This window comes from Vicia villosa, linkage group LG6 (genome assembly GCF_029867415.1).
Source record: "Vicia villosa cultivar HV-30 ecotype Madison, WI linkage group LG6, Vvil1.0, whole genome shotgun sequence".
Lineage (NCBI taxonomy): Eukaryota > Viridiplantae > Streptophyta > Magnoliopsida > Fabales > Fabaceae > Vicia > Vicia villosa.
Window position 1 is genome coordinate 49,655,354 of NC_081185.1, and position 72,089 is coordinate 49,727,442.

Below are 72,089 nucleotides of genomic sequence, written 5' to 3' on the forward strand. Positions count from 1 at the left end.
TTAGGGGTACTACTATTGGACTTTGATATAATACCACTATGGGATTTTAGGGGTCCGAACTATGTTTAGTTACTTGTTGATATTTTTAAAAGTCAGATAAGATTTTATCTATAGTTTCAGCGCCTCCCTTTTGTGTTTTTGGCGTGTATTCCGATGCCAGTGCAAGTGTAATTATGCTATGCAAGATTTGAAAATATAGTAATATGTTTAGAGCAAAGCTTTAATAGTGTAGATGTGTAATTGTTGTTGCAAGTTGCTGAGAAAAGAATTAATCAATTTAAGAACAATAGTGTTCACGTGTAGAAAAAAAATAATGTGTACAGTGATACTTGTATCTATAATGTGTTTGACAAAAAGGTTTTGTCTTGTGTCAATCCACCAATAAGAGCTGGGTGTAACAAGAAACAACATTATCATTAATAAACCAAACAGTCTCGTTTGATCGAAATAGCCAAATTAAGTGGTATAATTAGTTATCCGGAATTTGATGAAAATTTACGTGGTAACTAAGTTTAATTAGTAGATTAGCGTGGTGTTGTTATTTTGTTGAAATTGTGATATTTTACGAATCGACCGAAATTGTGTTTGATTTAAGTATTCTTAATAAATAAATTATAATAATTTAATAGAATTATCAATAGAGTTGTTAGAGTTGTCAATAGAGTTGTCAATAGAGTTGTTAGAGTTGACATTAAATTGTCAGAGTTGTTTTGGGTTATTAAGAGCCATACTTTTATTTGTTTAACGTAATTTTGACATGTTTAGAGTTGTTAGTGTATGATGTCGGTGTTTGTTTTGTCGTTGAAACTTTAACAATTCATATCTTTTGAACCGTAAATCCGTTTGAGTCTCCGTTCAAGGCGTTAGAAAGCTAGTGTGATATTCTTTTTAATAAAAATGGTCTTGAGCAATAGAATGCTAGAAATTGGAAATGGAGTAGAAATAGAAGTGAATCAAATTAAAATAGTGTGATTATTAATTGGTTGATTAGATTAATAGTTGAATTAATTTCAATGTGTTTAATTGATTGGAATATAATTTGGAATTAGATCAACTATTTGGTTTGTCGGTAAATTACGATATTTTGAGAATTTATCCGTAATTGTGTTTTGGCTTGAATATGTATGTTGAGAAATATATATTGCTATGCCAATGATGTTGTTTTGGTATTGATTCTCTGTGGGTAGTCGGATAGCATTAATTTTAATGATTAATTGCTTGATTTTAAAAGTGTATGTTCATATATAATTGGCAAAATGAGAATTAACATGAGATAGTATGGTTACTAGTGTTAATTGGATTTTGTGAATCGTAATGGATTAATTGGTCTTTTATATGTGAATAATATCTATGTGTTGTGAATGTTGTGTACAATTGGTGGATAATTCATAGAGTTGGATTATTGTGGTATGCAGTAAGTTAGGATTGAAGAGATAATCTTAATTGCATATATTGTTGTTCATTGTACATTCATTCATAGCATAGTCGGCTTTATTGTGGAAGCGGTGAAACTGTGGGTTCACATGGTATTAGACGGTGATCCTTGAATGGAAATAGACGTAGATTACGTTGATCCTTAATTGGAAACATGCGTAGTAGCTTTGATCTTGTCCAGATCGGAAGCGGCTTGGATTCTAGAGTGAATACGGAAAGCGGTAAACTATATGTTTACATTTGGTGGCTTTGATCTTGTCCGAATCTGAAGCGTGGCTAGATTCTATATGAATCGGAAGCGGTGGAACTTTGGGTCCACATTGGGTACCACATGCATAGAGTCACATGTCTTGCATTGAGTCACATTGAGATTATGTGATGTTTGAATATATGCATTTATGTGATTGTTATGTGTAAATGAGAGGTGATAATTGAAATTGGTGATGTTTTGATACATAATTGGTTAAATGTGTGAGTATGTGATAATGATGGATTGTGTATATATTTGGGATAATAGTATTGAATCTTTTGAGTATTAAACTACTGAATTTTGTGCATACTTGAATATGTGAAATTTATTGGATGATACTATTTATATGATTATGACTTGTTGTGTGATGAAAAGTATGTGAGACTAATGAAGTGTAGAAGTATGATGTGTATAGTAGCTATTGATACTTGCAATGTGATGATTTTATATATCTGAATCCTAGCATGCACTTTATCATACGCCCACTTATATGATTGATATCTCACCTTTTTCTCTTGTTTCGTCGTTGCCTTTATATTGGCAACGTGCAGGTATTCAAGTATGAAGATTTAGTTGCCGTTACTCGAGTCGGTTGTCGCTCTGATACGTAGCGCTCTGGGGGGAACGATTTATATTATTTATGATGTTGCTATTTAATTGTTTCATTTTGGTTGGACAAAATGATAAGTTAACTGAAGATATTTTATTGATTATATTCTTAAGTGATTCCGCTGTGTTTTAATAAAATAAGTTATTCTGCTTCAAAGGTGCTATGTATCCGCTTTATGCGACGAGGTGATTGTTAGAACAAGATTTGTTCTGATCAATATTCTTAGTTTTGATGATAACAAGGATATGAATTTTGTGTGAGATAATGTGGTACTCTAATACATTGCAATTTCCCTTTCAGGAAATATATAAAGAGTATACACAAATCAGCGCTCAGAAGCTTTGTCTCAGAAGGTTCAGCATGCAACATCAGAACATGGTCTGGCAAGACATCAGAAGATGGTCAAGGCAGAATCAGAACATGGGTCTATGAAAGCATCAGAAGAACTTGAGGTCAGAAGCAGAAGCACTGAAGCTCTCATGGTATCACGCTCAGAAGCACTTCAAGGTCAGAAGACAAGAAGATGCTATGCACCAAGCTGTTTGACTCTGATGATATTCAAATATTTTATTCACAAACATCAGATCAGAAGAAAGTACAGGTGGCAGGCTACGCTGACTGACAAAAGGAACGTTGGAAGCTATTAAAGGCAACGTCAGTAGACACAGCGTGAACAAGGCTCGAGGTAGTTGACAAAAGCGTGAAACATTAAATGCAAAGCTGTACGGAACACGCAAAGCATTAAATGCGTTCAACGGTCATCTTCTCAAACGCCTATAAATATGAAGTTCTGATGAGAAGCAAGGTTGACGATTTGCTAACAATTAACTTGCTGAAACGCTGCTCAAACTCAAAGCTCAGAAACTTCATCTACATCAAAGCTCACTACATTGCTGTTGTAATATATTAGTGAGATTAAGCTGAAACGTTAAGAGAAATATCACTGTTGTGATTATAGCTTTTAAGAAGCATTGTAAAACTCTTATTTGATTACATTAATTTGTAAGTAACTAGAGTGATCAAGTGTTGATCAGGAGACTCTAGGAAGTCTTAGCTTGTGTCTAAGCAGTTGTAATTAGAGTGATCACGTGGTGGTCAGGATACTCTAAGAAAGTCTTAGCTTGTGTCTAAGCAGTTGTTCCTGGAGTGATCAGGTTGTGATCAGGAAACTCTGGAAGACTTAGTCGCGGACTAAGTGGAAAACCATTGTAATCTGTTGCGATTAGTGGATTAAATCCTCATGTGAGGTAAATCACTCCGCGGGGGTGGACTGGAGTAGTTTAGTTAACAACGAACCAGGATAAAAATAACTGTGCTATTTATTTTTATCGTTCAAGTTTTTAAGACTACACTTATTCAAACCCCCCCTTTCTAAGTGTTTTTCTATCCTTCAATTGGCATCAGAGCGCCGGTTCTAAGGTGCAAGCACTTAACCGTGTTTAGAAAAGATTCAGGAAGAGAAAAACGCTTCAGTAAAAGATGGCTGGTGAAATTCCAACAAATTCAACTCCATCTACATATGGCTCTGCTGAGCAATACAATGGTAACAATGGTTATACTAGACCGCCAATATTCGATGGTGAAAACTTTGAATATTGGAAAGACAAACTGGAAAGTTACTTTCTTGGTGTAGATGCTGATCTATGGGATCTTCTGTTGGATGGTTACAAACATCCTGTTAAAGCTACTGGTGTAAGGCTCACGAGAAGCGAAATGAATGATGATCAAAAGAAAGATTTCAAGAATCATCACAAATGCAGGACTGTTTTGCTGAATGCTATCTCTCATGCTGAGTATGAGAAGATAACTAAGAGGGAAACGGCCCATGACATATATGAGTCCTTGAAGATGACTCATGAAGGAAATGCTCAAGTCAAGGAGACCAAAGCTCTTGCATTAATCCAGAAGTATGAAGCCTTCAAGATGGAGGATGATGAAGACATTGAAAAGATGTTTTCAAGATTTCAAACTCTGACTGCTGGATTGAGAGTTCTCGACAAAGGCTACACCAAGGTTGATCATGTAAAGAAGATTATCAGAAGCTTACCCAGAAGATGGGGCCCAATGGTGACTGCATTCAAGATTGCGAAGAATCTGAATGAAGTTTCTTTGGAAGAGCTGATCAGTGCCCTGAGGAGTCATGAGATTGAACTTGATGCTAATGAACCTCAGAAGAAAGGTAAGTCTGTTGCATTAAAATCTAATATTAAAAAATGCACTAACGCTTTTCAGGCTAGAGAAGAAGATCCTGAAGAATCAGAATTTGAAGAAGAAGATGAACTGTCCATGATCTCCAGAAGGGTAAACCAACTCTGGAAGAGCAAACAAAGGAAGTTCAGAAGCTTCAGAAGTTCAAAGAGATTTGAACGTGGAGAATCTTCTGGTGACAGAAGATCATACAAGAAGAAGGTTGTCTGCTATGAGTGCAATGAGCCTGGACATTACAAGAATGAGTGTCCGAAACTTCAGAAGGAGAATCCCAAGAAGAAGTTTCATAAGAAGAAAGGTCTTATGGCAACATGGGATGATTCTGAATCAGAATCAGGATCAGACTCTGAAGGAGAGCAGGCAAACTTTGCGCTGATGGCGACAGAAGATGATGGATCAGAATCTACATCAGAATCAGATTCTGAAGAGGTATTTTCTGAACTATCTAGAGAAGAGTTAGTTTCCAGTCTAACAGAGCTTCTTGAATTAAAAGCTCATCTTAGTATCAAATACAAAAAGCTGAAAAAGCAATTTGAATTTGAAACTAAGAAGCTTGAGTTGGAAAATTCTGAATTAAAAGAAAAAGTTTTAAAATTATCCAATAATGTTGGATCTCCTTCTGATTCAGAAAAATCCACTCCCAGTCTGAATCATATTCTGAAAGAATATGATTTAAGTTTCAGGAAGTTCTTATCTAGAAGTATTGGCAGAAGTCAGCTAGCTTCTATGATATATGCTGTGTCTGGAAACAAGAGAGTTGGCATTGGTTATGAGGGTGAAATCCTATACAAGCTTGAATCTGTGGATGATATGAAAATATCATACAAGCCTCTGTATAACCAATTTAAATTTGGCCACTCCCATGATATTAAGCACACATCACATGCACAAAGTTTTCACATAACACACACCAAGAAGCATGTGACACAACCTAAGAAATATCATGGAACTCAGAATAAGAAATATCATGTTGTTCCTCCTGTTAAATATTTTGCTAAACGCAAGTTCAATCAGGACTTGAGGAGAACTAACAAGAAAGGACCCAAGAAGTTGTGGGTACCTAAGGAAAAGATTATTCCTATTGCAGATATCCTTGGCGGAAAAGAGGACAAAAAGCAAAATGTCATGGTACCTGGACTCTGGGTGCTCGCGACACATGACGGGAAGAAGGTCTACATTCCAAGACCTGGTGCTTAAACCAGGTGGAGAAGTCAAGTTTGGAGGAGATCAGAAGGGCAAAATCATTGGCTCTGGAACCATAAGTCTTGGTAACTCTCCTTCCATAACTAATGTACTTCTTGTAGAAGGATTAACGCATAACTTATTGTCCATAAGTCAATTAAGTGACAATGGTTATGATATAATCTTCAATCAAAAGTCTTGCAAGGCTGTAAGTCAGAAGGATGGCTCAATCCTATTTACAGGCAAGAGGAAGAACAACATTTATAAGATTGATCTTTCTGATCTTGAGAAGCAGAAGGTGACTTGTCTTATGTCTGTTTCTGAAGAGCAATGGGTCTGGCACAGAAGATTAGGTCATGCTAGTTTGAGAAAGATTTCTCAGATTAACAAACTAAATCTGGTCCGAGGACTCCCAAATCTGAAATACAAATCAGATGCTCTTTGTGAAGCATGTCAGAAGGGCAAGTTCTCCAGACCTGCATTCAAGGCTAAGAATGTGGTTTCTACCTCAAGGCCGTTAGAACTCTTGCACATTGATCTGTTTGGCCCAGTCAAAACAACATCTGTCAGAGGGAAGAAATATGGATTAGTCATCGTTGATGATTATAGCCGCTGGACATGGGTAAAGTTCTTGAAACACAAGGATGAGTCTCATTCAGTGTTCCTTGAATTCTGCACTCAGATTCAATCTGAGAAAGAGTGCAAGATCATAAAGGTCAAAAGTGATCATGGTGGTGAATTTGAGAACAGATTCTTTGAAGAGTTCTTCAAAGAAAATGGTATTGCCCATGATTTCTCTTGTCCTAGAACTCCACAGCAAAATGGAGTTGTAGAGCGAAAGAATAGGACTCTACAAGAAATGGCCAGAACCATGATCAATGAAACCAATATGGCTAAGCATTTCTGGGCAGAAGCAGTAAACACTGCGTGCTATATTCAGAATAGAATCTCTATCAGACCTATTATAAATAAGACTCCATATGAATTGTGGAAGAACAGAAAGCCCAACATTTCATATTTCCATCCTTTTGGATGTGTATGTTTTATTCTGAATACTAAAGATCATCTTGGTAAGTTTGATTCTAAAGCACAAAAGTGTTTCCTTCTTGGATATTCTTAACGCTCTAAAGGCTACAAAGTATACAATACTGAAACATTGATTGTAGAAGAATCAATCAATATCAGATTTGATGATAAGCTTGGTCTTGAAAAACCAAAGCAGTTTGAGAATTTTGCAGATTTTGATATTGATATATCAGAAGTTGAAGAACCAAGAAGCAAAGCTGCAGAAGCTGGCAGTCTCAGAAGCAATGGATCAGAAGATCAAGTTGCTGCATCCTTAGAGAATCTGAGAATCTCTGAAGAACCTACAATCAGAAGATCACCTAGACTTGCTTCAGCTCACTCAGAAGATGTGATCCTTGGGAAAAAAGATGATCCCATCAGAACAAGGGCATTCCTTAAGAACAATGCAGAATGTCAATTAGGTCTTGTTTCTTTGATCGAGCCAACTTCTGTTGATCAAGCTCTAGAAGATCCGGACTGGATAATTGCCATGCAAGAAGAACTAAATCAGTTTACAAGGAATGATGTATGGGACTTGGTTCCTAGACCAAAAGGATTTAACATCATCGGTACTAAGTGGGTTTTCAGAAACAAGCTAAGTGAGAAAGGAGAAGTGGTAAGAAACAAAGCCAGACTGGTTGCTCAAGGTTATAGTCAGCAAGAAGGAATTGACTACACAGAAACCTTTGCACCAGTGGCCAGGTTAGAATCTATTCGTCTATTAATTTCTTTTGCCACTCAACACAACATCACTCTTTATCAGATGGATGTCAAGAGTGCCTTCTTAAATGGTTACATAGATGAAGAAGTTTATGTCCATCAACCTCCTGGTTTTGAAGACTCCATGTCTCCAAATCATGTTTTTAAATTAAAGAAATCATTATACGGATTGAAACAAGCTCCCAGAGCTTGGTATGAACGTTTGAGTTCTTTCCTTCTGGAAAATGGTTTCACTAGAGGAAAAGTGGACACTACTCTCTTTTGTAAAACATTTAAAAAGGATATTTTAATTTGTCAAATATATGTTGATGATATTATCTTTGGAACATCTAATGCTACACTTGGAAAGGAGTTTGCTGAGTCTATGCAGGCTGAATTTGAAATGAGCATGATGGGAGAACTCAAGTATTTCCTTGGGATTCAAATTAACCAAACTTCCGATGGAACCTATGTTCATCAAACGAAGTATGTGAAAGAACTTCTGAAGAAGTTTAATCTTTCTGAAAGCAAAGAAGCCAAAACTCCTATGCATCCAACATGTGTACCTGGTAAGGATGAGGTAAGTAAGAAGGTAGATCAGAAGTTGTACAGAGGTATGATCGGATCTCTTCTATATCTAACTGCTTCTAGACCTGACATTCTCTTTAGTGTTTGTTTGTGTGCTCGATTCCAATCAGATCCAAGAGAATCTCATTTAACTGCGGTTAAGAGAATTCTAAGGTATCTGAAAGGTACTACTAATGTTGGTTTAGTTTACAGAAGATCTAAAGATTACAACTTAGTAAGATTTTGTGATGCTGACTATGCTGGAGATAGAATAGAAAGAAAGAGCACTTCTGGAAGTTGTCAATTTCTTGGAAGTCATCTGATCTCATGGTACAGCAAGAAGCAAGCTACTATTGCCCTCTCAACAACAGAAGCAGAAGAATATGTTGCTGCTGCTGGGTGTAGCACACAAATGCTCTGGATGAGAAGTCAGCTGGAAGATTACCAGATATATGAGAGTAACATTCCTATTTTCTGTGATAATACTTCTGCTATATGTTTATCTAAGAATCCTATTTTACATTCAAAAGCTAAACATATTGAGATTAAACATCATTTCATAAGGGACTATGTTCAGAAGGGTGTTATATCCTTAAACTTTGTGGATACAGACCATCAATGGGCTGATATCTTTACAAAACCCCTTGCTGAAGATAGGTTTAAGTTCATTCTGAAGAATATCAGTATGGATTTATGCCCAGAATGAGAAGATGAGAAGATCTTATGTATGAGTATCTTCTAAAATGAAATTGGATTTTTTGTTTATAAGAAGTTCTGATTGAAATCAATTAGAAATTGTGATTCAATTATTACTAACGTTTCATTGGCTAAGTTGATTCAGAATCTCTTTAAAAGCAAAACAGCTGTAACTGGCTATCCAGATGGTAAACACGTGTTCACTATTCCTGGACAAGCGTGCGTGCAGTTGAGGGGACGTCTACTTAGGTAACTGTGCAAATCACGTCTTTTGTCATTATTATCTCTCCTCACGTCACGTAACATTAAATGCTTTTCATCATTTACTCTCTTTCAGTTTCCTTTTTATATTCTTCAAACGTTTCTTTTCCCTCTTAAATTTCTCTCACTTTGCATTCAGTTTCTTTTTCGTTCTCTCTCTGCATTCATATCATAAACCCTAGGAGTTTCCAATATCTGCAACTTCATCATGAATCCATCGTCAAGCTCTGGGAATCAAGATAATGATCGAAAACAAAAGAGAAAGGCAACTACTGAACAAGAAACCAAACCAAAAAGAGTAAGGATCACCTATGACCCTCTCAAAGTGAACCCGTTTGAAGCTATGATGTCTGGAAACTACTCTAGACGTGTGTATCAACCCCTCGACGGTACCCCTCAATCACCTCCCTCTTCACAGACCTCCACCACCTCATCCTCCTCATTCATCCTCTCGGAACCACCTTCTTCACCATCGGATATCTCCTCTCCTTCAACCCATCCATCAGATATTTCTTCATCTCTCTCACACCCTTTTCCCACCAGAACACCTAACCCCTACAATGTTGTTTTTCCCGACTCCAGGTTCACTGTCAACCCTCCAACCCCTACCACTCAATCATTTCTAGAGCTTTTACATTCTGATGTAAATGGCTGGTTGGAGATTCTGGGTGCTGCTCACCTTAACCATCTGGATGAGTATGCTACAAGCAACCTTTGGGATACCTTTCGTCAGGATTTTCTGGTTAGGGCTACAGACACTCAGAGAAGGATCATGTCTGAAGCTCCTGGTGTTCGTGGTCTTCGGTTGGAAGTTGGTTAAAGCAGCTATCACCATCTCATCAGGAACAGAAGAGTTCTTGAGGAGAAGATACCTGCAGATGAGTTGGAAGAAGAAAATCTCTGCAGAGACATCGTGGTGTGGAGACCATGGTTTCCTGTGCTGACTGGAGATTTTCAGTGGCTGTTTAACTGGTTCAGAATGAACCCTTCTGAAAAAGCACCTCACATGGTCTTTCCAGTAGTGGTTTATCCTGCTGAAGTTGCTGGTCCTACTCCTCCAACAAACCTAGCAGCTATTCTTCAAGCGTTGGAAGTTGGAACTTCTGAGCTGCCTGAACCAGAATATGCTAAGGCTACTTCTGAGTCAGACTCAGATGAGGAGATGGAAGATGCACAAGCTGAAGACCTTCCAGAAGATCACCCTGCTGAGATTGCTGTCCCTTTTGGCAGAAATTCTGGTGCCTCTTCTTCTGGTGCAACCTCAGCTCTGATGGAGACCTTGGAAGCTCTTCATCAGAATCAAGCTATGCTGGCTTCTCGTTTGGACACGCAAGAAGCAGCCAATGCTGAGTTTCGCTCCTTCATGGCAAGGCAAGCTACAAGCACTGACGGAATTCATGATGTTCTGGCGCGGATTTTGCGTAGGCTAGGATCTTAGTCCTTTGGTCTTTGTAGTTTTCTTTCCTTGTTGCATCTGTTTTCCTGCATTCCTCTTTTTGTAATCTTTCTTGTTGAAATCAATGAAAAGTTATCTTTTTTCTTTCCATTTGTCTCTTGCTTTACACATGAATCTTTTATGCTTTTTGATGTTATGACAAAAAGGGGGAGAAAATATATGATAAATGATCTGATTAATATTATCAGTTACCGAGTAAAAAGACCCCACATGTACTAACAGAAGCTGCAAGCTTCATATGTTTCTAAGTTGTGTTGTTGCGGGAATCAAAGATTCAAGATCAATATAAGAAGCAACAAAATGAATCAAGCTCTTGGATTCTTGAAGCAAGCTGAGTGCTATGAAACTTCAGAATCAGAAGCAAGAATGATCAGAAATTCTGATAGTAGAATATGATCCAAATCATTGTCTATTTGCTCCAATACATTGTCTATTAGATCTAATATAGTCTATATGGCTTATATGGCTCTGATACATATTTTGTGTTCTGATACACATCTTATGTTCTAACTCATTCATGCTGACTTTTGTCGTTTAGTTTTGTTCTGTAACATTTCAGGATGTAGAGATGCTCTGATGATGCTCTGGTACATTCAACAATGTTCTGATACAATCTAGCATGAAGTGATGAAAGAAGAAATTCAAAGCTCTGAAGCTATCCGAGGGAAGCATAAATCAGAAGCTGTGAATGTTCTAAAAGATCCAGAAAACTCAAGTTCTGAAGCTGTCCTAAATGGAAGCATGAATCAGAAGCTGTGAATGTTCTGAAGATTAAAGAAATTCAAGTTCTGAAGCTGTCCTAAATGGAAGCAGGAATCAGAAGCTGTGAATGTTCTGAAGATCAAAGAAATTCAAGTTCTGAAGCTGTCCTAAATGGAAGCAGGAATCAGAAGCTGTGAGTGTTCTAGGGATCTAAAGAAATTCAAGTTCTGAAGCTGTCCAATGGAAGCAGAAGTCAGAAGCTATGAATTATCAGAAGCAAGAAGCTTATGTGATCGTCTCTACCGAAATAATCAGGGAAGTCTTTTATCATTAAAGTTCTTCGAGTATTTATTTCAGGGGGAGATTATTCATCTCAGGGGGAGATTGTTAATCTCAGGGGGAGACATATTCACATGCTTATGCTATAGCTGTGTAATTTGTCTTTAGCCGTCTGCTCTTTCTGATCGCAAATTCATATCATTTATATATGTTTTTGTCATCATCAAAAAGGGGGAGATTGTTAGAACAAGATTTGTTCTGATCAATATTCTTAGTTTTGATGATAACAAGGATATGAATTTTGTGTGAGATAATGTGGTACTCTAATACATTGCAATTTCCCTTTCAGGAAATATATAAAGAGTATACACAAATCAGCGCTCAGAAGCTTTGTCTCAGAAGGTTCAGCATGCAACATCAGAACATGGTCTGGCAAGACATCAGAAGATGGTCAAGGCAGAATCAGAACATGGGTCTATGAAAGCATCAGAAGAACTTGAGGTCAGAAGCAGAAGCACTGAAGTTCTCATGGTATCACGCTCAGAAGCACTTCAAGGTCAGAAGACAAGAAGATGCTATGCACCAAGCTGTTTGACTCTGATGATATTCAAATATTTTATTCACAAACATCAGATCAGAAGAAAGTACAGGTGGCAGGCTACGCTGACTGACAAAAGGAACGTTGGAAGCTATTAAAGGCAACGTCAGTAGACACAGCGTGAACAAGGCTCGAGGTAGTTGACAAAAGCGTGAAACATTAAATGCAAAGTTGTACGGAACACGCAAAGCATTAAATGCGTTCAACGGTCATCTTCTCAAACGCCTATAAATATGAAGTTCTGATGAGAAGCAAGGTTGATGATTTGCTAACAATTAACTTGCTGAAACGCTGCTCAAACTCAAAGCTCAGAAACTTCATCTACATCAAAGCTCACTACATTGCTGTTGTAATATATTAGTGAGATTAAGCTGAAACGTTAAGAGAAATATCACTGTTGTGATTATAGCTTTTAAGAAGCTTTGTAAAACTCTTATTTGATTACATTAATTTGTAAGTAACTAGAGTGATCAAGTGTTGATCAGGATACTCTAGGAAGTCTTAGCTTGTGTCTAAGCAGTTGTAATTAGAGTGATCACGTGGTGGTCAGGATACTCTAAGAAAGTCTTAGCTTGTGTCTAAGCAGTTGTTCCTGGAGTGATCAGGTTGTGATCAGGAAACTCTGGAAGACTTAGTCGCGGACTAAGTGGAAAACCATTGTAATCTGTTGCGATTAGTGGATTAAATCCTCAGGTGAGGTAAATCACTCCGCGGGGGTGGACTGGAGTAGTTTAGTTAACAACGAACTAGGATAAAAATAACTGTGCTATTTATTTTTATCGTTCAAGTTTTTAAGACTACACTTATTCAAACCCCCCCTTTCTAAGTGTTTTTCTATCCTTCAGTGATTTGTTTTGTTTTGATTATGTGACGCCTCATTTGTTTATTGAGAAATTTTGAAAACTCTGATTTTTATATATAATTGCCGGGTAGAAATGGGGTGTTACAATAGTGGTATCAGAGCAGGTCGGTCCGTCCGGCCAAATTGTCGAGTCTGTTGAGTTGTGCGACAATTGAATGCTGTCAGTGTTTTAGTCTTTAGTACATGACACATGTGTGAAACACTGTCCGTACTTGTTTGTTTTTTTGCACGAATTGGTTTGTTTCCAAGTGGGGGAGAAGTTTTGCTTCTCGAAGATGTTTCTGTTGTAAGAGATGGTCCGGTATGCTGTCGACAAGCGACAAATACAAGTGTTGTTGAGAATTTTGGATGTTACCCAGATTCGAAGGCGATGTAAAGTTAAGAATAATTTTGGAAGACGGAACTTAGAAAGTGGCGATGTTCAGCACGGTTGAGGACCGTGAAGTTATCGGTGCGTTTAACCTTTGCATCTGATGCTGGTGTTTGACAAGTGTTAAAGCGATAAAGCTGCGGTAGACTTTATGTTAGACTCGGAAAAGTGATTAACGAACGTAGTCGATGCAAGAAGTGTTGTGAATCGCAAACCCGAGTTGGAACTCAAGAATGCGCGTAGCTTGAGTTTCGGATATCTGATTTGAACTCTGTTTAAAGCGTCAGAAAGATAACGAGATGAAGTGTATTATAAGAATGATTGCCGCAACCGTAATAGATTTGATTCTTACGTGATGATGTTGGGATGAGATACAGTTGTCGTCAAGGTTAATTGAGGAGTTTGGGAGATAACATAAAAATTGTCGATGCTCGACGTCGATGTTTACAATTCGAATAACATTAAAGATTTGTATCTTAGGTTTCGAGTATCAGTTGGACGTACCGTTTGAGCCTACGAAGAGGTGAAGTTGTATTCTACCTTATGGAAATGTGTAAGCCTGTTGAATAAGAATGGTTATTACCGCATATGTCTGAAGCAAAGTTAAGCAGAACTTGTTGTTGAAAATTAAGATGAGAGAATGAGATGTTCGGTATTAAAGATGATTTGAGTACTGATGACTTTTAAGGAAGAGTGAAGTAGTAGCGAAGAAAAAGTCAGACTTAGGGATGATAGAAGTCGTATTTGGGATGCCAAAAGTGGCGGTGTGTACAAAAGAATGACTGTATAGAAATTCTATCGCCAGTTTAACGTGAGGAGGACTTCGGTTGAGACGAAACGAATTATGTGATGCTAAGTGATTATGAATCAGACTTCTGTATTATGTTGGACGTCGGTGTCTCATCGACAAGATCGATTGATAAGGTAAGATGTTGTAGAAGTTGTGAAAACCCAAAGTGAATCATTGGATTACGTCGTGTTATTGGATTTAAGTGGAAATTCGGAAGGAACACTATTATGATGTAACAACGATTTATACTCCACTAAGGTTGTCGGATACTAATTGGCAAATTGGAGAACTGATCACCCTCAATCTATTGTTAATGGTAGACGAAACTCGTGTTGGACGTTATAGATTTGTCTTGTTGTCTTAATAGTGTAGAAAGAGTATATATTTTATCGTGAAGATAGTCGCCCATCAATTTGTGTAGCTTGGTAAGAAGGATGGTTGAGTTAGAATTAGATGAGATTAACAATCGTTGTGGTACGTTTTATGCAAGCGAGTGTCACAAAGTGAAAGATTGGAAATATCAAGTAAATAACGATGTGAGGATGAGTATTGAAGAAAGTTTGTATTGGATCGAGAATTTGTGAACCATATAAGTAGACGGGATTTTATCGAGAATGGTGACTTAAAAGAGAATTATCAGAGTTGATCAGCGGAAGCCTTAGGTGATATTGTTGTTGTAAGGCTTGAGGGAGTAAGAAATTATATGCCAGAAGTCGATAAAGATGAGTGTTGAGCGATTTGGAGATTTGAGATTTGGATACGAGGTTTGTGTTTGGATGGTGTTGAGCGAATTTTCGAGGACGAAAATATTCTAATTCGGGGAGAGTTGTAACACCCCGAATTTAATTAAATTGGTTAATTAAATTATTGAAGGATTTAAATATTTGATTTAGTCGAATTTGGATTGTCGGTGTTATTTAAGCGCGTATTTGGAATTATATAAATTGAAGTCGGATAGTCGGATAGTAATATTAAGAATAATATTATTTATAAGTCGGAATTATTATATTGAAGGAATTATTATTATAAGTGATATAATTGATTATTTGAGCTATATCTCTTATTGGGCCTAAATTGATTTTGGAGGATATTAAATAAGAGAGGATTTAAACACTAAGCCCAATTGGTTTTATACTAGGGTTTTAGAGATTTTGGAAAGGGGGAGTTGTCATAATGAAGAAACAAAAATAGAGGAGAAAGAGGCAAGACTATGGAGAAGAAGAAGCTTGAAGATTTTTCATCCATGATGTCACCCACTGAGTTGCTTCCATTGATAAGGTAAGGGTGGGGTTCTATTCCTATAATGGGGATTATGAAATTTTGTATGTTGGGGATTTGGGGATTTTAAATTCATTGCAATTGTTTGTGTTGATTTGTTACTGCGAGTTAAGAATATGCCATGAAGTATATGAATATGAGATGCTGTTTAGGGGTACTACTATTGGACTTTGATATAATACCACTATGGAATTTTAGGGGTCCGAACTATGTTTAGTTACTTGTTGATATTTTTAAAAGTCAGATAAGATTTTATCTATAGTTTCAGCGCCTCCCTTTTGTGTTTTTGGCGTGTATTCCAATGCCAGTGCAAGTGTAATTATGCTATGCAAGATTTGAAAATATAGTAATATGTTTAGAGCAAAGCTTTAATAGTGTAGATGTGTAATTGTTGTTGCAAGTTGCTGAGAAAAGAATAAATCAATTTAAGAACAATAGTGTTCACGTGTAGAAAAAAAATAATGTGTACAGTGATACTTGTATCTATAATGTGTTTGACAAAAAGGTTTTGTCTTGTGTCAATCCACCAATAAGAGCTGGGTGTAACAAGAAACAACATTATCATTAATAAACCAAACAGTCTCGTTTGATCGAAATAGCCAAATTAAGTGGTATAATTAGTTATCCGGAATTTGATGAAAATTTACGTGGTAGCTAAGTTTAATTAGTAGATTAACGTGGTGGTGTTATTTTGTTGAAATTGTGATATTTTACCAATCGACCGAAATTGTGTTTGATTTAAGTATTCTTAATAAATAAATTATAATAATTTAATAGAATTATCAATAGAGTTGTTAGAGTTGTCAATAGAGTTGTTAGAGTTGACAATAAATTGTCAGAGTTGTTTTGGGTTATTAAGAGCCATACTTTTATTTGTTTAACGTAATTTTGACATGTTTAGAGTTGTTAGTGTATGATGTCGGTGTTTGTTTTGTCGTTGAAACTTTAACAATTCATATCTTTTGAACCGTAAATCCGTTTGAGTCTCCGTTCAAGGCGTTAGAAAGCTAGTGTGATATTCTTTTTAATAAAAATGGTCTTGAGCAATAGAATGCTAGAAATTGGAAATGGAGTAGAAATAGAAGTGAATCAAATTAATATAGTGTGATTATTAATTGGTTGATTAGATTAATAGTTGAATTAATTTCAATGTGTTTAATTGATTGGAATATAATTTGGAATTAGATCAACTATTTAGTTTGTCGGTAAATTACGATATTTTGAGAATTTATCCGTAATTGTGTTTTGGCTTGAATATGTATGTTGAGAAATATATATTGCTATGCCAATGATGTTGTTTTGGTATGAATCGGAAGCGGTGGAACTTTGGGTCCACATTGGGTACCACATGCATAGAGTCACATGTCTTGCATTGAGTCACATTGAGATTATGTGATGTTTGAATATATGCATTTATGTGATTGTTATGTGTACATGAGAGGTGATAACTGAAATTGGTGATGTTTTGATACATAATTGGTTAAATGTGTGAGTATGTGATAATGATGGATTGTGTATATATTTGGGATAATAGTATTGAATCTTTTGAGTATTATACTACTGAATTTTGTGCATACTTGAATATATGAAATTTATTGGATGATACTATTTATATGATTATGACTTGTTGTGTGATGAAAAGTATGTGAGACTAATGAAGTGTAGAAGTATGATGTGTATAGTAGCTATTGATACTTGCAATGTGATGATTTTATATATCTGAATCCTAGCATGCACTTTATCATACGCCCACTTATATGATTGATATCTCACCTTTTTCTCTTGTTTCGTCGTTGCCTTTATATTGGCAACGTGCAGGTATTCAAGTATGAAGATTTAGTTGTCGTTACTCGAGTCGGTTGTCGCTCTGATACGTAGCGCTCTGGGGGGAACGATTTATATTATTTATGATGTTTCTATTTAATTGTTTCATTTTGGTTGGACAAAATGATAAGTTAACTGAAGATATTTTATTGAATATATTCTTAAGTGATTCCGCTGTGTTTTACTAAAATAAGTTATTCTGCTTCAAAGGTGCTATGTATCCGCTTTATGCGACGAGGTGATTTGTTTTGTTTTGACTATGTGACGCCTCATTTGTTTATTGAGAAATTTTGAAAACTCTGATTTTTATATATAATTGCCGGGTAGAAATGGGGTGTTACAATAGTCGTATCAGAGCAGGTAGGTCCGTCCGGCCAAATTGTCGAGTCTGTTGAGTTGTGCGACAGTTGAATGCTGTCAGTGTTTTAGTCTTTAGTACATGACACATGTGTGAAACACTGTCCGTACTTGTTTGTTTTGTTGCACGAATTGGTTTGTTTCCAAGTGGGGGAGAAGTTTTGCTTCTCGAAGATGTTTCTGTTGTAAGAGATGGTCTGGTATGCTGTCGACAAGCGACAAATACAAGTGTTGTTGAGAATTTTGGATGTTACCCAGATTCGAAGGCGATGTAAAGTTAAGAATAATTTTGGAAGACGGAATTTAGAAAGTGGCGATGTTCAGCACGATTGAGGACCGTGAAGTTATCGGTGCGTTTAACCTTTGCGTCTGATGCTAGTGTTTGACAAGTGTTAAAGTGATAAAGCTGCGGTAGACTTTATGGTAGACTCGGAAAAGTGATTAACGAACGTGTTGCGCTAAAAAATACTCGAGGTGTTTACACACTCAAAATAGAACAGAGTTGCCACCGATCTTTATTTGTTCCAAAAAGGAAAGGGAAAATATCGAATAAAACCCATGAGTAAAAACGAATGGATAAGATGGTCATCGCAACCAAATTAGGGTTCGGGAGTCGGTTATGTGAGGGGAAGGTATTAGCACCCCTCACATCCATCGTACTCGATGGTACCCATTTAGTTAGTTTTATGAATGAGTGTTTGCGTGATGTTTGCGTTCTTTAATTTATTAATCAAGAAAAAAAAGGGTTTTTATTTTTTTATTATTGTGCTCGCCAAGACGTTTGTATCTTGTGCCTACGTATTCCCTCGTGCAATGGGAATGTCAGAGCAATCGTAGTTCGAATAAAAAACTACGAGTTTGTTGGTTAATTTTATGAAGGATGTTTAGTGTTTGGTTCAAAGGATCAAAGGTATTCAAGAGGTGTGCACTTCTTGTCACTCGATCACTTCGATTTAATTAAGAAATAACTATTTTTTAGGTTTATTCAAAGGATCAAAGGTATTCAAGAGGTGTGCACTTCTTGTCACTCGATCACTTCGATTTAATTAAGAAATAATTTTTTAAGTTTTATTCAAAGGATCAAAGGTATTCAAGAGGTGTGTACTTCTTGTCACTCGATCACTTCGATTTAATTAAGAAAGAATATTTAAAGTTTTATTCAAAGGATCGAAGGTATTCAAGAGGTGTGCACTTCTTGTCACTCGATCACTTCGATTTAATTAAGAAAGAATATTTTAAGTTTTATTCAAAGGATCAAAGGTATTCAAGAGGTGTGCACTTCTTGTCACTTGATCGTTTTGATTTGATTAAGAAAGGTTTAAAAAAGTGTTAATCTAAAAGAATCGAGGTATTCAAGAGGTGTACACTTCTTGTCACTCGAACTTTCGATTTAATTAGAAGAAGAGATTTTTGAAAAGAAACTCGACGTTGAATCGAGAAATTATTTGTATCGACTTGCCGTTGGACCAAGGTTTATTTATTTTTAGATTGAGAGATTATTCTAATATTTTTGATATTTTCATAATAATAAATAATAAAAAAAATAAATTAAAAAGCATATTTTGTATTTTTGACTAAAATCTAAATCTAAACATATTTTTGAATTTGTTATATTAGAAACTAAAACAAATATTAAAATAAAATTTTAATGGAGACAATTAACATTAATAAAAAACAAAATTGGGTTGTTAAAGAAAGAGTGGGGGTGTGAAACCTGGACTAAGGGTGTAAGGCCCAAATAAATCTAAAAAAAAAATATAAAACAAAACCCTTGGGCGGACCGGTCAGACCGGATCCAGACCCATGCCCAATAAAACCGGGTTTCATTAGAAAATCCTAAAAAAATTTCACTGCTTTCTCTCTTAATCGCTCCTCTCTCTTCTCACTCTGTTTCACGATGAAAAAGAAAACAACAACAACTCAACAAGAACTCTCCGCCTCTCTCGATTTCTCAACGCTCAGACACGAATAGAACCATACAACATCTCTCAATCTCGCATCTCTCTTTCGGCTCACTCGGTTTTCAACGGTCCTCGCCAATCCGCCATGAACGAACGAAAATACTCTCAGCTAAACTACCCTTCATCCCAACAGAACCCTAATCCCCCATGAATTTCATTTATCAGAGATTACAGATATAACAGTATATGGAGGCAACACAAAACAGACAAAAGATTGAAAGTTGCGTGAAATGAAATAAACCTATAGGTATATTCTTCTTCTATCTTTCGCTTTCGATACGCTTCTGCTCCTTCTTTTCTTGTGCGGCTTGTGCTTTTCTTCTTCTGCTTGTTATTGTTGATTTGCGTCTTTGAGAGTGTTGTGCTCTTGTTGTGTTTATGTTACTGTATTTGCTGTTGTGTGTGAGGTTTAGTGAAAGTCAGTGTATGAAAGGGTTGTGTGTGAAGGGTTTGATGAAGGTTTTGGAGTTTGGTTGTTGTTGCGTTTTATGGAGTGAGCATGAGTATTTGTGATGGGGTTTCGGTTGTGACTTGAGGTGAGTGAAGGTGAATGGTTTGAGGGCGTGGAGGTTTAGAAGAAGGGTGTTTACATGGGGTGAAATGAAGCAAATTGGTTCCTGTTTGAAATTTTGGAGGAAGTCTTTGAAGAGAATTTTTTGCAGAATTTTAATACGCTTTTTCTTCCCCCTTTCTGTTGTGTATGCAGCCTCCCTATATAGAGTTTGATATCAGAATTTGGGAGGGAAAGAATTGGTGAATTTTGAACAATTTTGGTAATTTGTTTGTTGCTTTTTGTATGCAGGGCTTGCATAGCTATTATGGTGCAATGCTTTGGAATCCTATGTGCAGGTTTTGGACCATTGCTGCAAGTTAGGCAACAGCATTTTTGGACTGTTTTGTAGGCTGGGCAGCAGCATTTTGGAGTGCTTTTTTTTGTACTCGGGACAGCAACAAGTTTGGATGAAGACAAGGCATTAGCAAGGAAACAAGACACGCTTTTGGGCAATTCTTTGTAACAAGCATTTGGATTATTTTTTGAATCAAGTTGTGGATAGATTAGGGATATTTTAAATGGATGTAATTAAATTGTGAATGGATGTAATTTTGTATGGAATTTGACTTTTGAATTTTGAAATAATGAACTCAAATTTGAAACTTAGAACTTGCATCTTGATGTATATTTTGAATACCCTGGAATACATGAACACCTTTTCGACTAAAAATAATTCATACAAATGCTTTCTTCAACTTTAAGTCTTGAGAATTTCAAACCTCGCTTTGCATTTCTTGATTCGGCTTTGAGTTAATTCACATGAATTTGATCTTGAAAAGAACATTAGAATGATGAATAAAGTTGAACTCTTGCCATTTTTTTTAATTGGAATTAGAAATCTCGACGACAACCATGAACTCCAATAACTTGTCTTCCAAGAAATTCATGTAAATAAAACTTCCCATTTGAACTTGAATCATATCCTTTAAATCTTCAATTCAAATCCAATTCAATTTGCAAACAAACAAGTTGAATATGCAACAAAACCTTGTCAAAAGAATCGTAACCACATCTTTTCTAGTGCAATTCATAATCAATGAATCTTAATCTTCTGACTTTAGGTGCTTAATGATGAAGAAACGACTTTGATTCTATAAAATTTCAAAACAAATTTCAACCTACTGACAAGTATCATCACAAGATGAAAACCTCGATTCAATGATCTTCAGTTGTCTTGGTGTAACCCTAAACACTCTAATTCAAAAATCTTGCACCCTGATGCTGAGAAGAAAAGAACAGCTTGTAGCTTGATGAGGAAGAAACCTATAATAACCATAACTCAAAACCCTAATTCACGTGGACCATTGCTCAAGAGAATCCTAGATGAATTTGTCTTATTTGGTGAGAAAGTTTCAAAACCAGCGTGAAACCCTAAATTGCACAAATGTCGTTCATTTGAAATCATGCCTTAGTGAATGACTGGATGAATGATATGCAAATGATCTAATGGGACAAAATGTATGGGTCAAAAATTGGGGTATGACAGAACGTAGTCGATGCAAGAAGTGTTGTGAATCGCAAACCCGAGTTGGAACTCAAGAATGCGCGTAGCTTGAGTTTCGGATATCTGATTTGAACTCTGTTTAAAGCGTCAGAAAGATAACGAGATGAAGTGTATTATAAGAATGATTGCCGCAACCGTAATAGATTTGATTCTTACGTGATGATGTTGGGATGAGACACAGTTGTCGTCAAGGTTAATTGAGGAGTTTGGGAGATAACATAAAAATTGTCGATGCTCGACGTCGATGTTTACAATTCGAATAACATTAAAGATTTGTAACTTAGGTTTCGAGTATCAGTTGGATGTACCGTTTGAGCCTACGAAGAGGTGAAGTTGTATTCTACCTTATGGAAATGTGTAAGCCTGTTGAATAAGAATGGTTATTACCGCATATGTCTGAAGCAAAGTTAAGCAGAACTTGTTGTTGAAAATTAAGATGAGAGAATGAGATGTTCGGTATTAAAGATGATTTGAGTACTGATGACTTTTAAGGAAGAGTGAAGTAGTAGCAAAGAAAAAGTCAGACTTAGGGATGATAGAAGTCGTGTTTGGGATGCCAAAAGTGGCGGTGTGTACAAAAGAATGACTGTATAGAATTTCTATCGCCAGTTTAACGTGAGGAGGACTTCGGTTGAGACGAAACGAATTATGTGATGCTAAGTGATTATGAATCAGACTTCTGTATTATGTTAGACGTCGGTGTCTCATCGACAAGATCGATTGATAAGGTAAGATGTTGTAGAAGTTGTGAAAACCCAAAGTGAATCATTGGATTACGTCGTGTTATTGGATTTAAGTGGAAATTCGGAAGGAACACTATTATGATGTAACAACGATTTATACTCCACTAAGTTTGTCGGATACTAATTGGCAAATTGGGGAACTGATCACCCTCAATCTATTGTTAATGGTAGACGAAACTCGTGTTGGACGTTATTGTCGCGGGCGAAAAATCGTTTTGTTCCTCTTTTTTGTGGGATGAGACACCTGATGCCTTCTTTGGGCTCGAGTGCTCAAAAAAAATGATTTTTCTTTTGTACCGACCAAACTTTTTATTATTTCCAGAGGAGGAAAAGGAAAAAAGCTGCAATAACCTAAAAGTGGGGGGAGAGATCTTGGGTAAGAGGGTTGGTTATACGAAGGGAAGGTATTAGCACCCAACGTATCTATAGTACTCTATAGGTTTCTTTGCTTTGTTTTTCATTCCATGTTGTTGAGAGGTTCTGTTGTGAAATAGGTGGGACCTAAGGTGTTTGTTTGATTATGCTCGCAAAGATCATCGCGATCCTCTGCATACATATCCCTTAGAGGGAATCAGAGCATCTGTAGCTCGGGGTCTACGGGTGCTAAGGTTTGAATGGTTTTTTTTCTGTTTTGTTTTGCTCGCCAAGGATCGACCTTGTGCCTACGTATTCTCAAAGGGATGTTGAGAAAGTCAGAGCAATCGTAGTTCCCACTTATGCTAGTGGAAGCAAAGGAAAATAGACAAATGTCGTCTAAATGCTAGATGTATCTAATCTATATCATCACATACATCTGTTTGTTTTTATTTGAAAATCTTTTCATTATAAGCCCTGGGTCATGCCACTTATGGCGCTTAGAATGATAAAGATGTTTTTGTTTGTTTAACCAGCCTTGTGGCAAAAACTTTCAATGAAGTCAGCCTTGTGACAAAAAGTTTTGATTAATCAGCCAGCCTTGTGGCAAAAGTTTCAATGAAGTCAGCCTTGTGACAAAAACTTTGATTAATCATCCAGTACGGTGGTAAAACAGTTTGATTGATTAGCCAGCCTTGTGGCAAAAAAGTTTGATTGATTGATTGATTGTTTGTGATGATATAGAAGAGATACTCCTAGCATAGAGATGAAAAATGTCTAATCTCCTAGGGTGTTTGATTTGGATATTGGGGATGCTTATAAGAAGCCCGTGGGTCCTTGTACGAAGCCCAAGAGGAGGCTATCCGAGGGTCCTTGCATTGTAAGCCCAAGAGGAGGCTATGGGAGGGACTAGTCGAGGGTCCTTGCATTGTAAGCCCAAGAGGAGGCTATGGGAGGGTCACTCGTTTGTACAAAGCCCAAGGGGAGGCATAGTATAGTTGGTTTGAGCTCTTAGAGCGATTTCACCGGGAAACCATACTCTATGTCCTAACCTAAACTAGTGGAGATTCTTTGCACGAAGCCCAATAGGAGGCTATGGGGAACCTAGTGTTGTACTAAGTTGAACAAGCATATATAACACAATCACAAGTATGAACAAGTACGAACAAACATGAACAAGTACATGAACAAATATGAACAGTTATATGTATAATAAAGTGTGTGTATATAATGGAGTTTATGAAGGAAATATACCTGTAAGCATGATCCATTTGTATACACAGGGCTCGGGACTCACACTCGGGGAGAAGTCCACTTGAGTTTATTCAAAGCTATGTAAACAGGTATTTACAAAAGGGCTTGGGACTTATACCTACATGGAGGCCCATGGTATTTTTGGGAAGATTTTAAAAGAAAACCTTCATTTTTGGTTTGTTATTCAAAGTTAAAAAAAACAAACTGATCGAGGTATGTACAAAAAAGTGTATGTACAAAAAGGCGTACAATGAAATACCTAATTTCATGTACTGGAATGGGTATGTACAAAAGGGGCTTGGGACTTATACCTACGTGGAGGCCCATGGTATATTTTTGAAAACATGGTTGATTGTTTATTTACAGACGCGTTGTTTGAAAAAACTGTTTGAAAGTTTGTTTTGAAAGAGTTTTCTGTACAAAGAAAAACTGTATGAAAGAAAAAAAAGAGTGGGTCTTATACTCTCTAATATTCGAGAGGCCCCTGTCATACCCCAAATTTGTCCTACCCTTTAATTTCTAACTGGCTTTAGACTCATGTTTCATCTGCATACCTCCACTAGGTCATTTAACACATCATGCATCATTAATCAATAAACATGGCAAGGGATCGAGTTTGTATATGGAGCTGAGGTTTCACGTTGTTTGAAATTCATACCTTGTACAAGCTTGTTTCTATTGAGGTTTTCAATTGGTCATGGATTGAGGTTCATTTCACTATGCTTGTGTCAATTGGTGGATTTTCAGAGTTGTTCCTATGATCATTCGAAGTTTTTCATCCGATTATTTGGAATACAAGCTATTCGGTTGAGGCTTCGATAAAAGGGTGTGGATTCATTCATTTAAAGGTTTGTATTGGGCCACCTTCAATTTTTGAAGACATCTGATGGAATTTTGACTGTGACCAAAGTCCACAATGGATTATTTTAGACTTTTACCTTATGATGCTTCGTCATGTTGCAAATTGAAGAGCTGGAAATTTGAAAATATAGCAAAGGGAGAAAAGAGTTGAAATTCAAAAGTGATATTGGAGGGAATTCTTTTTAGACAAAAAATCATCGGATTACATGGATGGTGTCATTGGAATCCAAGGAAGGTCATTACACCATTGAGAAGTCATTACACCATATTGAAAAACTACATGGTTGACCGAAGTCAAACTGACCCTAAACCTGTTGCCTCATACTTATACACTACCACCTTTCCAAGGAATGCTTCATATTGATAGATGTAAATTTCAAAGGTCAAAATTGACAAGGAGGAAATTCTATTTCATTCAAATTTGGTACAAGTTATGATACAAGCCGGGGAGATTACAAAGGAAATTACAAACATATGCAGATCCATATTCTGGTATAATCATACACTCATTCAAATTTCAACTATTATTGCCATGTACATAAAAAAGGGCCATGTTACATTCGGTACAAAATTACACAGTGCAGAATACACATTAAATTTTCTTCATCTTCCTTTACCAAGTCTCCTTCGGTTTCACTTTGCTCGCCTGTCTTCGAGTCTCGCCTTCCATGGTCCTACCTCTGAGTCATGCTTCAAAACATAGGAAAACTCACCAAGCTCGGTATCTAAACTAACTGCATATACCGAACAGCCCTGCATCAATAAGAAAAAAACTAGTTCAGATACTCAAGCTAATTCAAATTGTGCACGTTTCAAAGGTAAATCGAACCGGTTCAACTACACAATGTTATCATCCAGAACAGTCCCATATTGCATCAAGAGATCCCTGCATATACACACTAAAATCATAACAGAATCCCTACACAATTACCATTCAAACCTGCCGCCATACACATATTCATGATCAGTTCAAGACAACTTCAAATCAACTCATATAGTTCCAAAACCAATACAAAAGCAGAGGAAGCAACTAACTGTTTTCATAATTTACAACAGAAAAACAATCTTGAAACTAACATTTCTCCTACACAGTCCCTACATCAATTAACCAATTACCTTCAAGCTTTCTGCACCTGATCAAAACCTACCACACCATTCAAAATATCAGAGCCTGTCACATTCAAACTTCACACTTCAAAAAGCCAAAAATTCAGAACAAATACAAAGGCAGTCCCACACTTTCATTCATAACAAAAATAAACAACTCCATACATTCATACAAGTTCATTCCTATCAAACAGACTCAACTTTCATAACTACCTCCTAACAAACTTTCAAACATCTCTAACAGAATTCCCAAACTAATCATAACTACCTAAGACAATCCAAACCTCTTTTAACAAATTCCTAACAGATTCTTTACAACACCCTAACTGTTCTAACTAACCTAACAGTTTTGAAAACAGAATTCATAACCAACTCCTAACCCTCATAATCAACTCTCAATCTCACCCTTCAATCTCATAACCGAAAAATTCAATCCAAGGGCTCTCATCCTTCTCACTCTAACTAACATTCATCTTCACTTCAACTATATAAACTGAACACCATCATCTTCATCAAGGACTCACGCCATTTCCTCCATTCTCTCTCCACCTTCATCTCTTCTCTCTGCTCCACATACGCCATTTTCACCCTCCACAATTCACATACGCCATTTTCTGATACCATCACCTTCACTATACGCTCAAATATCACCATTGTTGCTAGAGTTTCAACCTCTGAAGCTCTAACAACTGAGCTGAACCTTCATCCATAACTCCATATCTCAATAGCACACTCCTTCGATTCAACTCGCAACAAACTCACACTCTGCAAATTTCGCTCATTCTCACGCAATAACACGACAACGCAGAAGAGAAATCGCACACAAAAAGAAGAATCGAAGAAGAGAAGAATGAGAAGCAAGAGGAATAAATAGTAAAGGAATTCGAAGCCGGTACCTGTTCGGAGTAGCCTCTGGTATTTTCTTCTCCATTTAAGCGTCTCCAAAAATCTTCACCACCGAAAAAGAATCAGGAACCTGAAAATCAATTCACAAAAACTCCTTCAACAGAAAGAACTCGCTCAATTCGTCCAATATCATCAATCACGGATCTTCAACAAACTCACATCAACGCAATAACAACAATAACATAATCGAGAGAGAACGAGATGAGAGAGGGTGAGGGTATGTCCGGAGAGAGATTCTTTCCGGCCGCCGCTGTGTATTGTTCGTGAGAGATGATTAAGATTGAAAACTGAGTTGAGATTCGGAGAGACGAATCGGTGAGAAGTGGACGCCGAGAGGTTTAGTTGGCGACGACGGTTTGATTTTGTTGACCGGAGAAGAGAGGTGGAAGAGCGGCGCCGTTCATGTGGAAAGAAGAGGAACGCGTCTTCAGAAGTTGAAAGGTCACAATACACGAACCCTAATCCCTCTTTCTATTTCTTTTTATCTTTTTTAATTTATTTAATTAAATTTGTTAATTGAAAAACATTGAAAATCTGAAAATGGATCATAAACCTTGGGCCTTGTCAACCGAAATTGCTTCTGGTTCACCCCCACTCTGGCCCAATCATACACGTTTTGACAAAATCTTTTAACAAAAAATATCCCTTGGGCTTTTTCTGATAGGCCCTGCGCCCATTCCTTGCTGCATACCATAATTTTAGCTTTCACCCCCTGACTCCATAGAAAATTGTTAGAATTAGGCCCTTTTTTCCTACAATTTTTCCATTACTTTTTAGGTTCTAATAAACAATAAATCCATTAAAATTTTGTTAGATTTTTAGGTGATTAAAAAGCCTCATAAAAATACTAATTAGGCTTATTAGAATTTAAGTTTTTAAGCACAATTTAGGCTTGAATTAGATTTTCTCACATTAAAAGCTCATAAAAAAATAGTAGTATTTTCTAGTTTAATTTTGCATTAATACTTGAACCGTTTTCTTCATTTTTTTACCATTTCCATGCTATATTTTGTATAATTGATGTGTGATTTTGTTACTTGTTTTTGGTCATATTTTTGGCCTATTTTGTTAATATCTTTTGTATGCTCCTTTTAGTATTTTGATTCCCTTGTATAGACAACTTAGATTAGAAATAGGCTTAGTTCCCGTTTGCATTCTTTTTCTTTTCAACTTTTAAAATACTTAATAAAAACCGATGAAGATCATACCGTTGCTTTATTTCATGGTAGGAAAGAAATGATTGAGGTGTAGGCCTCGATGTATGTTCTTTCCTACTTAAACGGAGAAGAAATGATTGAGGTGTGAAGCCTCGGTGTATTTCTTAACCGTTATTTAGAGAAACGATTGTGGCGTAGGCCTCGATGTGCATTCTCTAAATATTCATAAAAAACTCTTTTTGTATCTCTTTTACTTAGCGGAGAAGAAATGGTTGAGGTGTGAAGCCTCGATGTATTTCTTAACCGTTATTTAGAGAAACGATTGTGGCGTAGGCCTCGATGTGCGTTCTCTAAATATTCAAAGAACAAACAAAAAACTCTTTTTGGTATGATCTAAGTCACAAATTAAAATCCCCATAAAAGACACCAACCAAAAACACTTCAAAAAACCTAATAAATGTTCAGACTTAAAACAAAAGTGAGGAAGTGATGCGAGACCTTGTAGTGGGTTCTCGTCATCATGGAATTACCCTTAAAAGATACAAACCAATCTCTCTTTTCCTCCTTTCTAAGGGCATGTTATCTCCGCTCCATTGCATCCTAGGCTGTCCCCTTGTGCAAGAGCGTGAGCGTTAACGCCGCCCAACTAAAAAACACAAAAACAAACAGAAAATCTTTAGCCGAGCTACGGTAACTCTGATTCCTGAAAAGGATACGTAGGCAGCGGGGTAGGGCCCGTGCGAGTACAATTCTTTATTTTCCCTACATTTTGCATTCATTTCGCATTTAGACATAGTACACACCCTTTAGATAGAAACAAACATAGGTGGATACCATCGAGTACGATGGGCGTGAGGGGTGCTAGCACCTTCCCCTTGCGTAACCGACTCCCGCACCTAGATTCTCTGGTCGCAAGACCCTGTTCCTTACTTTGTTAGGTTTTCTGATATTCCTTTCCCTTATGGGATAAATATATTGGTGGCGACTCTGTTCATTTTTCGCGAGCGTGCGACAGCTGGCGACTCTGCTGGGGATGTTGCTAGACCTGTTGCTGGTCCATCCTTAGCGAGTCGATCCTAGCCTGCGTTTGTTTGTTTATTTACTGGGTGTTTATTTGTTTTTTATGTCTATACCTTGTATATATGTTTGCATGTTTATTTTTTCTGCTTGCATATCATGTTTATTTCTGTTTGCACATCATGCATATGGATCATATTCTGTGTTCCTTGGGGTCTTCTGTTCTGTTTTGCAGGTTGGGTGGGATGTTCTATGAGGTAAAAGGCCCAATACCCAGGCCAGAGTGACACATAGGATACCTAGGATAGAGTGGATAGTCATGACGCCGATGAGATGTCAGGTCTTGTCTAGTGCGATCATGAGACCCACGCCCAGTCGAGGTCCAAATGGGGTATCATTGTTGGCATGTAGATGCAACAACATTGGTGCCTCAGGAGGACTGATAACGCTGGTTGCCATTTTGACCTACCCTGACCTAGACTACACCTGTGAGTGGGGAGGGATATACATGACAGGTACCGTTGGTGACTCAGGTTCTGTTGGTGACTATTGGTTCTCCTGGTATTCAAAAAGGTGTCGGACCTTTGATCCTGTGACATTTGACCTGTATCAGTTATTCAGAGGATTGTACAGTGGTTACTAAGATTATATGGACCGTTGATCCCATGCTTTTGCATTGCATAACATCATTGCTTTATCCACTCCATTTATGAAAGATCCTAAAGTCTATTTCCAAAAAAAGAGAAAAGAAAAGAAAAGAAAAGAAAAGAAAAGATATGTAAAAGAAAAGGAAATAGAAAAGCAAAAAAGAAAAGAGAAGAGATTCTATACAAAAAAAAACTTTGATTCCAAAAGAGAACAAAAAGGGTGAAAAGACTTTAGGATCTCTCATAAACGAAACATGCATTCATACTATCATGCATTTCATGGTTCTCTCAGATACTTATGGGACCCTTTCTCTTCAGATTTCAAGATCAACAACAAATTTGACTTCTCACCGCCACGACTCCAAAGTCAACTATGGAACAACTCCGTGAGGAAATGGACGAGATGAGGGAACAAATGGGTCATCTTATGTTGGAGATGCAAGACTTGGTCCATAATCAGGATGCACTAAAAGAGGAGAATGGTCAGTTGAAGACTCAATTGAGCTTGGTCATGGAAGTTCTGAAGACGGTATTAAGGAAGGAAGAGGATGTTGTTCCTACTGCGGCAACAGAAGTTGTTGATCCCTTCTCTTCAATAGGATCCCGTCCCACTCATGGAATACCTCAGGAAGTTCCTTCTCAACTCCATGTGCCATTACCTCCATGCCAATCTGTTCTTCAAGGGGGCCAAATGTGTGGGAAAAAGCCTAAGATACCTCAGAGAATTCTCAATCCTATCCCGATGCCTTACGCTCAGTTACTTCCCCGTTTGCTGGAGCTTCAGTTGGTTGAGCTACGAGAATTGGCTACGCCTGAAAAGCTTCCCCCCAACTTTGATGCCAATGCTCGATGTGAGTTCCATTCTGGGGCGCCTGGTCATGATGTTGAGCATTGTAGGGCACTGAAACATCAAGTTCAAGATCTCATTGATTCAAAAGTGATTTTGTTCACCCCTGAGGGTATGTTTGTTCAAGGAAATGGGGTTCCAATTGCGGTGGAAGAAAAGGTTGATTCATACTTCTATGTCAGATCTACTTCAAATCAGAAGCATAATGCACCATCTTGGGTTCCAGGTTTCCCACCTCATCAGTCTCCATTTGTTTCACAGCCAGGTCAAAAGAGGAAGACACCTGAACAGAATGGGTACTGGAATCATTGCCATCAGCAGGGTCCACAAATGCCAAGGAGACCACCAAGAAGAATTGACCCAATTCCTATGACCTATGGTCAGCTGCTTTCTCATTTGCTCAAGGATTCTTTGGTCCAATTAAGGGAGTTTAAGCCCCCTCCAATACCAATTCCTCAAGGATATGACTTAAATGCAAGGTGTGAGTACCATTCTGGGACATCTGGACATTCAACTGAGGATTGTAGTATTTTGAAACACAAAGTCCAAGATCTCATTGACTCTAAAGTAATATCATTCACTCCAAATGGCCTGCGCATAAAACGAAGAGCTCATGCATAAGTGAATGCCCGTATTCCAGAAAGTATCACAAAAAAAAAAAGAGAATAAGCCCAAATGGGGTCAAGGCTCCTCAACTATGGCAATCATCATTTCACTTCTGCATTCTCATTTTCAGTATTTCCTGTTTTGTAGAAGGCTACTTCCTTGTCTGAACTCGTTGGTATGGTAATAATGAAAGCACCACAAATTCTCGAACAACATTGTCAGAATCTTCTTTCCAAGAGGTAATCAAGAATTTCCTGTAGAAGCACCTCTCATTCTCAAGGTTCTTGTGCTCAGTTGTATCCGTGGAGGTTGGTGTTTCAGTTGGTGTTTTGGTCTTCCCTTACAACAGATAACTTCTCTAAGTTTGATGACCACGCAAGGTTCCTCCATGTTTGATAGTAAATACTTCTTCAATGAATATGCTTGGGGCTCCCGCACGAGGGATAAGCAAGACGCACTCTTATCTTGAGCATTGCATCATTCGCCTTGCTCGAATCCCTAAAGCATTACAAATTCTTGGGTGACTTCGTCAGAATGTTCTTCCGTGTGATAATCAAGAGTGTTCTTCACAATGCTTCTCATTCTCAAGGTTCTACTTCATATATCAGTTGCCTTTTCTCAGGATCTCCTTCTCAGTGGCCTTGCTAGTTAACAGAGACAAGAAGAATATGAGAAACAAATTGACGTGGTTCTATTGCCTTGTACTCATCCGTTTCCTTGTTTGTTGGAATCACAATTGGTTAAGATTCTAGTATTGGGTCTTCTTCACCACAAGTATCTCTTGAGTTGATGATCATACAAGTTTCTTTCCATTTAGGATGGCGATTACTACTCTAGAAACTATGCTTGGGGCTCCCGCACGAGGGATAAGCAAGACGTACTCTTATCTTGAGCATTGCATCACTCGCATTGCTCGAATCCCTAAAGTAAGGCAAAAGTTTACAACTCATGGGTGACTTTGTTAGAGTTCTCTTTTGAAGTAATCTGAAGTGTTTGGAAGGAATTGCAGAAAGTATTCAAGCTCAATAAGTCCAGACGGAGTCAAGTCTCCTCAACAATGGCGGCCATTTAGTTTCTTTATTGCATTCTCATTTGTAACATTTCATTGTTTGTTTAAGCACTGATCGCATGTAAAAACTTGTTAATTTCTGAATGAAAATCATAATACATTGTTTATGTTTGTCTTGAAGCAATCCATTCGTTTTCACTCATAAAAATGTTTTTGGCATTACGATACCAACTTTACTAATTGTTTGCTTAGACAAAAAAACTGAGGGAGAATGATGAAATAAAATGAAAAATCTCCAATTGTGTGTTTTCGAATAAAACCCTACTGAGGATGTACAGGCATTGTTTCAAATCCCCAAACACCGGAGATATAAGGGAGATAGACCCTCGTTAACCCCTTTGAGCCTTGAAGTAGGAGTTTCTTTTCTAATCATAAAAAACCCTTATTTTAACCTTGGGGCAGGGTAGTGTTCATTTAACTTGATCGAGTGTTCAAAACTCACCAAAAGGGTGTGCATCTAAGGATACAACAATGGTTATCCTTCAAAAGGTTGAGGAATGTCAAAAATGCAATGATTATCCTTATTTCATCAAAAGATCAAGAGATGACGATGCCACAATGGTAATCCTTCATCAAATCAAAAGAATGAGGCAGTCGCAATCACCTCCAACGAATCAAAGATAATGCGAGGTCACACGACTTGTTCAAAAAAAAAAAGAAGAAAAAAATGGCGAAAAAATAATGAAAATAAAAAAAGATGAAAAGAAAATAGCAAAAGAAAAAGATGATGAAATTGCCAAGCAAGAACAAAGTCGTGTGATAATGAATCAGAAGAATAAAAGGTGAGCGACCGCCATGTCCAAAAAACCTCATTGATTCCTCAACCATTTCAAATTCCTTGTAAGGGATGAACACTCGTGTCTAGTTAACTGAACGTAGGAATGGAGAACATCACGAAGGGGGGTGGGCACCAAATAATTTTGAGCCTAAAAAATCCTTTGTTTCTAAAACCGTGAACCCGGCCAAATTACAACCCTTAAAAGTCCTAATTGAAGTAGGGTTTATTTTGAAAGCGCACTCCGATGAGATAGCGTTTAACTGACTCCCAATGAAGCGAGACTCATATCCATGTTGGTATCGTACGTTTGCTTTATCTTCCATATGCAAAAAATCGAGGTGGTGTCAACTAGCGATTCGATCACAAGAGGTCGCAACCTCATTTCAATAAAAAAGTTTCTTTAAACTTCAAGACTAACGTACACTTTGCATTAGAATTATCATTCCTAGAATTAACATTCTTTTGCATACAAACATCTGCTTAAACATCAAAGAAATTTCAGGATGAGAATCAGTGAGCAACTTGATCATGTCAAAGTACAAAGGACTCGAGAACTCCGAGGAGTAAAAGCTAATCATCTCAAATGTTGACCACCAAGGGATAGGTCTCTGAAGGAATCCGTTGGGCATAGACAATTGATGCGCTCTTTGATTACTCTGAGGGGAAGAGTTTGAAGACTCCGTTGAGCGTGGAAAAGTTGTTTCCACGTTTGTTTGACTTCAAAACAAAGAAAGCTTGAGGATTCTAAGTAAGATGTACCTAATCAGGGGCAATTGAATCGAGGTTGGACCTCTCAAATTCAGTACATCTGGGGAAATCATGTCGATAAATCTCTTCAAGCTTTGATCAATCTGGGGCAATCATGTCAAGGAATCTCCCTCAAATTCAACCAATCTGGGGCAGTTACGTCGAGATTCGACAAATCTCTCCAAGGATCCACTGGGGCAGTTTCCTTCATGGGTCATGAAACTTGGGGCACGATCTTCTGAATTTTAGCGTCCTCTCCCTAATCATAGGAGTTTATTTCTCCCGGAAACTTGGTCTCCCCAAGCATGGAGTTTATTTCTCCCGAGAGTTTGCTCCATTCCTCAGGCATAGGAGTTTATTTCTCCTAGGAGTTGTCCTATTTCCCTAATCAAGGCTCCTTATCTGGATTCCTCATCCCCAACATGGCGAATCGAGGAAATCTCCTCAAACTGAAAATCCTCCAAGTAGTGGCACATGGTGAGAAGTCAGAAGTTATTCCACACTCCACAAGCCAACAACCAGAAGGGGCATCTTACAAATCAAAGTCCGATGTCTATTGGCACCTCCACATGGTCCTTAACACTAAGGGGATTCTCCCTGGTGTTTACCTCACTAATGCCTCTATTTGGCACTCTGCATATAGTGTTCATTGCATATAACATTGCATCCTCAAAAGCGTAGCATATCCATCAAAGCGGATCATTACGCCATGAAAAATTCAAACATGCATACAAAGTTTAAGCCAGATAATACAAATCAGCCCTCAATCAGGACAATGACACATCCCCACATAAAATGTCCTTACAAACCCCGATTGATATCTGCTACTACATCACAAATCTCCTCTACCCATGGTGCCGATACTTGGTTTTACCAATCCCCAATCCCCAGTCTAAGTGCTTTTCAATAATTTTCTTGTGGATCGTAGGTCTGTCAACCTTATCCTCATCCTTTTTCATTCCTTGGGGATCGTAGGTCTGTCAACCTTATCCTCATCTTTTTCATTTCTTGTGGATCGTAGGTCTGTCAACCTTATCCTCATCTTTTTCATTTCTTGTGGATCGTAGGTCTGTCAACCTTATCCTCATCTTTTTCATTTCTTGTGGATCGTAGGTTTGTCAACCTTATCCTCATCTTTTTCATTTCTTGTGGATCGTAGGTCTGTCAACCTTATCCTCATCTTTTTCATTTCTTGTGGATCGTAGGTCTGTCAACCTTATCCTCATCTTTTTCATTTCTTGTGGATCGTAGGTCTGTCAACCTTATCCTCATCTTTTTCATTTCTTGTGGATCGTAGGTCTGTCAACCTTATCCTCATCTTTTTCATTTCTTGTGGATCGTAGGTCTGTCAACCTTATCCTCATCTTTTTCATTTCTTGTGGATCGTAGGTCTGTCAACCTTATCCTCATCTTTTTCATTTCTTGTGGATCGTAGGTCTGTCAACCTTATCCTCATCTTTTTCATTTCTTGTGGATCGTAGGTCTGTCAACCTTATCCTCATCTTTTTCATTTCTTGTGGATCGTAGGTCTGTCAACCTTATCCTCATCTTTTTCATTTCTTGTGGATCGTAGGTCTGTCAACCTTATCCTCATCTTTTTCATTTCTTGTGGATCGTAGGTCTGTCAACCTTATCCTCATCTTTTTCATTTCTTGTGGATCGTAGGTCTGTCAACCTTATCCTCATCTTTTTCATTTTTTGTGGATCGTAGGTTTGTCAACCTTATCCTCATCTTTTTCATTTCTTGTGGATCGTAGGTCTGTCAACCTTATCCTCATCTTTTTCAATTCTTGTGGATCGTAGGTCTGTCAACCTTATCCTCATCTTTTTCATTTCTTGTGGATCGTAGGTCTGTCAACCTTATCCTCATCTTTTTCATTTCTTGTGGATCGTAGGTCTGTCAACCTTATCCTCATCTTTTTCATTTCTTGTGGATCGTAGGTTTGTCAACCTTATCCTCGTCTTTTTCATTTCTTGTGGATCGTAGGTCTGTCAACCTTATCCTCATCTTTTTCATTTCTTGTGGATCGTAGGTCTGTAAACCTTATCCTCACCTTTTTCAATTCTTGTGGATCGTAGGTCTGTCAACCTTATCCTCGTCTTTTTCATTTCTTGTGGATCGTAGGTCTGTCAACCTTATCCTCGTCTTTTTCATTTCTTGTGGATCGTAGGTCTGTCAACCTTATCCTCATCTTTTTCATTTCTTGTGGATCGTAGGTCTGTCAACCTTATCCTCATCTTTTTCATTTCTTGTGGATCGTAGGTCTGTAAACCTTATCCTCACCTTTTTCAATTCTTGTGGATCGTAGGTCTGTCAACCTTATCCTCATCTTTTTCATTTCTTGTGGATCGTAGGTCTGTCAACCTTATCCTCATCTTTTTCATTTCTTGTGGATCGTAGGTCTGTCAACCTTATCCTCGTCTTTTTCATTTCTTGTGGATCGTAGGTCTGTCAACCTTATCCTCATCTTTTTCATTTCTTGTGGATCGTAGGTCTGTCAACCTTATCCTCATCTTTTTCATTTCTTGTGGATCGTAGGTCTGTCAACCTTATCCTCGTCTTTTTCATTTCTTGTGGATCGTAGGTCTGTCAACCTTATCCTCGTCTTTTTCATTTCTTGTGGATCGTAGGTCTGTCAACCTTATCCTCATCTTTTTCAATTCTTGTGGATCGTAGGTCTGTCAACCTTATCCTCGTCTTTTTCAATTCTTGTGGGTCGTAGGTCCGTTGACCTTACCCTAGTTTCGAGTCACAGATCGTAGGTCCTACCTTTCCATCAAACCCGAATTTTCCAATTACTTCCACGCAATAACCATTTCCATTGAGAACCTTGTATTGGCACCATTACCACGTTACAAGCTATCACCGTTCATCCAATTACTCATTGTAAATTCTTCCACCAGAAAAAACAAAAACTTTCTTTCCCCAGCAGATATCAAAACAAAAATGGAAAAAATAAGGATAGCATTCATATCATCTTTTCAGGACAAATTTCTGGTACTTTGATATTTAATCTTCTTCCACCTCGAAGGTTCGAAAGACTAGCGTCAATCTCACCTTCAGGTTTAAGACGATTAAATAGGGGCAGCTGTCATACCCCAAATTTGTCCTACCCTTTAATTTCTAACTGGCTTTAGACTCGTGTTTCATCTGCATACCTCCACTAGGTCATTTAACACATCATGCATCATTAATCAATAAACATGGCAAGGGATCGAGTTTGTATATGGAGCTGAGGTTTCACGTTGTTTGAAATTCATACCTTGTACAAGCTTGTTTCTATTGAGGTTTTCAATTGGTCATGGATTGAGGTTCATTTCACTATGCTTGTGTCAATTGGTGGATTTTCAGAGTTGTTCCTATGATCATTCGAAGTTTTTCATCCGATTATTTGGAATACAAGCTATTCGGTTGAGGCTTCGATAAAAGGGTGTGGATTCATTCATTTAAAGGTTTGTATTGGGCCACCTTCAATTTTTGAAGACATCTGATGGAATTTTGACTGTGACCAAAGTCCACAATGGATTATTTTAGACTTTTACCTTATGATGCTTCGTCATGTTGCAAATTGAAGAGCTGGAAATTTGAAAATATAGCAAAGGGAGAAAAGAGTTGAAATTCAAAAGTGATATTGGAGGGAATTCTTTTTAGACAAAAAATCATCGGATTACATGGATGGTGTCATTGGAATCCAAGGAAGGTCATTACACCATTGAGAAGTCATTACACCATATTGAAAAACTACATGGTTGACCGAAGTCAAACTGACCCTAAACCTGTTGCCTCATACTTATACACTACCACCTTTCCAAGGAATGCTTCATATTGATAGATGTAAATTTCAAAGGTCAAAATTGACAAGGAGGAAATTCTATTTCATTCAAATTTGGTACAAGTTATGATACAAGCCGGGGAGATTACAAAGGAAATTACAAACATATGCAGATCCATATTCTGGTATAATCATACACTCATTCAAATTTCAACTATTATTGCCATGTACATAAAAAAGGGCCATGTTACATTCGGTACAAAATTACACAGTGCAGAATACACATTAAATTTTCTTCATCTTCCTTTACCAAGTCTCCTTCGGTTTCACTTTGCTCGCCTGTCTTCGAGTCTCGCCTTCCATGGTCCTACCTCTGAGTCATGCTTCAAAACATAGGAAAACTCACCAAGCTCGGTATCTAAACTAACTGCATATACCGAACAGCCCTGCATCAATAAGAAAAAAACTAGTTCAGATACTCAAGCTAATTCAAATTGTGCACGTTTCAAAGGTAAATCGAACCGGTTCAACTACACAATGTTATCATCCAGAACAGTCCCATATTGCATCAAGAGATCCCTGCATATACACACTAAAATCATAACAGAATCCCTACACAATTACCATTCAAACCTGCCGCCATACACATATTCATGATCAGTTCAAGACAACTTCAAATCAACTCATATAGTTCCAAAACCAATACAAAAGCAGAGGAAGCAACTAACTGTTTTCATAATTTACAACAGAAAAACAATCTTGAAACTAACATTTCTCCTACACAGTCCCTACATCAATTAACCAATTACCTTCAAGCTTTCTGCACCTGATCAAAACCTACCACACCATTCAAAATATCAGAGCCTGTCACATTCAAACTTCACACTTCAAAAAGCCAAAAATTCAGAACAAATACAAAGGCAGTCCCACACTTTCATTCATAACAAAAATAAACAACTCCATACATTCATACAAGTTCATTCCTATCAAACAGACTCAACTTTCATAACTACCTCCTAACAAACTTTCAAACATCTCTAACAGAATTCCCAAACTAATCATAACTACCTAAGACAATCCAAACCTCTTTTAACAAATTCCTAACAGATTCTTTACAACACCCTAACTGTTCTAACTAACCTAACAGTTTTGAAAACAGAATTCATAACCAACTCCTAACCCTCATAATCAACTCTCAATCTCACCCTTCAATCTCATAACCGAAAAATTCAATCCAAGGGCTCTCATCCTTCTCACTCTAACTAACATTCATCTTCACTTCAACTATATAAACTGAACACCATCATCTTCATCAAGGACTCACGCCATTTCCTCCATTCTCTCTCCACCTTCATCTCTTCTCTCTGCTCCACATACGCCATTTTCACCCTCCACAATTCACATACGCCATTTTCTGATACCATCACCTTCACTATACGCTCAAATATCACCATTGTTGCTAGAGTTTCAACCTCTGAAGCTCTAACAACTGAGCTGAACCTTCATCCATAACTCCATATCTCAATAGCACACTCCTTCGATTCAACTCGCAACAAACTCACACTCTGCAAATTTCGCTCATTCTCACGCAATAACACGACAACGCAGAAGAGAAATCGCACACAAAAAGAAGAATCGAAGAAGAGAAGAATGAGAAGCAAGAGGAATAAATAGTAAAGGAATTCGAAGCCGGTACCTGTTCGGAGTAGCCTCTGGTATTTTCTTCTCCATTTAAGCGTCTCCAAAAATCTTCACCACCGAAAAAGAATCAGGAACCTGAAAATCAATTCACAAAAACTCCTTCAACAGAAAGAACTCGCTCAATTCGTCCAATATCATCAATCACGGATCTTCAACAAACTCACATCAACGCAATAACAACAATAACATAATCGAGAGAGAACGAGATGAGAGAGGGTGAGGGTATGTCCGGAGAGAGATTCTTTCCGGCCGCCGCTGTGTATTGTTCGTGAGAGATGATTAAGATTGAAAACTGAGTTGAGATTCGGAGATACGAATCGGTGAGAAGTGGACGCCGAGAGGTTTAGTTGGCGACGACGGTTTGATTTTGTTGACCGGAGAAGAGAGGTGGAAGAGCGGCGCCGTTCATGTGGAAAGAAGAGGAACGCGTCTTCAGAAGTTGAAAGGTCACAATACACGAACCCTAATCCCTCTTTCTATTTCTTTTTATCTTTTTTAATTTATTTAATTAAATTTGTTAATTGAAAAACATTGAAAATCTGAAAATGGATCATAAACCTTGGGCCTTGTCAACCGAAATTGCTTCTGGTTCACCCCCACTCTGGCCCAATCATACACGTTTTGACAAAATCTTTTAACAAAAAATATCCCTTGGGCTTTTTCTGATAGGCCCTGCGCCCATTCCTTGCTGCATACCATAATTTTAGCTTTCACCCCCTGACTCCATAGAAAATTGTTAGAATTAGGCCCTTTTTTCCTACAATTTTTCCATTACTTTTTAGGTTCTAATAAACAATAAATCCATTAAAATTTTGTTAGATTTTTAGGTGATTAAAAAGCCTCATAAAAATACTAATTAGGCTTATTAGAATTTAAGTTTTTAAGCACAATTTAGGCTTGAATTAGATTTTCTCACATTAAAAGCTCATAAAAAAATAGTAGTATTTTCTAGTTTAATTTTGCATTAATACTTGAACCGTTTTCTTCATTTTTTTACCATTTCCATGCTATATTTTGTATAATTGATGTGTGATTTTGTTACTTGTTTTTGGTCATATTTTTGGCCTATTTTGTTAATATCTTTTGTATGCTCCTTTTAGTATTTTGATTCCCTTGTATAGACAACTTAGATTAGAAATAGGCTTAGTTCCCGTTTGCATTCTTTTTCTTTTCAACTTTTAAAATACTTAATAAAAACCGATGAAGATCATACCGTTGCTTTATTTCATGGTAGGAAAGAAATGATTGAGGTGTAGGCCTCGATGTATGTTCTTTCCTACTTAAACGGAGAAGAAATGATTGAGGTGTGAAGCCTCGGTGTATTTCTTAACCGTTATTTAGAGAAACGATTGTGGCGTAGGCCTCGATGTGCATTCTCTAAATATTCATAAAAAACTCTTTTTGTATCTCTTTTACTTAGCGGAGAAGAAATGGTTGAGGTGTGAAGCCTCGATGTATTTCTTAACCGTTATTTAGAGAAACGATTGTGGCGTAGGCCTCGATGTGCGTTCTCTAAATATTCAAAGAACAAACAAAAAACTCTTTTTGGTATGATCTAAGTCACAAATTAAAATCCCCATAAAAGACACCAACCAAAAACACTTCAAAAAACCTAATAAATGTTCAGACTTAAAACAAAAGTGAGGAAGTGATGCGAGACCTTGTAGTGGGTTCTCGTCATCATGGAATTACCCTTAAAAGATACAAACCAATCTCTCTTTTCCTCCTTTCTAAGGGCATGTTATCTCCGCTCCATTGCATCCTAGGCTGTCCCCTTGTGCAAGAGCGTGAGCGTTAACGCCGCCCAACTAAAAAACACAAAAACAAACAGAAAATCTTTAGCCGAGCTACGGTAACTCTGATTCCTGAAAAGGATACGTAGGCAGCGGGGTAGGGCCCGTGCGAGTACAATTCTTTATTTTCCCTACATTTTGCATTCATTTCGCATTTAGACATAGTACACACCCTTTAGATAGAAACAAACATAGGTGGATACCATCGAGTACGATGGGCGTGAGGGGTGCTAGCACCTTCCCCTTGCGTAACCGACTCCCGCACCTAGATTCTCTGGTCGCAAGACCCTGTTCCTTACTTTGTTAGGTTTTCTGATATTCCTTTCCCTTATGGGATAAATATATTGGTGGCGACTCTGTTCATTTTTCGCGAGCGTGCGACAGCCCCACATCATTTTGAAAGTCAATTGATCAATTAAAAAGATTTAATCAATAGTTTCAAAAAGAAATGGTTTATTGTCTTTGAAATGAATCGTGATCGCTCGTCTCAAAACGATTTGAATTTTGAAAGAAGTTAATTTAATCAAGATGAGCAAAAAGATTATACTTAATTAACACTTAGATGATTAGGGTTTACTTCAAAAAATATTTACAAGTGATTAAGTTTGAAAATCAAATGAAAAATAATATTTTAAAGTATTAAAAAAAACACTTAAAACATGTCATTTTAAACCTATTTAAAAATGTATTAAATAAATCTTTTTTGATGATTTTTTTTGGTATTCATAAAATATGTATATTAAACAAAGAGTATGCAAAAAATGAAGTTAAAATGAGTTAATTTGCTATGTTAATTAATTAAGTGAAGTTGTTAAGAAAATGAATGAGAAAAGTGGCAAAAAATAAGCTTTTGGTCCTGCCAGGGTTTGAACCCACGCCCTCTCTCTCACCAGCCAAAACACACAACCAACTGAGCCACGCTTGTGGCTTGTTAATAACACGCATCAAATTGATTATATTTTAAAACTTGGACTTGAAATTTCTGAAACAAAAATGGCGCCAAGAACACACCTTCAACTGATTTTTGAAAATCTTTGAAACTGGATTGTTTTGATCAAGTAGATAGTCTATCTTGCTCGGTTTTGGACGAGGAACACAATGGTATCATTTAATTGCATTTATTTTCACTCTAAGATCATTGGTTTTCTGATGAACACGAAGAACCCTAATCTTATGATTCAATCTGAAATTGTGTATAATTGATGAATTGTGAAATTGATTGAGGGCTATTGATCAGTGATAGTGCAGAAACAAGATAGCAACTCAATTTTTCATTTATGATGCATGTATGTATGAGTTTGAAGTTCATAGCACTTACCTTCAAAAACGGCCAAGCTGGGATTCGAATTCTGCAATAGAGGTGTTACAGAAGTTGTTTGATGATCTGGATAGCTTCAATGGACCATATGGAAGGTGTCTGGATGCTTGGAGTGGATTGAAAACATCTGGATCAGTTGGTGGAACCCGATCTGCAATTGCTTCAAGTATGAATCGAGCTTGGTGATTCTGAAGTTTTTGATTGATGATGAGTGTTGGGATAGTTCATATGTGATATATATGAGGTGTTGGAAGTGTTAGTTTGGACAGATATAGCTTGGTATGGATTTTGGCATGATAAGGTTCAATATATGCAAATATGGAAGTGAGGTAGTGATTTTGAGTTTTGAGGTGTTTTTGGGTGTATGAGTGATTCAAACACATCCCATATGGTGTTTATGGTTTGCTAGAATCATCACTTTGGCCATAGCTTCAAGGATTTGGAGGTTGAGTTTTCTACCTCTTTGAAAACTATGAAACTTGCAATTTAAGAAAGAAGAGAGAAAACCTATAATTTTGAGGTTTTGGTGTGAATTGAAGAGTGATTTGCACCTCTATTTATAGGCCAAAGAGTCTGAACTCAGAGCTTTGCAACTTGCTTCAAGAAGTGATGATTTGGCTTAAGGGATAGAAAGGAATCTTTCACATTTAATGCAATGGTTAAAAGTAACTAAACCATGGTTATTTTGGCCAAGCTTCTTATCTCTTTCCTATCTGATCTTAAACCAGAAAATATCATTCAATCATTGCTTTGGTGTGTCATTACTTGCATTATTTGGCAAATTGGTTCATAACTTTGCAAAAATGGCTTGAAATTTCAAGTGAAATGGTCACTAATGTCAAAATTCAAAACCATAGCTACACTCCATATTTTTTCATGCTCTTGGATATTTTGGAAAGCTCATATTACATACTTCAAAACCCTAGTTGAAAGTTTCTTCAAGATCTTTAAGGAAGTGGGTGAAAAAGATCAATGAACTTTGAAGAAAATGAAGTTTTAAGTGAAGTTTTCAAAAGATACCAACTTTGAAGCTCCATATCTCTTAAATGGTTGATCTTATGAAAAAAAATTATATGTGACAAAGTTGTTCATTGGATCAAAATCTACAACTTTCATGTTGGAAGTTTTTTTCAGTTGTAGGTGAAATTTTGAGAAATTCCCTTCCAAAGTTTGGAAAAAACCATGAAAAACACTTAGAAATTTTTCTAAGTATGGAAAGTCAAACTTTTGACTTTTTGATTCTTGATTGATTTTCTTGATTTTTCTTGATCAAATGACTTCTCATATCATATATTGATGATTTAAAACTTCAAAAGTCATATTTGACCAAAATTCCCCAGAAGTCAATGGTGATCTTGTACAGTTGACTTTTTCAGACGAATCGCGTTTCTGGAGATTTCAAATGAAACAGGCTATCCTCATCAAATGAATGGTATGAATGGATCACATTGAAGCATTAGAGGATATTGAGCCATGGTTTGAGTTGTGACATCTTGTTCTGATTAAAAAGTCAGTTGTTCAGATGAATTAGGTCAAAAACCCTAATTGTCGACCTGATGAAATTGATGACTGTGGATCTTGAATTGAGATGTAATCTCCATTGGATATTGTCACGGGGATTATTTGAGGATGATTGAAACCTTTGATTGACTTCCTGGGGATTTTTAGGGTTTCCCAAATGTGATCCCTGATTTTGGTCCCTGATAGTTCAAAAATCCTAATCTGATGATCTGAGATTTCACTGTTGATCAATCCTTGTGTAGGAGATGTTATGAGCCAATGGATTAGGTCAAAATGATGCACTTGTGGTCTTGAGGTCATGTCCCAAGTCATTAGGTCAATCTCTGAGCAAAAGTCAGGAGTATGCTATCTTCAGTCAAAACCCTAATCTGGTTGATTCAGAGCCTCTGAGCTTGTTGAGATGGATTTTGAGGACCAAATGTTAATTGTTGATGAAGATGATTCATTTGAGATGAAGGGAGAACAAAACCCTAATTGATTGTTACTTGTACTGATGAGTGATTTCCTGATTAAATCCTGCTGAGTCACAAGTAGCAAACACAAGCTATGCAATTTTGTTAGAGATGCATATGCAATGATATGAGATGGTATCTTAGGTCAAAAATTGGGGTATGACAGTTATAGATTTGTCTTGTTGTCTTAATAGTGTAGAAAGAGTATATATTTTATCGTGAAGATAGTCGCCCATCATTTTGTGTAGCTTGGTAAGAAGGATGGATGAGTTAGAATTAGATGAGATTAACAATCGTTGTGGTACGTTTTATGCAAGCGAGTGTCGCAAAGTGAAAGATTAGAAATATCAAGAAAATAACGATGTGAGGATGAGTATTGAAGAAAGTTTGTATTGGATCGAGAATTTGTGAACCATATATGTAGACGGGGTTTTATCGAGAATGGTGACTTAAAAGAGAATTATCAGAGTTGATCAGCGGAAGCCTTAGGTGACATTGTTGTTGTAAGGCTTGAGGGAGTAAGAAATTATATGCCAGAAGTCGATAAAGATGAGTTATCTTGATATTTGGATTGACGGACTGTTGGAATAAGTGTGATGCGCCAGAATACTGCATTGAGTCGTTATTATTGCAAAACTGGTAAGAACTGTAATGTGTTAGTGTTCATGAGATTCGTTGTTGTGACGAAGAGGTAGTGATCGAAGTGTTACCAAGCGCGATTTGGAGATTTGAGATTTGGATACGAGGTTTGTGTTTGGATGGTGTTGAGCGAATTTTCAAGGACGAAAATATTCTAATTGGGGGAGAGTTGTAACACCCCGAATTTAATTAAATTGGTTAATTAAATTATTGAAGGATTTAAATATTTGATTTAGTCGAATTTGGATTGTCGGTGTTATTTAAGCGCGTATTTGGAATTATATAAATTGAAGTCGGATAGTCGGAAAGTAATATTAAGAATAATATTATTTATAAGTCGGAATTATTATATTGAAGGAATTATTATTATAAGTGATATAATTGATTAGAGATGCAAATGATGCATATGCAATGATATGAGATGGTATCTTAGGTCAAAAATTGGGGTATGACAGATGCCCCTATTTAAGTTTCTTCAACCTGAGACATGAAGATTGAAAATCTTCGTTTTGATAGGGTGGAAGAGACTTAAATATCAGAAGACGCATATTTTGGACCTAAGATACCAAAATTGCGAATGATACAAGGATATCTTTACCGAGGGATATCAAGAACTGACTCCACTGGGGAAAAGAGATCGGGAAGGATATCTCAATCCGTTTTAGGAAGAGAGTCCGTTTTTTTTCTTTTTGGGAAAGCAAGTGTATACTTCACCGGGGAATGATAGCTTTGTAAGAAAAGCTTACCCATCGACATTATCGACTATCAGTTTGGGGATAGACTTGTTTAATAACGCGAAGGTGAAAGGTATGAAACTATATTACCGACTATCAGCATGGTGATAGACTTGTCAAGGTAAAAAGAGTTTCAAAGGTTCGGTTAATATTACCGACTATCAGCCTTGTGATAGACATGTTGAATAATATAACCAGAACAAAAGGATTACCGACTACCAGCCTCGTGATAGTGGTTTTGAAGACATGATCAATTATCAGCCAAGTGATAAAATGATCCTGGAGACTTTGCTAGGGAAATTACTGGTTATTCAGCCTTGTGAACAGTAATAAGGCCCTGATTGTCAAATGGTCTTCATGATTGATTTCCTTGAGAGGAAAATTTTTGAAAGAAAAATAAGCTGCTCAGACGATGAGGCTATTGCTTATTGTCTTTTTTCACGACTCTGTTTGAGGAATCGGAATTTGAATCTTTGGTAAAGACAGGGTTCTAACCAAGAATGAATTGGAAAGAAACAGTCAAACAAGACTTTGTACCCATGAGGAATGAACTCGAATGGGGATTTTCTCCTTTGTTTTGAGAGGAGAAACTGAAGCAACCTCCTTCCACGAGGAATGATCTCAGTGGGGAACTGAAGAAACAAAATATATTCTTTCTGCTTATGGGTGACAACCTACTGGAGAGATGACACGCCCATACTTGTTTCTTTTTCTTTTTCTTTTTTTTCTTTTCTTTCCCTTTTTTTTGGGATAGATATATCCTGACTAAATGATTTCGAAGCAAACATTGAAAAATGCAAGAATGCATAAATGATGCAAATATGTATGAATGATGAATGTCATGAATGTAGCATGCATACTGACGATACTGACAAACAAAAGAGTATATACTGGAGAAGGACCGACGTCGCAATACAACCAGATACTTGGCAAATGTTTTTCAACACGTTGTAGATAGCACGAGTGATGAATGGTGCTGCATGTTTTAAACTTCTCTGGGGATGATAAGTATCTTTTCTTATTGAGATGGAAGAACTTCTTCACTGGAGATGGAAAATCTTCGTCACTGGGGATAAAAGATCCTCTTCACTGGGGATAGAAGAGCTTCTTTACTGGGGATAAAAGATCCTCTTCACTGGGGATAGAAGAGCTTCGTCCTATGGAGATAGCTGTTGATGTTCCTTCTGTTGTTCACAACTCAAAGGAAAGTTTCGCTTTTATTTTGAAAAAGTGAAAGTAAATTCATTTAAAACTTTTTTTCTTCTTTTTTTTTTTCAAAAGTGAATAACACAATTAAAGCGTCATTTTGCAAGTTAAAAGAAATTAGAGATTGCAAACAAATGGGCACAAGGCTCAAATTTATTTAATAGGATGGAAATCAGCTAAAGGCGTGATTCCATGGAGTATTTACAAAAGTTGGAAATGGTAATTATGCGGAAAAGGCTACATTGAAAGCAATAACCACTATTCCCCTTAACAACTTTGAGTTCCAACCGTGCTTGTCGCTTCAGATTGGCGGTGATTTGATTGAAGATCCTTTGATGAAAAAGACTCCTCAGAAGACGAAGTACGGACTGATGCAGTTACTTTGTCATAAATCCCTAATTTTTGCCTAGATTGCCCTTTCAGGTTTTCAATCTACCAGGATAATTTTTTCTGTTTATTGTCTCTAATTTTTGCCTGGACCGCCCTTTCGGGTTTTCAGTCCACCGAGACGCTCATTTTTGCCTAAGTCGCCCTTTGCGGGTTTTCGACTTACCGAGCTGTTCTTTTGTAACTTTTTAGACAAAGTATTTCTTGACTGCATCAGCATTCACAGGATGTGGGAGTTCATCACCATCCATGGTTGTAAGAATCATGGCGCCGCCAGAAAATGTTCTTTTGACAACATACGGGCCTTCGTAATTAGGAGACCATTTGCCCCTAGAATCTGGTTGAAAAGACAAGATCTTTTTAAGCACGAGGTCGCCTTCTTGAAATTCACGAGGTCGAACCTTTTTGTTGAAAGCTTGTTTCATCCTTGCTTGGTATAACTGTCCATGGCATAGAGCAGTCATACGTTTTTCTTCGATTAAGTTCAACTGATCGTATCTGCTTTGACACCATTCAGCCTCTGATAACTTAGTCTCCATGAGGACTCTCATTGATGGAATTTCAACTTCTACGGGGAGGACAGCTTCCATGCCGTATACTAGAGAAAAGGGAGTTGCCCCTGTTGAAGTACGCACTGAAGTACGGTACCCATGTAAAGCAAATGGCAGCATTTCATGCCAGTCTTTGTAAGTGACGACCATTTTCTGGACGATCTTCTTAATGTTCTTGTTAGCAGCTTCAATGGCGCCGTTCATTTTTGGTCTGTAAGGAGAAGAGTTATGATGCTCAATCTTGAATTCCTCACATAATTCTTTCATCATTTTGTTGTTCAAGTTTGAACCATTGTCAGTAATGATCTTGCTGGGAATACCATATCGGCAAATGATGTTATTCTTGATAAACCTCACAACCACTTGTCTTGTAACATTGGCGTAAGATGCTGCTTCGACCCATTTGGTGAAGTAATCAATGGCTACCAAGATGAAACGATGACCGTTTGAAGCTTTCGGTTCGATCATTCCAATCATGTCGATACCCCACATGGAGAAAGGCCATGGAGATGAGAGAACGTTGAGTAGAGTCGGTGGCACATGGATCTTATCTGCGTAGATCTGGCACTTGTGACATCTCTTCACGTGTTTGTAACAGTCAGATTCCATTGTCAACCAATAGTAACCTGCTCTTAAGATCTTTTTGGACATTGCATGCCCGTTTGAATGAGTTCCAAAGGACCCTTCATGCACTTCATGCATTAACATGTCTGCTTCGTGTCTGTCCACGCATCTGAGCAAAACCATGTCGAAATTTCTTTTGTATAGCACATCTCCATTCAGGAAGAAACTGCCAGAAAGTCTCCTTAGAGTTTTCTTATCTTTATTTGATGCCCCAAGTGGGTACTCTTGAGTTTGAAGGAAGCGTTTGATGTCGTGGAACCACGGTTTATCATCGATGACTGCTTCAGTTGCAAACACATAGGCGGGCCTTTCAAGGCGCGTAATTCTGACTTTAGGCACATCATTCCAGTGACTGACTTTGAACATGGAAGATAGAGTAGCCAAGGCGTCTGCCATTCGATTCTGATCTCGAGGTATATGATGCAATTCAACCTTGTTGAAGAAAGTCAACAGACGTCTTGCATAATCTCTGTAGGGAATCAAGCCAGGGTGGTAAGTTTCCCATTTGTCTTTGATTTGGTTGATCACGAGGGTTGAATCTCCATATATGTCAAGGATCTTGATCCTTAAGTCAATGGCTTCTTCGAGACCCATGATACAGGCTTCATATTCTGCGATGTTGTTGGTGCAATCAAATCGCAATCTGGCGGAGAATGGGATATGAGTACCCTTGGGAGTGATGATGATTGCCCCAATTCCATTGCCAAAAGCGTTTACTGCTCCATCAAAAATTAGGCCCCATCTTGATCCAGGGTCAGGACCTTCTTCGGGTAATGGTTCGTCACAATCTTTCATCTTCAAGTACAAGACATCTTCATCAGGAAAGTCAAACTTGAGAGATTGATATTCATTAATTGGTTGATGCGCCAAGTGATCGGCGAGAATGCTTCCTTTGACCGCTTTTTGAGCACGGTATTCAATGTCATATTCGGATAACAGCATTTGCCATCGGGAAATCCTTCCTGTTAATGCAGGCTTTTCAAAGACGTACTTGATCGGATCCATTTTGGAGATTAACCAAGTAGTATTGTTGATCATGTACTGGCGGAGACGTTTTGAAGCCCAAGCCAAAGCACAACATGTTTTTTCGAGCATGGAGTAACGATACTCACAGTCTGTGAATTTCTTACTCAGGTAATAGATGGCATGCTCCTTCCTACCGGTTTCATCTTGCTGTCCAAGCATACAACCCATGGATTCTTCCAACACAGTAAGGTACATGATTAGTGGTCTTCCTTCAACTGGAGGAATCAATATTGGTGGTTCTAACAGGTATTCCTTGATACTGTCAAACGCTTTCTGGCAATCTTCAGTCCATACAACCCCTTGATCTTTGCGGAGAAGCTTGAAAATTGGCCCACAAGTAGCAGTCATTTGAGAGATAAATCTGGAGATATAGTTCAATCGTCCGAGAAATCCTCTTACTTGTTTTTCAGTCTTTGGTGCAGGCATCTCTTGAATAGCTCTGACTTTGTCGGGATCTACTTCGATACCTCTTTGGCTGACAATGAAACCCAAGAGTTTTCCAGATCTAACCCCAAAAGTACATTTGTTAGGATTCAAGCGAAGCTGATATTTCCTTAGTCGTTGAAACAACTTCAAAAGGTATTCAATATGTTCTTCTTCTGTGCTGGACTTGGCTATCATGTCGTCCACATAAACTTCAATTTCTTTATGCATCATGTCATGAAAGAGAGTAGTCATTGCCCTTTGGTAAGTTGCGCCTGCATTCTTCAATCCAAACGGCATCACTTTGTAGCAAAAGGTACCCCATGGGGTGATGAAAGATGTCTTCTCCATGTCTTCAGGAGCCATCTTGATCTGATTATAACCGGAGAACCCGTCCATGAAGGAAAAGACGTTGAACTTGGCAGTGTTATCAACCAGCATGTCGATATGCGGTAATGGAAAGTCATCTTTTGGACTGGCCTTGTTCAAGTCACGGTAGTCAACACACATTCTGACCTTTCCATCTTTTTTCGGAACTGGCACTATGTTGGCCAACCATTGAGGATACTCAGAGGTGACAAGAAAACCTGCGTCGAGTTGCTTTTGAACTTCCACTTTGATCTTGTTTGCCATATCAGGGTGAGTCCTTCGTAATTTCTGCTTAACTGGCGGACATTCTGGCTTCAATGGCAAGTAATGCTGAACAATATTGGTATCCAACCCAGGCATGTCTTGGTAGGACCAGGCAAACACGTCAACATATTCTTTGAGAAGGTCTGTCAACTTACTCTTGACATCAGCATCAAGCAGCGATCCAATGGTCACTTCTTTTTTGTCTTCTTCAGAACCCAAATTGATCTTTTCTAAAGGCTCTTTGTGAGGCAGAATGGCTCTTTCCTCGTGCTTAAGTAATCGAGAGATCTCGTCCGGGATCTCCTCTTCTTCCTCTTCTTCGGCTTCGAACACAGGAAACTCAAAGTTGGGAGAGGGCATAGGGTTATTGCATTCAATGGGTTTATCAATAGTAAATCTGCACATGTGATTTATATTTATTTCAGAAAATTTATGAATGCAAGAGTGTATGCAGATTTTTTTTGGAAAAGTTTTTTTTTTTTTATTTTATTTTGGTTTTTTAGGATTACCATTTCCAGAAAAAAGCAAAAAATAAAACACATAGTGTGGGGAATTCAAAATGACACTTTATTTATGATTCATTTTTGAAACAAAACCCTAAACACAAACTCATTTGTCTTGGGCAGGACAAAGAGGGAAACTTTTAAAACAAAGCCCTATACACAAAGTTATTTGGGCGGAACATTTAAAAGCAAAGCCCTATAAAACATCTCTCTGCTTTGGGCAAGGCAGGAGGTCAAAATAACAGCGAAGTGATTACTTTGAGTGGCGAACAACATTCGGAACGTCGACAGCTTTCCAGTAGCAACGAACTCCTCTGTGTATTATGTATTCAGGAAAATTATCCTCAGGATTGTCTTCAGTATTGACATTGACCGCTGGTCGAGCAGGATTTGAAGGTCCTGGTTTGTCACCCTTGTTCTTTGTAGAGTTGAAACGGTCTTCTTCTACTTCTTGAAGAGCGTAAGACGAGTCACAATCTTCAGAATTTTCAGGATGTATTTCCCAGTCTTCAGGATGAAGAGACTCATTGTCAGCGACACTTTCCGAGTCAGTTGTGGGACCATCTTCCCCTTCATCTTCAAAAATGGCATTTATGTGATAATAACCATCTTCAGGATTGTTAATCTTGGTGGATGCATTGAAGCTGAAATCTCCAGTAATTTCAGGTTGCTGAGAAAATTGACAAGGCTGATAAGCCTCTCCTGGTTGACTATTATATTCAAAGGAATCTCCCCATCCAGTTGGTTGGATATCCTCAATCGCAATCTTGTAACTTTCAGGTGCAGTGTATTTCACCATATAATCAAATTTTCCGCTTGGTTGTCCCAAGGTGTCCCAGATTTCTGCAGGAACAGGCTCAGTTTCTTTGCCATTGGATTTCTCTGAAGGAGGATATGGTTCTTCCTGAGATATATATCCCGAGTCATTGAGATAACATTTCCATTCTTCTTCAGGATCGGGTAAACCTTCTTCGATGCATTCTTCGATAAGGACATTAACCTCTTGAGGAATTGGGTTAAGGAATCCTCCACTAATGAATGTTTCTTTGATCGGACGAAGGGTTTCATCCTTCTTGGTACAGTTTGAGAATGTTGGTGAACATCCGAGACCTGCTCTGGTTTCATTCTTGGTTGGGATCACAACTTGCCCCCAGCCAGTGGTAGTTCCATCTTTTACTACTTTTACCGCCTCTTTATATGAAGAAATTGATGCTTTCTTTTTGGAAGATTCGTCTTCTAAAGAGAGACCTTGGAACTGAGTTCCTTCCACATCATCAGCACTGATGAAAGAGAAATTGGATAAATGGCTCACCATCGAGGCTTGTTCTCCACTTATTGTTACCAATTTTCCATTTGTTACAAATTTTAGCTTTTGATGGAGCATCGAAGTTACTGCCCCTGCTTCATGGATCCATGGTCGTCCTAACAGACAGCTATAAGCAGCTTGAATGTCCATGACTTGGAAGGTGATTTGAAATGTATGTGGACCAATTGTCATGGGAAGGTTGACTTCGCCGATAACAGATTTCCGCGATCCATCAAATGCTTTCACTACTACACCACTGAATTTCATAGGCATTCCTTTGTAAGACAAGCGAGCAAGAGTCGTCTTTGGCATCACATTCAAGGAAGATCCGGTGTCTACCAACACATTGGACAAAGAGTCTGACTGACAGTTCATAGAAATGTGCAAAGCAAGATTGTGATTTTTACCCTCCTCAGGGAGTTCTTCATCACAGAAGCTTAAATTGTTACAAGCTGTTATGTTGGCTATTATCCCATCAAAGTGGTCAACAGTCACATCATGATCTACAAAAGCTTGATCCAAGACCTTCATCAGGGCTTCCCTGTGTGCTTCAGAATTCAACAGCAATGAAAGTATTGAGATCTTTGAAGGAGTCTGCATAAGCTGATCCACAATCTTATATTCACTTCTTTTGATGAGCTTCAAAATTTCATCAAAGTCAGGATTGACATTGGTTCCACTGGATTGACTAACATCAGTGTTTGTATTACCGACAGGAGTTTCCACAGGATTCCCCACTGGTGTACCAACAGGATTTTGCCCAGTTGCAGGAGTAACAGGCTGCTTTGGAGGTAGTGGAGTATACACACGTCCACTTCTTGTTACACGACTTACATCAGCAATGTTTACAACGGATGAGAGAGTAGGTAAAGGAACTTCTTGTCCATCCTTTATCATTGTGGCGTTGTAGTTGTATGGAACTGCCTTGTCAGAGTCATAAGGAACAGGTCCAGGTAGACAAATGATCAAAGGAGCAACAGGAGCCTTCGGCTTGTTGTAAGTAACTTCCATGCGCTCAGGCATGTTAAAATGAGGAACGATGACGTTAACTGTAGGCATTTCCGAGTTGATATCTGAGACTAAAAGCTCATGCGGATAACATCCTATCATGTTAACTTCATTTTCATCCCTATTTCTGTAGATCTCAATAGTACCATTATCTAGCAAAACTTGGAGATCTCTTCTCACAATCGAACACCCGTGAGGATCCACACAACATATTCTACAGGAACCGTATTGATGCTGGCGAAAATTCTGCCCCCGACAAAGAGTAGCGTGCATTTGTACCAAATCTGCTCTTGAGAAGTTGATATTATAGACTCGGTATTGACCAGGACATCCATATACCATGTTTACAACATGCCCTCCATGATTGGGCAGCAGATTTGCTTGCACATTAGGATTCAAATTTCTGAAAGAGAGGAGATTAGATCTAACCAACCTCTGAACTTCATATTTCAAGGCTATGCAATGCTCAAGATCATGGCCAGGTGCTCCTTGATGATAAGGGCATGAGACCTCAGCTTTGTACCACCATGGGAGTCTCTCAGGTACTGGTGGTGGTGCTTTAGTTTGAACAAGACCTCTTTCAATCAAAGCAGGGTACAATTCTGTGTAGGTCATTGGAATCGGATCAAACTGTGGAGCTCTTTGTACACGATTCTGATTATTGTTAAGCTGCTGAGCCTGTTGTCGAGGCTGTTGTTGCTGAAACTGAGGAGTAAATCCCGGATTAGGTGATGTATTAACAACTGGCGCAATAGCAGCAACCTGTCGTTGACGATTGACATTTCCTCTTGGCCTCCCTTGGGATACCATGTCAACACTTTGTTCCTTCTTCTTTGGGAAACCACTTCCGAACTTTTTGGTTCCGCTTGAAGATCCACCTTCTTTAGTTAGACGTCCAGTTCGGACTCCTTCTTCTAAACGCATACCCATGTTTACCATTTCGGTGAAATCACTTGGAGCACTAGCAATCATGCGTTCATAATAAAACGGACCAAGAGTATTCAAGAAGATCTTTGTCATCTCTTTCTCTTTTAACGGTGGATTAATCTGAGCAGCAGTTTCTCTCCATCGTTGGGCATACTCTTTGAAAGCTTCATGGTCTTTCTGAGCCATGGATCGAAGCTGGTCTCTGTCTGGAGCCATATCTGAGTTATACTTGTATTGTCGGACAAAGGCCTCACCTAGGTCATTGAAAGTCCGAATATTGGTGCTATCCAAGCCTGTGTACCACTTCAGTGCGGCACCAGTCAAACTGTCTTGAAAGTAATGGATAAGCAACTGATGATTATCTGCATAAGTAGACATCTTCCTGGCATACATCACGAGATGACTTTGCGGACAAGAACTACCTTTATACTTCTCAAAGTCTGGGACCTTGAATTTAGCAGGTATTTGCACACTGGGAACCAAACATAGCTCCTGGGCATTCTTTCCAAACAAATCTTTTCCACGAATAGCCTTAACTTCCAGCTGCATCTTGTTAAATTGTTCTTGGAGATCTCCTACAAGGCTTCGCTGATTTGTGCTATCACCCTGATCATGATAAATCTCATTGTCTCCGTAAGGAATAGTGTGAACCATAGGAGTCAGAACCGTCATAGTAGGTTGAGAAAGTGCCATAGTGACTTGAGAAAAAGTTACCCCCTGATTTGGAGTGAACTGTGAACTTTGTGCAGCAGGCGCTTCAGTTGTGGATGTTTGAACCCCAGAAACATTATGGCGGAAACCTGTACCAAAGCTGAAAGGCGGGCCCCAACCTTCTGGCATGGAGAAAGATGGAATACCGAATGCAACTGTAGAAACTGGAGTAGTGACTTCAGATGTTACCGTTGCTTGACTGTTAGGTGGCGGCGGCTGATTCTGTGCGGCCATTAAAGAGTCAACCAGAGTAGTGAGACTTTCCAACTTTTCCTGAAGGGTGGTCACTGTACCACGGAGCTCAATATTCTCTTGTTTAGAGTGTTCCATTACTCTTCTTCTACTTGAACGAGTATTGTATCTGTGATCTGATTGCGAGCGCGGTCGAGAAACTTTGAGACGCGACAGCTTGACGATCTATTGGAGAAAGATCCAAAAGATAAGACTCTATACAACAGACTCGATATGCAGAATGATGTATGCAAAAAGAAATTTATGATTTTTCCAAATATTTTAAAGATTATTTTCTTGCAAACATTTGAACACAAACTATTCTTTTATTCATTTTTTTTATTACAATAATGGGAAATGTTACAACATTGGAGCGTAGCTCCTTACAGAAGCAAATGAAAAAATAAAAATCTAAACAAATCCTAAGCATCTTCATCAGACGAAGAACCAAATGCATTGTGCAGCTTGAGCTTCATGATTTCCTTCCCATAGTGAGCTTTCAATTCGGCCTTTTCAGCTCTCAGCTTGTTAACAACATTCTTCCAATCATCAGGAGTCGGGGCGTTGCTTGTCAAGCCTTCCAGATTTTTCTTGCTTTCTTTGATGTACCTCTTGATTGCAGCGTCTTTCTGACGAATCTTCTCATCTTTACTCATGAGCCATCCATCTTGATAATAGAGAGTTTCTTCGTGATCTTTCACTCTTTTCTTCAACTTTCTATTTTCCACCTCAGTGCTACGAAACTTTTCTTCCCAAGCATCTTTTTCTGTCCTCATCTTAGCCAAAGTGTCTTGGTATTCCTCGATAGTGGGAATGTTGGGTCGTTGAGATACTGCAGGGAACATGGGTTTTTCATAATCATAAGGCATTTGAAACTCCTTTGCTCTTTTCTTTACCCAGCAGGTGTAGGCGTCCATGGCAATGCAATTTCTTTCCTCACCTTTTTCTTTCCATCGGATGTCGTACCAAGCTCTCACCATTCTCGCTTTCAACCTTTTAGGATTATCCCCTTCTCGGTAGAAGTATCCTTCCACTGAGGGACCGGCAGGTTTAACTGAATTTGCATACCCAAGTTGTCGTCGGGCCAGGACCGGATTATAGTTAATTCCTCCTTGTGTACCAATGAGGGGTACGTTGGCGAACTCTCCACAACTTTCAATGGTTTCTGTACCACAGCGAGCCAAGGTATACCAATGAATATCATTATTAGTAAGAGACATAAGTCTTCGAGGCCAACGCAAACCTTCTCGGTTTTCTGTGAAAATAGGAGACTCAGGTAAGTGTGAAACAATCCATTTGAACAACAAAGGTGCATAACATACAATGATTCCACCGCCTTGGCGATTCCTATGATGGACAGAGAAATACATGTCACCAAGTAAAGTTGGAACAGGATTTCCAATCAGGAAGATCTTTATGGCATTGATATCAACAAAGTTGTCGACATTGGGAAACAGAACCAACCCATAGATGAGCAAGGCTAGTACAGCTTCAAAGGCTATCATGCTACCAGTTTCGATGAAATCAAAGGCTTTCTTTATCAGGAAGTGTGAGGTTAAACCCGGGAGGTTTCCTTTGGTAGTCCAATTACTCTCTACTTCAGACTTTTTCATATGGGTACTTGCTGCAATGACGTGTGACTTAGGAATGGCTTCCAAACCATTGAAAGGTATTTTGTCAGACACAGGAATACCCAAGAGATTGGCATATTCTTCCAAGGTCGGTACCAACTGGTAGTCTGGAAAGGTGAAACACCGGTAGACGGGATCATAGAACTGAACCAGAGTTTTGAGAAGTCCTTCATCAACATGAGTGTTCAGGATAGGCAAAAGCTTTCCATAACTTTTCCTAAAATTAGAAGGGTCTTGTACAGAAGATGCTAACTCTATTAGTCTTTCTACATCAGGCGCTTTGAAACCGTACTTTTTGGTATACCTTTTTTCCATAACTTAATCCTATAATGTTTGCAAGGAAAATTCTCTAAAAAATTTTTTTTGGAAAAATCATGTTTTTATGGAAAAAGATGGGTTTTTTAATGAATGTATGAATGCATGGATGCATGGATGCCACATATTTAAACATGGTAAAGCAAACATGGTAGTTCAAACATGGTAACACTAACATGGTACTACAAACATGGTACACAAACATGGTAACGCAAACATGGTAACGCATAGGTTCAAAGGTCCAAAGTCACGAGCATGAGGTCAGAGAACCAAAAATGGGATAGATCTAGTTAATCACCTGCATGACATGTGTGGACCGTCCTTTCGGGCCATACCCCTCCGTGGGTGGGATACGTGAACTGACTCTTTTTTGTCGATCGGACGCTTTCGCGTCACTTTTGAAAAAGTTTACAGAGTCGCCACCGACCTTTTATTTTATCCAATGAAGGAAAGGTTTATAAAAGAAACAGAAAAAAGACCTTTGAGAGATTCTGGGTAAGGGGGTAGGTTATACAAAGGGAAGGTGTTAGCACCCTTTGTATCCATGGTTATCCATGGGCTCTTTAGTTTGCTTAGCTCATTTGCTTTACTTTTCAATTGATTCGGAATGCTTTACCTGTGTTTTTGAAATACCTTTGCAAATAGAATTTGTAATGATCCTTGTGCGGATATATACAAATGCTTGTTTATCTTTCGAAAGATGTTTTGAAAAGATCGTTAATTTTGTAATGATCCGTGTTTGGATGTATACAAAATATTGTCTTTTGGAAAATTCGTTTTAAAAAAACAACAGTGTATGAGAATTTTGTTTGTTTTGATTTTGAGCAAGCAAACTAGGAGGTCTACCCTGAGTTAGGAGGTCTTTATCCTTGTTCCCTTTAAAAATCTATCCATTCGTCGGATATAAACAAAAGGTTCGATTTTGTACTCGAAACAGTAGAAATGTAACTTTGATTTTGAAAAGAGTGAAAAGGGGTTACCCTAGGAGGTGCAAATGTGATTGTGATTGAATTCAGATATTTATCTTTGAAGTTAGTGATCTGACGGTTCAGTTTTATCTTTGACATACACGCAGTTTATATGGGTGCTGGAAATTAAAATGCGGAAATGTAAAGTGCAGAAAGTAAATCTACGCTATTACATCGATTGTGCGGGAAATGTAAACTAGCCTATTTACATGAATTTGACATCCTATACATTTATCTAGGAATTTTAAATTGCAAGAAATAAAAGGCATATTTTTGTATTTTTGTGATTTATTTTAAATATTATTAATGCATTATTAATTAATTTAAAATAAAGAAAAGATGGAAATATGATTAAACCTAGCAAATAAGTTTAAAAATATGTACAAAAGGTTTGTTAATTGATTTTAGAACAAAACTAATTTTTTTGGAATTTTTGAAATTTGTTTTTGGATATTTTAAGTTAATCAAAACATAATTATACAAATAATTACACAAATAATTAAAACTTAAAGAGAAAATTATCCTAAATATGTACAAAATTAGTTTATGATATATAAACAATATTTAACACAAAGAACAATTTTTTTTTATGATTTTTTGACTAATTAAAATAATTAATAAGCAAATATACAAATACATACTAATTAATTATGAAAAATATTGAAATTTTGAAGAAAAATAAAATATTTTTGTTTCATAAAATAATATATTATTTTAGAATTTTAAAATATTTTTTGTGGAATTTTTGGAAGTTTTTAACTATTTTTAATTAATTTATCAAAGAAACTAAAATAAAAATAGAAAATAAAATTAAAAATATAAGGATACTGATCTGGTGTGGCAATTAATGAAGGAGCATGGTGAGCTTGCATGTGTGAGGCGTTGGATTGGCTTTGAGATTGATCCAAGGGCACAGATTTGTAGGTGCATGGTAGGATGGTGTACACTGAATCCAAGGGGATTCAAAGTCTTTGCAGGGGCCCACGCTGGATTGACCAGCGAATAAGATTTGAGGGAAGGGCCACCTTGGCGCGCTGAAAAGTCAGACGAACCACGCTTGGACGCGTGGTCGTCTTCAACCTCCAGAAGTGAGGTTTTCAGCTTCAAATAGCGGGGGTTTTTAACCTCCCCTATTTGGACGTTAAAATTCCAGTTTTTTAACAACCTATGAACCTGCAAAAAATACGAGTTAGCAATAGAAACAAGTGACCCAGATCCACTAATTAGAGTGTCCTGAATCCAAATATGTCATTTGTTTTAAGGTTTGAAGCTCCTAGCTATGGATGCGAAGAAGATGAAGCTTAAACACTCATGGACTCGTTTTAATGGTGGAGCCTGGTCCTCACGTTGGAACACTCATGCTAAGGCCCAGATCACACATATAGGTCCCCATAAGGATGTTAGGGTGGTTAGTTTGCAGTGAAATTAGTTGCATATACAAAAACGAAAATAAAACTCATATGTACATGAAGAGCTTTAAGTGCTTTATACGACTCTCATATGTCTATATTTAGAGCTCAATCTTACTCTATAATGTTTGAGGAGATGATTAGAAGTGTTTATTGGTATTGATATTGATTGGAAATTTGAATTTGAAAATTACAAAGTATATGCAAATTTTGAGAATTTTTGTGATATTTCTTGCTATACTCTTGCCCTATTTCGTGTGTCTCTTTTGCTGAAGTATGATGCTTCTTTTATAGCCCAAAGTTGCTTGGAACTCAAGCTAAGAAGCTTTGTTGTCTTTGTTGAAAGTTTGATTTTTAAAATATTAAAAATCTTTGAATTGTTGACCAAGCTTGACTCCATTCAATGCTCTTGTCTTGCTCTTCAATTCTTGCAGAAAAAATGAAGATTCCTTGAAGTGAGTCATACTTGGAGGCCAAGCAACCATTATCCATGCATTTTCCTTTTAATTTTAATCTTAAAGTAAGATAAAATTATGCAAAAAATGGCCAATAAAGATGTGGGCTTTGTCTTGGTCGTGGGAGGCCCATAGTAACATGGCAAAGATGTTTGGACCATAAAAACTTGGCATCTTTTGGACAAAAAAACATTTTTGAGCAATGTTGATTTCATGCATTTTCCCAAAATTTAGCCAACTTCAACAAGGTGTAAATCCTTCAATTTTTGTCATATGAAGGAGATCTTGCACTTTTTGGAAACCTCAAAGAGTCCTCTAACCAATGTCTTTGGTCTCATATCAAAATGATTTTTGGTTCTCCTTGTGTGTCCATTTGAAAAAAGTGTCTTTTTGTTGACTTTGAAAATGACCTGTAATGTCTTTGGCCATATTTTTCAAATGGTGAATGCTATGACCATGGGATCAATTGCATTTGAAAGATAATTGAATTTCCTTCAAAATGAGCTTTGGTTGACATTTTTTGGATGAAGGATGAGAGAGTTATGATTAGTCAAAGTTGAGTTGACTTTTCAGGCAAAAACCCTAATTTTGAATCTTAGGGTTTTGTTGATTTTTGATCTTTCCTTGATGAATTGTGATCATCCAATGATCAAATGTTGAATCCTTTGACAAAATATGGACTTTGACAAAAAATTTCATTTTTGACTGTCAGTTGACTTTTTTGGTCAAACGGGTCGTCTGTTGACTGTTTGAGCTGCTGACGGTGCGTCTGAGTGAATTGAAGTTTGAAAATTTGTATGATGGTACTTTGAGATGTATGGATGTATATGAAATCCATTTGAGCTCTCAAAACTTGTTGCTCCTGTTAAAACAAGAAAAACCCTGATTAGGGACTGTCTGTATAGGAGGCAGTTAAGCGTACCTGATTTTTGTGCAGTGTTGAGTCTCTGCTAATCATGTGATATTCAGAAGACTTCTTGAACAAAAATCTTGGAATTTTGAATTGTGAAAGATTGATTTGATTGATGGTACAAAACACTGAGAATTGTACTGCCAGCAGTTTGGCTGTCAACTGACTGTTCAGGTATTGAAACAGCAGTTAGAAGTGAAAAATCAACAGTCAAAGTTAATTTTCTTTTTTGTTGTTTTTGTTTTTTTTTTTGTTTTTGTTTTATGCGAAAAATGAAAGTTTATTTACATGACTTGTTAGAAAAACACAGACATAATAAATAACTAATATTTACTGTTACCAGTACAGTCTGAGTTTCCTGATTCTGCGCCTGCAAAAAAGATTTAACTCTGTACCAATTGTGTCAGTACTATTTATCTGTAAATAAATAAATAGCATGTGTGAAGTAATAAACAGCATTTGGCGCTTGCGTAAGAATAAATTCAACTGCAAGCCAAATTACTGTATAAGAAAAATTCTAAAAACTAAGTATTTCATATGTCAGGATATTTGTTGAAATAAAAATCCATGATTATATGAAACTCTTAATTTTCAGATTGGAGTTTTCTTGAAAAATATGTGGGCAAATTTTGGGGTATAACAGTTGCCCCTATTCAATCTTCTTAAACCTGAAGAGATTGTCTGAAATCTGAAGGTAGAAGATGATTGAATATTTAGATGCCCTGAAAATTTGCACTTACCTTGATCAGAAGAGATGTTGGAAGTTGCATTTGAATGTCGTCTGCGAAATGTTGTTGGCAGATTGGAACATTACCTGAGATGGGCTTTCAGATGCCAAATGGTAAATGTGTTGATGGTTTGTTTATCAGAATGAATCCATTGATTATATCTTGATGAAAGATTTGAAAGTCTTTGACTGTTTCGGAACCGTCCAAGGTTACCGCTTTAAGTCTTGGAAGATAATCGTTACGGAACTTGTCCAAAGTTTTTCCGCTTTAGATTTTGAAAGTTGATCATTGTGGAACCGTCTGAGGTATCGCTTTAGATCTGCAATGTTAGATCGTTCTGGAACCGTCTGAGGTATCGCTTTGATCTGTGATGCTAGATCGTTCTGGAACCGTCTGAGGTATCGCTTTGATCTGTGATGCTAGTTCGTTCTGGAACCGTCTGAGGTATCGCTTTGATCTGTGATGCTAGATCGTTCTGGAACCGTCTGAGGTATCGCTTTGATCTGTGATGCTTGTTTTTGAGTTGGTAAGTGATCAGAATGAATCTTCGGCTTGATTATATCTGAGAGAATTGTTCATGGAATTCAGGTGAACACTGCATGTGATTGAGAACATCTTTGTTGAAGATATCCGTCTACCTGAAAAATCAAGTTAGTGATATGCAATGTTTATGATGCATGTAAATGTGAGATATTCCCGGAGAAATATGCATGTGATGTTGTGTATGAATATGCGTATGATGCATGATTGTGAATGTGAATATGAGTGTGAATGTGATGCATGGTTTATGCAGCTTAGAGCGTGTCAAGCTCCTGATTGGGAAAATAAATCCCAGCTTAATCGTCAAGAAATGAAGGCATTGTGATTGGGAAAATAAATCCCTGCTAGCCATTTGGAAGTGAAGGCATCGTGGTTGTTGATGATCTTCTGTCTCGCTTGAGTACCCTGGGTTGGGGAAATTCTTTGAGAACCAGGATGTTCTATTGAAGGATCTTTGATTACTGCTCGGGGATGAACAGTAGTTTTGAGAGTTCGGACTGTGACGCCCTTTGGAGTGGGAATGAGGAAGATGCATAATCCTCCGATGCACTATCTGACCAAGTTTGGGTGCGGAGATCACACCTTCTGAAGACAGTAATCTGGAACAACCCTGCTGGGGAATAAGACTTCTTTTGAAAGAAAAATCTTTTTGAGGGATTTGTTGAGGAATGTGTCTCCATTGGGGAAACTTCCTTCTGATGCTGGTTTAGGATAATGTCCAAATAATTGGGACATGTCCGGAATGCTATTCCTGTTTTTCCTGGTAAACATCAATCATATGCATATGTTCATTCAAAATATCATTGGGATGCTCGCGTATTCAAAACAGAAAAAATGAAAATGTTAGTTATAAGCTGCATTGATTTTTGAAAAGGTGCCGTGATAGGCGGATTAGTATAGGGAGACAACAATCCTAGAAGTAGGAAATTGTCAGAAAGTTTTGAAAAGTATTTATGAAAAGAAATAGCTATGTGAGAACGATCCAGTCAAGTTTCAATTCTGCTATTGCCAATCTGTCTTCGAGCATCTCATCCCTCACTTGTTGGAAGAAAGTGATTGGACTGATCGGTGTCTTTGAGGTGTTGAACCTTGTCGGTGAGTAGGCAGCTGAGCGGGACATAGTTGTATGCTTTATTCCCTAATTTTTGCCTAGGCTGCCCTTTCAGGTTTTCAGCCTACCGGGATTGTATTTGTTTTGTCTCTAATTTTTGCCTGGATCGCCCTTTCGGGTTTTCAATCCACCGAGACGCTCATTTTTGCCTAAGTTGCCCTTTCAGGTTTTCAACTTAGCGAGCTGTATTTTTTTTTTTTTAAGCAAAGTACTTTTTGACTATGTCCGCATTCACAGGGTGTGGGAAATCCTCGCCATCCATGGTGGTAAGCAACATGGCACCGCCGGAGAATATTTTCTTGATTATGAATGGTCCCTCGTAGGTGGGGGTCCATTTGCCTCTGGGATCACCTTGTGGTAAGATGATGCGTTTGATAACCAAGCCACCAGTTTGGTATGCTTGACTTTTGACTTTCTTGTTGAATGCTTTGATCATGCGCTTTTGGTATAGCTGGCCATGACAGATAGCTGCAAGTCTTTTCTCATCGATCAAGTGTATTTGGTCGAATCGAGTTTGAATCCAATCGTCTTCGTCTAGATCGGCTTCTTTCATGATCCTTAAGGAAGGAATCTGGATTTCGATTGGGAGAACTGCTTCCATACCGTAGACTAACGAGAATGGAGTTGCCCCTGTTGAAGTACGCGCAGATGTGCGATAACCATGAAGAGCAAAAGGTAACATCTCATGCCAGTCTTTGTAGGTTACTGTCATCTTTTGTATGATTTTCTTGATGTTTTTGTTGGCGGCTTCGACAGCGCCGTTCATCTTTGGTCGATATGGAGAAGAATTATGATGTTTGATCTGGAACTGCGTGCAGAGTTCAGTAATCATTTTGTTGTTTAGATTCGTGCCATTGTCAGTGATGATCCTTTCGGGGATGCCGTACCGACAAATGAGATTGTGCTTGATAAACCTGGCTACCACATTCTTGGTGACAGAAGCATATGAAGCTGCCTCTACCCACTTTGTGAAGTAGTCAATAGCGACCAGGATAAAGCGATGTCCGTTGGAAGCAGTAGGTTTGATTTCTCCAATCATATCAATACCCCACATTGCGAAAGGCCAAGGAGCCGTCAGAACGTTTAATGGAACTGGAGGTACATGCACTTTGTCGGCATATATCTGGCATTTGTGACAAGTTTTGGAATGATGATGGCAATCTGTCTCCATGGTAGACCAGTAGTAACCTGCTCTCAAGATCTTTTTAGCCATTGTATGTCCGTTGGAATGAGTACCGAAGGTACCATTGTGTATGTCTTCCATGATTTGTTCTGCTTCCTTCTTGTTTACGCAACGAAGTAAAGTCGAGTCATGGTTGCGCTTGTACAAAGTTCCATTGCTTAGGAAGAATTTGGAGGCAAATCTCCTTAGAAACTTTCTGTCGTTAATAGATGCTCCTTCAGGGTACTCCTGGGTTTCGAGATACCTTTGTATTTCATGGAACCATGATTTGTCTTCCATTTGTTTGGTATCGATCTCATTGCAATAGGCTGGTTCGTCTTGCCTGTAAATGGTGATCATAGGAGCTTCGTCGTCCCAATTGACTTTGAACATGGATGACATGGTAGCTAAGGCATCAGCTAGTTGATTTTCTTCGCGTGGGATGTGTTCGAAAGTGATCTCCTCGAAGTAAGGAATCAAACTCAACACATGTTCTTTGTATGAAATTAGATTTGGGTGCTTTGTGTCCCATTCCCCTTTGACTTGGTAGATTACCAAGGCCGAGTCTCCGTAGACTTCAAGGAATTTGATTTTTAGATCAATTGCAGCTTTGAGACCCAGAATGCATGCTTCGTATTCGGCTATATTGTTGGTGCAATTGAAACACAATCTGGCGGTGAAGGGTGTATGACCTCCTGTGGGGGAAATGATCACAGCTCCGATGCCATTGCCGAGCGCATTAGAAGCTCCGTCAAAAACCATAGTCCATCGGGATCCTGGTTGTTTGTAGTCATTGACTAGCATAATGTCTTCGTCTGGGAAGTCAAAGTTCAATGCCTGATAATCATCTACTGCTTGATGAGCTAAATGATCAGCTACCACACTTCCTTTGATTGCTTTTTGCGAAGTGTATTGAATGTCATATTCTGTTAGGATCATTTGCCATCTTGCAATCCTTCCAGAGAGAGCAGGTTTTTCGAACACGTATTTGATTGGATCCATCTTGGAGATCAGGAAAGTGGTGTGATTTAGCATATACTGTCTTAGTCGGCGAGCCGCCCATGCTAAGGCACAGCAAGTTTTTTCGAGTAGTGAGTATCTTGTTTCACAATCGGTAAACTTTTTGCTAAGATAGTAGATTGCGTGCTCCTTTCGACCGGAATCGTCATGTTGTCCGAGTACACACCCCATTGAATCTTCTAACACAGTTAGGTACATTATCAGAGGTCTGCCTTCCACAGGAGGTAACAAGATTGGCGGTTTTTGAAGGTATTCTTTGATTTTATCAAAGGCTAACTGGCATTTGTCATTCCATCTTTCCACTTGATCTTTCTTCAGTAATTTGAAGATTGGCACACAAGTAGGAGTCATATGGGCAATGAATCTGGCTATGTAGTTTAGACGTCCCAAGAATCCTCTGACTTGTTTCTCGGTACGGGGTATAGGCATTTCTTGAATGGCTTTGACCTTGGCAGGATCAACCTCAATACCTTTACTGCTGACGATGAAACCTAAGAGTTTACCGGATCTTACTCCAAAGGTACACTTGTTCGGGTTCAGTCGCAATCTGTATTTCTTGAGTCTGTCAAACAGCTTGTGTAAATGACTCAAATGTTCTTCTTCGGTGTTGGATTTTGCGATCATGTCATCGACATACACCTCTATTTCCTGATGAATCATATCATGAAATAGTGTTACCATTGCTCGTTGGTAGGTAGCTCCAGCATTTTTTAGACCAAAGGGCATTACTTTGTAACAAAAGGTTCCCCAGGGAGTTGTGAAGGTTGTTTTTTCCATGTCTTCGGGTGCCATCTTGATTTGATTGTACCCTGAGAATCCGTCCATAAAGGAGAATACCTTGCATTGTGCGGTATTGTCAACTAGTACATCGATGTGCGGTAAAGGGAAATCATCTTTAGGGCTTGCCCGGTTCAGATCTCTGTAGTCTACACACATTCTGACTTTCCCGTCTTTTTTGGGTACAGGCACGATGTTAGCTATCCAAGGAGGATAACTTACAACTTTTAGGAATCCGGCATTGAATTGTTTTTCAACCTCGTCTTTGATCTTTTTTGACATATCAGGCTTACTCCTTCGCAGTCTCTGTTTGACCGGAGTGCTTCCTTCTTTGATTGGCAGGCGATGAACTACAATGTCCGTGTCAAGGCCAGGCATATCTTGATAAGACCAGGCGAATATCTCGGCGTAGTCTTGCAACAATTGAATCAGTCTTTGCTTGACACTGTTTTCTAAGTCAGCCCCAATTCTGACCTCTTTCTTTTCTTCGTCACTGCCCAAGTTGATGACCTCAATCGGCTCCTCATGAGGCTGTATGGCTTTTTCTTCTTGTTCTAGAAGTCTTGCAATTTCTCTTGGCACTTCACAATCTTCCTCACTTTCGTCCTCAGTTTGGTAGATCGGATTTTCAAAGTCATGACGGGCAATAGCAGAGTCGTTATTGACTGGATCCAGCGTGTATGTGAATCTGCATGGTAGATATGTGAGTGTGTATGAAGAGAAAAACATAGCTATTTGAAAGCGAATAAAGAAAGAAAAAGGATCACAAAATTTTGAACATGCAAGCATCCCATGATTTTATTGAATGCACATAATCATGATATGACAAACCCTTTTTGTAGAAGGACCGTTGTGCTAAGGCACACGGCTTTCAAGCTCATGGTTCGATTGTTCAGGAACCACTTTTATCTTTGCACAATATACACAAAGAAAACAGGAAATGGCATTTACTCCTGATCAAAGGAGATCACATCCTCTGCTTTCCAGTTGTTCAATCCACCGTTGTTAGCAGGGAGCACCCAGCTGTTCCAGTTGCAGTTGTTCTTTTCGTCTTCCGTAGCATTGATTCCGCTAGTGGGAAAATGCGTAGGTAATTCTTCAGGATAAGTTGGATGATTTGTTGGATATGAGAATCCAGGTGGAGGTCCCTCTATTGGCTGAGCGAGATGCTCGATAAGGCCGTCCCATGCAGTAGGAATGATGTTTTGAATAGAGACTTGTGCATCCTGATAAGGAGTGTACTGTGACAGAAAATAACCTTCGTTGTTTGGCATCTTCCTGGCTTCTTCAAGAGCGAAGTTGTCGTCGTACTGTTCGTCCCATCCAGTCGGGACAATGTCTTTGATGGGAGTTGAAAAGCTCGGAGGAGCGGAATATTTCACCATATAGTCGTATTTGCCGCTGGGTTCTCCTAGCGTGTCCCATACTTCTTTGGGTGGATTTTGATATTGCTGAGTGACGGGACTTGTGATACTTCCGTCATTTTGATTACCCTCTTCTGTTGGAGTAAGATCTTCCAGAGCAATGTAAGAATTCTGAGGTGTGATATACTGGTAGTTGTAACCGTCATTTGGTCCTCCCACAGCATCCCACATTCCCATGGTAATGGGTGGAATTTCGTCTGGATATGGCTGAATGATGTGGTTCAAGTATGTCCCTTCATCATCAATGGCGTTTACTTCTTGGCTGGCGAAGTGTGATATTAACCCTTCAGAGCGAGGATTTTGATCATTCTTTTGATTTTCACCATTATAGCCCAGACCTAGCTTGTCGGACTTGTAGGGTATATCAGGGAGTTGTCCCCATACTGTGCGATCACCCTGTTCAATCATGGCTTTGGCATCTTTGAGAGAAGCCATAGTTGTAGCTGGAGTAGCAGGAATATGCTTGGTGGTAGAGATATCTGGAGATACAACCTCAAAAGCTTGATACGGAGTTTCGATGGATTCGCCCTCCATCTCAACATACTTGTCGTTGCTCAAGTGACTGACCATATATTCTTCTTCGCCATAGACTGTGACAACCTTTCCTTTTACTGGGTATTTTAACTTCTGATGCAGGGTAGAAGTTACAGCGTTTGCCCCATGTATCCAAGGGCGTCCTAGTAAACAGGAGTATGTTGGAAGAACGTCTATTACGGAAAAGATAACATCGAAAGTTTGAGAGCCCACTCTGATTGGGAGCTTAACTTCTCCGTACACCGTTCTTGTTGACCCATCGAAGGCTCTTACAACCACATCACTTGGTTGTAGCACAACTCCTTTGAAGTCAAGTTTTTCCAGTATTACCTTTGGTAACACGTTTAGAGAGGAACCATTGTCTATTAGCACATGAGACAGAGTGGTGCCGTTGCATTCGATAGAGATGTGCAGGGCCTTGTTGTGATTTCTTCCAGTAGGAGTTAGATCCACATCAGAGAAACCAAGACCATTGGGCACTGTAAGACTGGCGACACAATTCTCAAATTGGTCGATTGGGATTTCTTGAGGCACATGCGCAGCTTGAAGGAACTTCATTAGAGCTTTAGCATGAGCTTCTGAATATTTTAGCAGAGATAACATTGAGATTTTTGAAGCAGTATGCCCCAGTTGTTCGACAATATTGTAATCACTTTTGCAGATGATTTTCAATATTTCGTCCATCTCTTGCTTTGATGGATCCTCAGCAGTGATCTCTACCGGATTTTGAACTGGTTCGATCAGTGGCTCTTTGCCTCGAGTGTTGATATCTGGAATAGGAATTGGAACCTGGATTGGACTAGCAGCAATATTTGGAGAAATTTCTGGTGAAAAGATTCTTCCACTTCTCGTGATCTTGCTAGTGCCTGCAATGTTACTTACAGCTGAAGTAGTTAGTGTTGCGTCCTCTTTAGTCGAGGGATCCTGCTTAACTCCATGAATGTAAACATTAGTGTCATATCCCCATGGGACAGCTTTGTCTGAGGAGTATGGAAATGGAGTTGGTCTAGCAATGACTACTGATGCCACTTTGAGTGTAGCAGAAAGTTTGAATGGAGCCTTGGTAGAGATTTTGAATGGTAAGCTGGAGATCACTGAGACGTCTTCCATTCTTATCCCGTTGGCAAAGACTTTGCCCAACATGTCCATAGAAGGGAGCCTCTCAAACATAATGATACGGCGATCCATGTGTTTTTGAATTCCCATCTTTAGATTTTCACAACCATTGGGTTGGCGTGAGCAATAAAAGCAGTCGGGATCACAACCTGGAAAGTAACCAGCTTGGATGAACTTTCTTTTGACTTCGAGGAGTGGAATTGATACTTCGTTCACATCATAAATGTAAACTGTGTCTATGATAGCATTAACAGTTTTGTCATGCTTTGGCATAGGTGCTGTGATGACATTTGGAGTTTCTGGAGGATCGAACTCAATTTCTCCAGCATCTATCATGTCTTGGATTTTATTTTTCAGGGCCCAGCAGTGATCTGCGTCATGTCCTGGACAGTTTGAATGATAGGCACATGTTGCATCAGGGCGATAATTCAGAGAAGAAGTATTGACATTCTTCGGAGGACCCCTTAATGTGATCAGATCCGCTTTAAGCAAGTGCTGCAATGCCTGAGAGATTGGCATGTTGATTTTGGTGAAAGTTCTTCTTGGTGCATCTGGTCGATGCGTATATTTTGGCTGTTGATCTTTTTGAGGTGCAGATGCGGAGATCATAACTGCCCCTACAGATTGATGCTGATCACTTTTGTGACTTGTCTGAATTTGCGCTGTATTGACCTCATTTCTGATGGGCCTTTTTGTAGTACCAGAGGAGGATCCTACTTGAATTTTTCCATTTCGAATGCCACTTTCGACACGTTCTCCGGTCAGTATTAGGTCAGTGAAACCTGATGATGAACTTCCCAGCAAATGGCTATAGAATGGGCCAGTTAAAGTGCCCATGAACATGTCGACTAGTTCGCGATCAGATAAGGGTGGTTGAACCCTTCCAGCCATATCTCTCCACTTTTGTGCATACTCTTTGAAACTTTCTTTTGGTCCCATAGACATGCCTCGCAATTGAGTACGAGTGGGTGTAAGATCAGCATTGTATTGGTACTGTTTGTAAAAAGCAGCAGCTAATTCTTCCCAAGTATGAACCTTGGTATTTTCTAGCTGGTAGTACCATTCGAGTTGTGTACCTGACAGACTTTCTTGGAAAAAGTGAATCCACAATTTGTTATCTGTTGTATGAGGTTGTATCTTCCTCACATAAGATCTCAAATGTAGTTTTGGACAAGAAACTCCATCATACTTTGCAAAGGTTGGAACTTTGAATTTTGGAGGGATGACAACATCCGACACGAGTCCCAGATCATTGAAATCTAAGCCAGGTATTTTTTGTATTTCCATAGCTTTCATACGATCCTCCAACTGTTGGTATTTGTCATCATCCTGTTCGTCTCCAGAATGATCTTCTTCTTCATTTGAAGAGAGAGAGGGTTTAGCAGAACCCTGGTTGCTTTGATTATCTTCTTGTTCACCATCACCGACTATTTCAGGGATTGGTGGCTTTTTGATCTTTTTGACAGGGATCTTGATCTTCCTTCTCAGGTAACTCAAGCCTGCAGATTCTTTGGGCTTCTTCTTCTTCTTGAGTATCAGGGCTTTCAGCTCTTGTTGCCCCTTTGCCAGTTCCAGAATTGCCACTTGAACTTGGGCATTCTGTACTTCGAGATTCTTGATGCTTGCCTCAGATTCCATCTCTTCTGACTGAAATAAACAGCGAAGAGATGAGAAACCCGTCATGAGAACCTGTTATGAAATGTGTATGACTGGATGCCATGTATGCAATGTGTATGCAATGTATATGAATGCAATGTATGAAATGCAATGTATGAAATGCAATGTGTATGCAATGCATGTGAATGCATGTGTGCAATGTTTTCAAGGATCATAGAGTCTAGATTTGTTAAAGAAGCAACAAACGTTAGTTAATCAATTTATTCTTTTTTCTTTGCCTCATTTGGGCTTACAAGACAGAAAATAACATAAATGATCTTTCAGGTCTCCCGTGGGCGCTTTTTCTTTGTCCCCAGGAATGCGTTGATTCTTTGTTCTTCTTGAAGCTGTCTGGTGAGCTCGAATAGCCTTCTCTCATAGTCCTGACAGTGTTCTTTGAAGGTGTCTCTTTCCTCTTTGAGTTGAACCCAGGATTTTTGCAACTCTTCCAAGTCAGTTGGCATATCCGGGTGTAGAATAACTTGAGGTTCGTAACCTTCGACTTCTGATTCGATAGTCACAGGTAGAACAGCGGGATAGGGCATCATGAGTTTTTGAGCATGAGTACGCACCCATCTGAGGTAAAGTTCCATAGGAATAGAATTCCATTGCCCCAGAGTTTTGCTTTCTATTCTATAGACACTGTCCCAAGCCTGTATGAATCTTCGTCGGTGTCTGTGAGAATCATTCTCGTAATCAAACACAATGCCACGGATAATCATGTCATGAGGACCGTTGCTTCTTGCATATCCGAATTGGCGTAGAGCTAGAGAGGGATTGTAAGTGATACCTCCTTTAATGCCAAGGAGTGGCACATTAGGGTATTCTCCACAATGATCAATGATAGTAATGTCTCTTTGAAAGAAGTTGTTCCATCGGATATCTGAATGAGATAAAGACATGATTCTGTAAGACCATTGTGCTCTTTGTTCATTTCTCAGTACTGATCGGGGAAGATGACATGTAAACCACCTAGCCAGCAGTGGTATACAGCACATGAGAGTTCCTCGCTTCTTCGTGGTACGAGTGTGTAGAGAGTGTAGGATGTCTCCCAGCAATGTTGGTACCGGGTTGCGAATTAGGAAAAGGTTGATGATGTGTACACTTATGAACTGGTCGGAATTAGGGAACAAAACCAACCCATAGATCAAAAGAGCCATAACTTCTTCAAAAGCTGGATAACTTTTGTTTTCTAGCAGTAGTCGAGCCTTTTCCAGTAAGAATTTGGCAAGCAAACCCTCAACTCCACTCTTTGTTTCCCAATTGG

General features: G+C 38.4%; 2 long non-coding RNA genes across 2 annotated transcripts; both read right to left on the reverse strand.

The window, feature by feature from the left end:
• Positions 1–25,123: 25,123 nt before the first annotated feature.
• On the reverse strand, positions 25,124–27,166 carry LOC131611503 (uncharacterized). The gene is made up of 3 exons (XR_009286940.1): positions 26,891–27,166; positions 26,722–26,801; positions 25,124–25,471 (listed from the first exon to the last, which is right to left on the reverse strand). It is a non-coding gene; the product is annotated as an uncharacterized LOC131611503 (long non-coding RNA).
• Positions 27,167–37,470: 10,304 nt separating this feature from the next.
• LOC131611504 (uncharacterized) lies at positions 37,471–39,370 on the reverse strand. Its single transcript, XR_009286941.1, has 3 exons — positions 39,238–39,370; positions 39,069–39,148; positions 37,471–37,818 (listed from the first exon to the last, which is right to left on the reverse strand). It is a non-coding gene; the product is annotated as an uncharacterized LOC131611504 (long non-coding RNA).
• Between the last annotated feature and the right edge of the window lie 32,719 nt (positions 39,371–72,089).